Source organism: Bos grunniens, chromosome 19 (genome assembly GCF_055505025.1).
Source record: "Bos grunniens cultivar Pamir isolate PY7600 chromosome 19, Bosgru_T2T1.0, whole genome shotgun sequence".
Taxonomy (NCBI): domain Eukaryota; kingdom Metazoa; phylum Chordata; class Mammalia; order Artiodactyla; family Bovidae; genus Bos; species Bos grunniens.
The window spans coordinates 32,602,215-32,671,322 of NC_141183.1; the positions used below are offsets into that span (position 1 = coordinate 32,602,215).

Below are 69,108 nucleotides of genomic sequence, written 5' to 3' on the forward strand. Positions count from 1 at the left end.
AGATCACTGATCACAGATCACCATAACAGATATAATAATGAAAATGCTTGAAACATGGCAAGGATTACCAAAAGATGACACAGAGACCAAAGTGTGCAAATGGTGTTGGAAAAATAGCAGTGACAGACTTGCTCAACACAGGATTGCCACAAACCTTCAATATGTAAAATATGAGGTTATCCGCAAAGCACAATAAAGCTATAGCAGGAACCAGGCACTGCTCCTGGGACTTGAAATACATCCGTGCACAGAAGAGACAAAGCTCCCCAGGGCTTGCCTTCTAGTGGAGGGAGAGACACAAGATACACAATATCTGAAGTACAGGATCAGAGGGTGATAAAGCTAAGAAAAAAAAAAAAAAAAAAGCAGGAAAGGTGGAGGGCAGGGATGGAGGCTACAATTTTAAATAGAATTGTCCCCAGGGAGACTTGTATAATGTAGAACAAGAAAAAAGACCCCGCGGTTATCAAAAAGAAGATGATTCCTGGCAAAGGGGACCATAAGTATAAAGTCTAAGACAGAATTGCTCCTTCCCTGTTGGGAGTAAAAATAATGGTACCAGTGTGGCTAGAGGAAAGAGAGCCAGAGGGAAGGTACAAGGTGAGATCAGAGGAAGGACAAGTAACAGATATCAGAGCCCCTGAAAGGACGGTGGCTTTTGTCTTAAGTGAGATTGGAAGCCTTCAGAGAGATTTAATCAGAGGAAAGACATAATCTGATCTATATTGTTAAGATAACTCTGGATGCTTTATTGTGAATGTACAAATTGGACAAGGTCAGAATTAAAGAAACCAAAAGGAGCTGTGCCATAATCCAGTCAAGAAAGGATAGTGGTTTAGAGTCTAAGCCATTAGACCACAATAGGACTGGTAGAGGTGGTACGTAGTCAGATTATGCATAGAGTATAAAGATAGAGCCAACAGGGATTTGGTGTAAAACTGGATGTGGGATTTGAGAAACATAGGGAAGACTCCATCTCATCATTCAAAGATGATGCCAGTATTTCTGGTCTGAGCTTTTTTGAAAGGACAGGGTTATCATTAACAGCAACAGGAAAGAACGCAGGAAGAACTCTGGGGAAGATTGGGAGTTTGTTTTGGATTTTATCTATTTTCCATTGCTGTGTAATAAATGACCCCAAAACTTTGTAGATTAAACAGCCCGACTTCACCGTCTCAGTGTCTGATCCCCACTAACTTGGGTGGTTCTGATCGGGGTCGTTCACAGGGCCAAGTGAGAGGGGCAGGAGCTTAGATCCTTGAGGCCATCTTGGAGGCTAGCTGCCCCATGAGTCATATTTGAGATTCTCACTACACACCTCAGTAAAGCTATCTGGAAGGAAATCAGGAGTTGAGGGCCATCCAGAGTGAAGAGGGGCTTCTCAGGTGTCACAGTGGTAAAGAATCTGCCTGCCAAGGCAGGAGACAAAAGAGATATGGGTTCAGTTCCTAGGTCAGGAAGATCCCCTGGAATAGGAAGTGACAACTCACTCCAAAATTCTTGCCTGGGAAATCCCGTGGACAGGGGAGCCTGGCAGGCTACAGTCCATGGGGTTGCAAAGGATGGGACACAACTGAGTTACCCACACGCACACATGTACGCACACACACTGAAGAGGAGTGATCCAGGCTGGAGATAGAAGTGCAGAAGTCAGAAGTATAAAGGGAGTATTTAGTAATACCCTGAGATGTCATCCAGGGAGTGAGCATAGACTTCTGAAGACATGGGCAGATGCTCCCTCGTGGTGCTCCATTGTTCACTTCCCCTGTGGAAATGTGCCCTGAGTCATGAGACCACCCCCACACAGAGCAGTACTGAATATTTATGCTGTGACCCCAGAGGCTTCATTCCTTCTACAGTAGTTTTTTCTTAGCTGAGTTTCTTCACATCAAATGACCCTCTGTTGTTTACATTTTTGATCCTGGGTCAGGAAGATCCCCTGGAGGAGGAAATGGCTACCCACTGCAGAATTCTTGCTTATAAAATCCCACAGACAGAGGAGGCTGGCAGGCTACAGTCTATAGGGTTGCAAAGAGTTAGGCACAACTGAGCGACTGAATGCACACACATACACACACACACACACATACATATAGCTGATTCACTTTGCTGTACAGTAAAAACTAATACACTGTAAAGCAATGATACTCCAATACAATTTTTTAAGTAAATCTAAACACTGTCTATAAAAGGCTCAATAAAATACTTCCTATTTCCATCTCTCTACTCAAATTCTGCTCATTACTCCCTCCATTTAATTCCCAGCGTGTTAGTCGCTCAGTCACGTCTGACTCTTTGCGATGTAATGGTGACCCCATGGACTGTAGCCCTCCAGGCTCCTCTGTCCGTGGCATTTTCCAGGCAAGAATACTAGAGTGGGTAGCCATTCGCTTCTCCAGGGGATCTTCCCAACCCAGGGGTCAAACCCAGGTCTCCCGCATTGCAGGCAGATTCTTTACCATCTGAGCCACCAGGGAAGCCCTTAGTTCCTAGATATCACCCTAAATGCTTCCCACCCTAAACCGCCTATTTAATAAATGATCTTCTCAGAATCTCTTTCCTGTGTTAGTATAAAATTAAGTAGTGGCTCTCTCCCCTGAAATCACTTCAGAAAAAGAAGAAAAACCCAAGAAGAGATATTTCAGCCCTTCTATGGAGCGGACTTTGGTTCTTACATTTTTTTTCTGTTCAGGTCACATATGTGTGTTGAAATTGCTTTCATAAACTATATTTACTGAACCCAAAACTCTACCTTTTTTAATCGCTATAAATGGTAAAAACCAAAGTTTCTTTTATCAAAGGTTTGAAGACAAAACATGATGAATAGCAGTTTAACCTTTTTTTTCAGTTGAGAAAACATTCTTTTGTTTATCATTAGGGAGAAGTGATCTTTTATCTTCCAATCGTGAAACCAAATGTGAATCTATTTGGACAATTAGAATCTATTTAGAGAACGAACAGAATCTGGAGGTCTGTTCACTAAGGACAATAACTAAACCTCAAACATGATGTTTCAGGCTTGCGAGCCCACCTCCGGATCCAGCCAACTGTTACTTTCAACAAGTCTCATTTTAAAGCAACTTCCAAAAAGGAGGCTGCTCCGTGTCTTATCTGCATGACTTGAGAACGTGATGGCAACCCCCTTTTGTGGCCCTAACACAGCCAGGAAGGAGGGTCCCAGAGTTCAAGCTATAACATTGTCCCTCCAGGCTGCAAAGTACCAGAAACAGAGTGAAGATGGGGGCCCAGGGACTCCCCCCTCCCCCGGGCTCCTGGCCAAGGCCAGCCCAACATGGCCCCATGTTGTTCCAAAGGCCTTACTCCCCCTATAGGCCTTGGAAGGCACCATGGACCATCTCCTGGCTGAAATTGGGCACCTCAGGAAGCCAGGGTTCTCCAGCCCCTACTCCTCACACTTCTCTGGACATCACCTGGCACAGCCCCATCTCCCTACCCTCATCCAACACTGTATGCTGTAAGTAAAACCTGGCTTCCCCTGAGGACACAGCTCTCCCTCAAGACCTCCTGGGTGTTTAGCACCTTCTCCTTCACACACCTCAGGCCAAGGACCTGCAGATGGGGTCTGTGCTTCCTGCTCCTCACAGCTGGTCCCTCTCTGCCCTCTGCCCCAGCACCCTCAGTCTCACCACTGGGCAGCCCTCTATGTCTCAGCTGTCAGCAGACTTCTAGAAGACTTCCCTTAGTTCCTTGAAGACTTAGTTCTTAATTCTCTTCATTAACACTCCTGCATCGTTCTTGGTTATCATCCGTATGTGGATGATCCTGGTGATCCGGTTCTTCCTTTAACAGTGCCCACCAGCCCCCAGCCCTAATCGCTTCTCCCTAATGAGTCAGTCATGACTGCCCCTTGCTGTCCCAAGCTCATGCCTTGCAGCTGTCTGGACACTAACAATCCTGCCAACCCCTCCAGGACCTCCATCCGTCCGTCCAGCAAGCTCCCTCCATCCTCATTCTTCTCATCCTCACTTCCCCTTCTCACTAAGTTTAGAACCCAGAGTCCATCATGACCACTTCCTCACCTGTTACCTTGACTCCTCTCCTCTCCCTCCTTTAGTGCCCTCGTCCCCTCCTGAGCCTTAACCTGTGCATCTGAACATGGCCAGAGGAAAACATCTGACCATGAGGACCAGTCACTTTAAATGAATGGCCACAAGAGAGAGGGGATACCTGTGCACTGACGGCTGATTCACACTATTGAACAGCAGAAACCAACACACCATTGTAAAGCAACTCTACTCCAATTAAAATTAAAAAACAAAACAAACGAATGGCCACCCATCCCAAGTGGGTGCACTCGGCCATCTGCCATGTTGCCCTAATCGCTTCATTCTGGGCAACATCATCACCTCTGCCTTCAAATCATTCACATCCCCTCTGCTAGTGCCCTTGCTTCTACTTTTTCTGACAACATAGAAGAAACCAAAACCAAAAACAGAAGACAAACCCTTTTGTGCATTCTTACCACCCCACTTACCAAGCTCATGGGTATATCTGTGCCCATTCAAACCTTTCCTGGCACCTTCCTATTTTTATGGATTAATTATCTGTTCTCCTGGATAAAGCTCATTCTTCCATTTGACCCTGGATCCCACAAGTTCTTACCTGTTCAGAGCTATCACTTCAACAACCCTGCCATCACTCCCCATCATCCATTTTTCCATCCCTCTTATATCGTCTCTATCAGGATATACAATGCTACATTATCTCCCACCTTGAAAAGAAGATCCCTTCTTTGACCCCAACTTCGTGCAGGAGACTCCGGCTTGCTTCCTGGGTTGGGAAGATCCCCTGGAGAAGGGAAAGGCTACCCATTCCAGCATTCTGGCCTAGAGGATATAGCCTGTATAGCCCACAGGGTCGCAAAGAGTTGGACACAACTGAGCCACTTTCGCTTTCACTGTCACTTTCACGTTTAGTTACTGGAATTTTTCTGCTTTTCTTGAAAAGGTAAATTCCTGAAGGAGTCGGGGACACCAAGTTTGGACAGTTGCTCTCCCAGGCCCTCTTGAACCCATGGCCACCTGGTTCTGACCCCTGGTTCATAATCCTGCAATGAAGGTCATGCACCTGTGAAAGTCACATCCCATGATCAGTTCTCAGAGCCTGCTGTACTTGACACAGATCCCCCCACCCCATGCCCACTCTCTCTACTTTTCATGTCCTCCTACCCCACTGGCCATGCCCTTTGACCTCCTCCTTTGGTTATGTTTCACCCTTCCAGCCTCTAAATGCTGGAGGACCCAAGGGCCCCATCCTGGAAACTCTCCTCTGGCTGGCTGATTAAATCCCAAATCAGTTCAGTTCAGTTCAGTTCAGTCACTCAGTCATGTCCGACCCTTTGCGACCCCATGAATCGCAGCACGCCAGGCCTCCCTCTCCATCACCAGTTCCCGGAGTTCACTCAGACTCACATCCATCGAGTCAGTGATGCCATCCAGCCATCTCATCCTCTGTCGTCCTCTTCTCCTCCTGCCCCAATCCCTCCCAGCATCAGAGTCTTTTCCAATGAGTCAACTCTTCGCATGAGGTGGCCAAAGTATTGGAGCTTCAGCTTTAACATGATTCCTTCCAAAGAAATCCCAGGGCTGATCTCCTTCAGAATGGACTGGTTGCATTTCCTTGCAGTCCAAGGGACTCTCAAGAGTCTTCTCCAACACCACAGTTCAAAAGCATCAATTCTTCGGCACTCAGCTTTCTTCACAGTCCAACTCTCACATCCATACACGACCACTGGAAAAAGCATAGCATTCACTAGATGGACCTTAGTTGGCAAAGTAATATCTCTGCTTTTCAATATGCTATCTAGGTTGGTCATAACTTTTCTTCCAAGGAGTAAGCGTCTTTTAATTTCATGGCTGCAGTCACCATCTGCAGTGATTTTAGAGCCCTCCCAAAATAAAGTCTGACACTGTTTCCACTGTTTCCCCTTCTATTTCCCATGAAGTGATGGGACCAGACGCCATGATCTTCGTTTTCTGAATGTTGCTTCCTAAACCATCTGCAGCTGACACTCTATTCCTGAACTCTAGACTCCTGCCTCTCTACCTGGACACCAAAGATCCTCTCCAGCTTAACATGTCTTAAATCAAACTCTCATTTCTATGTCAGCAAAACCTATTCTTCTCCACTTCAACAAGCAGCAGCTTCATCCTCTCAGCACCAGAAGCCTAAACAGCATCCTCCCGGCACCCTCTGCCCTCACGGCCTGTGTCCACTCTACCCATGATCCCACTGGCTCTTCAAAGGAAACTAATATTATCCCCTTCCCCAGATTTATTTCTTTTTCTCTAGACCACACGGCTATCTGATATTTTTGTTTGTTTATTGACTGCCTTCATCAAAAATTATTTCTTCAGAGAAGGGGCTATATTTTCTGACATATACATGAATGCATGCCAAGTCACTTCAGTCCTGTCCGACTCTTTCCGACCCCATGGACTGTAGCCCACCAGGCTCCTCTGTCTGTGGGATTCTCCAGGCAAGAATACTGGAGTGGGCAGCCATTGCCTTCTCCAGGGGATCTTCCCAACCCATGGATTGAACCCACGTCTCTTATGTCTCCTGAATTAACAGGCAGTTTCCCTTCCACTAGCGCCACCTGGGAAGCCCGGGATATACATACATATATATTCACCACTACGTCCCCAGAGTCTGGAGAAGTGCCTACTGCCTAGGGTGTGCTCAATGCTATTTGAATGAATGAAAGAATAAGGAGATGAATACATTTCTTCAGCGAGATTTGACACTCTACTTCGCCTGAAGAGCTGACCTGAGACTGCTGCTCTGTTGTGATAAGAGAACTGTGTTTAGTGACAGAAGCTTTCTTGTACTTTACCATCCACCCCAGTCTCAACTTCTTATAACTGACCTGAGGATTCTTCCCCAAGCTGTCAGGCCTCAACTGTTTTTGGGCTTTCAGACTAGACCAACCATTTCCTTATTGTATGAAAAGTACAGCTCAAGAGTGCTCTTATTTTGATGTCCCAGGTCATCCTGCGAGCCTCCTTTACATTCCTGTTGAATCTTTACCTGACCAAACTGTCCTCCACTGCCCACCCATTAACATCTTTTTCTCACTCCTATCCTGCTTTTCATAAAAGTTTAGTTCTGCTGGCAAACTCTCTGGTCACATCTTTGCTGGAGCACCAGTCCTTTAGTTTCTCAAATTCCCTTAAGATTACAGGATTAAGGGTCAAAGATGGGGATCTGGGGAAAAGAAAATGCTTTGATATAAACCTGACAGAGAAAAGGAGAAATGTGTAAGCCTTTTTTCCATACCTGTTTCTTTTCAACTGTACTGCAAGCTTGCAGCTCAGTTCCTACTCTGAAAACTCTGGAAAAATCAAATCTTAAAACTGAAAGGATTCAGTGACTTCCCTGGTGGTCCAGTGGCTAAGACTCCATGCTCCCCATGCAAGGGGCCCAGGTTCCATAACTGGTCAGGGAATGAGATCCCACATGCTGAAACTAAGACCTGGTGTAGCCAAATAAATAAAATAAATGTTTTTTTAAAAAACTAAAAGGCCTCAGAAAGTCTCAAACTTTCATGTCAAGACAACAAATATCAACGGCCAAATCCCAGCAGTTAATTTGTGGAATCAACCATCTTTTTTTTCTTTCCCTAGCTGAGAAATCCAAGTGTCCCTAATGAGGAAATATACCAGTACGGACTCAGAGAGGCATTCCAAGGAACCCAACCAAAATGTGCTCCCTCCTCCAAGCAGCTCTCCCAGATTGCATCTGGGACTAAAGACTTCTCCCCATAAGGTGTACTGAGGTCACTGATTTCGAGTATCTTGGACTCAATCCCGTCTGCTTTGGTCACCATTTTCCTCTGTGCCACCTTGGTCTTTCTAAATAATGGGATCTGTGAGGTATGAAATCTCTGCATGTTTAAATATCCACCTTCTGCAGTACAGAATAGATCCCTTACAAGGCTTTGATAAGTGAACACAAGAACAGAAAAGGTAAGAGGGAACAGATCACCTGACCATCTCAGAAAAAGCAAATTATATCCTGACTTTGGTATTCCCTTGGGGGAGGGGGGATGTTTTGACGACTGCTGTCTCCTGTACTTGTCTCAGAACCCATCTTTCTGCTTCTCATAGTTTATCACTGAGGTTCAGCTCCACCACAAATCCCAGCGCAGCCTCCAGACGCATCTCTTGTACTAGAATATTGTTCCAAAGTCCTGCGTCACTTCAAGTGCTTTAACAAGAAGCCTCCAGTCCCAAAGGGATGTGGCTGAGTCTCACTCCTCTGAAGTGGGAAAAACAGTAGCCCAGGCCTGAGGACAGTCGGGTCATCCACACTCATCATGAGGAGGGTGAAGGGTCCCAGGGAGGGAGGACCCAGTCCCTGGACCCTGGAGAGAAGCCATCCCTCCCTCTCCATGTCTTAAGCTCCAATCCCATATCCTTGGCTGCCTGATGCTGCCTCCAGGAGAAGACATATCTATCCAACAAAGCAGAAACAAGTTGGTTCTACAGCAGCGTTAGTTATAACAGCCCAGAACTGGAAGCAACTCAAGTGTAGCTATCAACAGATGAACAGAGAAACAAAGTGTTGTGGATCCATACCATGGAATATTCAGCGCAGTTCAGTTCAGTCGCTCAGTCGTGTCTGACCCTTTGTTACTGCATGGACTGCAGGTCTCCCTGTTCATCACCAACTCGCGGAGTTTACCTAAACTCATGTCCACTGAGCCGGTGTTGCGATCCAACCATTTCATCCTCTGTTTTCCCTTTCTTCTCCCACCTTCAATATTTCCCAGCATCAGGGTCTTTTCCAGTGAGTCAGCTCTTCGCATCAGGTAGCCAAATATTGGAGTTTCAGCTTCAACATCAGTTCTTCCAATGAACACGCAGGACTGATCTCCTTTAGGATGGACTGGTTGTTATCTCCTTGCAGTCCAAGGGACTCTCAAGAGTCTTCTCCAACACTATACTTCAAAAGCATCAATTTTTTGGTGCTCAGCTTTCTTCATAGTCCGACTCTCACATCCATACATGACTACTGGAAAAAGCATAGCCTTGACTAGATGGAACTTTGTTGGCAAAGTAATGTCTCTGCTTTTTAATATGCTCTCTAGGTTGGTCATAACTTACCTGCCAAGGAGTAAGCGTCTTTTAATTTCATGGCTGCAGTCACCATATGCAGTGATTTTGAAGCCCCCCAAAATAAAGTCTGACACTGTTTCCCCATCTATTTCCCATGAAGTGATGGGACCAGATGCAATGATCTTAGTTTCTGAATGTTGAGTTTTAAGCCAACTTTTTCACTCTCCTCTTTCACTTTCATCAAGAGGCTCATTAGTTCTCCCACACTTTCTGCCATAAGAGTGGTGTCATCTGCATATCTGAGGTTATTGATATTTCTCCCAGCAATCTTGATTCCAGCTTGTGCTTCATCCAGCCCAGCATTTCTCATGATGTACTCTGCATAAAAGTTAAATAAGCAGGGTGACAATATACAGTCTTGACGTACTCCTTTTCCTATTTGGAATCAGTCTGTTGTTTCATGTCCAGTTCTAACTGTTGCTTCCTGACCTGCATATAAATTTCTCAGGAGGCAGGTCAGGTGGTCTGGTATTCCCATCTCTTTAAGAATTTCCCATAGTTTATTGTGATCCACACAATCAAAGGCTTTGGCACAATCAATAAAGCAGAAATAGATGTTTTTCTGGTACTCTCTTGCTTTTTTGATGATCCAGCAGACGTTGGCAATTTGATCTCTGGTTCCTCTGCCTTTTCTAAAACCAGCTTGAACATCTGGAATTTCACAGTTCACATATTGTTGAAGCCTGGCTTGGAGAATTTTGAGCTTTACTTTACTAGCATGTGAGATGAGTGCAATTGTGCAGTACTTTGAGCATTCTTTGGCATTGCCTTTCTTTGGGATTGGAATGAAAACTGACCTTTTCCAGTCCTGTGGCCACTGCTGAGCTTTCCAAATTTGCTGGCATATTGAGTGCAGCACTTTCACACCATCATCTTGATGCTTCCTAAGGCCCACTTGACTTCGCATTCCAGGATGTCTGGCTCTAGGTGAGTGACCACACCATCGTGATTATCTGGGTCGTGAAGATCTTTTTTGTACAGCTCTTCTGTGTATTCTTGGCACCTCTTCTTAAAATCTTCTGCTTCTGTTAGGTTCATTCCATTTCTGTCCTTTACTGAGCCCATCTTTGCATGAAATGTTCCCTTGGTATCTCTAATTTTCTTGAAGAGATCTTTAGTCTTTCCCATTCTATTGTTTTCCTCTATTTCTTTTTATTGATCACTGAGGAAGGCTTTCTTATCTCTCCATGCTATTCTTTGGATCTCTGCATTCAAATGGGTATATCTTTCCTTTTCTCCTTTGCCTTTTACTTCTTTTCTTATCACAGCTATTTGTAAGGCCTCTGCAGACAGCCATTTTGCTTTTTTGCACTTCTTTTTCTTGGGGATGGTCTTCATCCCTGCCTCCTATACAATGTCACAAACCTCTGTCCATAGTTCATCAGGCACTCTATCTATCAGATCTAGGCCCTTAAATCTATTTCTCACTTCTACTGTATAATCATAAGGGATTTGATTTAGTTCATGCCTGAATAGTCTAGTGGTTTTCCCTTCTTTCTTTAAGTCTGAATTTGGCAATAAGGAGTTCATGATCTGAGCCACAGTCAGCTCCTGGTCTTATTTTTGCTGACTTTATAGAGCTTCTCCATCTTTGGCTGCAAAGAATATAAGCAATCTGATTTTGGTGTTGACCATCTGGTGATGTCCATGTGTAGAGTCTTCTCTTGTGATGTTGGAGTAGGGTGTTTGCTATGACCAGTGCATTCTCTTGGCAAAACTCTATTAGCCTTTGCCCTGTTTCTTTCTGTACTCCAAGGTCAAATATGCCTGCTACTCCAGGTGTTTCTTGACTTCCTACTTTTGCATTCCAGTTCCCTGTAATGAAAAGGACATCTTTTTGGGGATGTTAGTTCTAAAAGGTCTTGTAGGTCTTCATAGAACCATTCAACTTCAGCGTTACTGGTTAGGGCATAGACTTGGATTACAGTGATAGTGAATGGTTTGCCTTGGAAATGAACCAAGATCATTCTGTCATTTTTGAGATTTCACCCAAGTATTGCATTTCAGACTCTCTTGTTGACTATGATGGCTACTCCATTTCTTCTAAGGGATTCTTGCCCACAGTATTAGATATAATGGTCATCTGAGTTAAATGGAATATTATTCACCATGAAAAAGGAGGGACACTCTGACATGTGCCACAACACTAATGAATCTGAGTGAAATAAGCCAGTCCCTGAAAAATAAGTACTGTATGATGCCACTTATGAGGTATAATTGGTCAAATTCATGGAGACAGAAAGCAGTATGCTGAGAGACAGGGGTGGGGAGGGGGCAGAGGGAATTGAGAGCTATTTAGCATGGACAGAGTTTCAGTTTTGCAAAATGAAGAGAGTTCTGAAGTTGCGGGGTGGTCAGTGCCACTTACGTGCACATTTAAAAATAAATTTAAATTTTACGTTCTGTGTGTTTTGCCATTATTTTTTTTGAAAAAAATGGGTTCAGGAAAAAAAAATCATTTTGGATCAGTAAGAGCAGAAAAGGCCACAGGTGAGCATACATTTGAGTATCTTGACTTGATGTCCAGGGTCAGGGGAGGTCCAGCAGGTGAAAGGTGAGGGAGAAGCACATTCTGGGAAGGAAGAAAAGTACAAGAGAAGGCAGCATGCCTGGGAACCTGGGGAAGCCTGGGTAGCTGATGGGGATGGCCTGCATGGAGGGAAGATAGGAGGAAAGAACGGGGGAAAAGGTACCCAGGGGAGAGTGTGGAAGACTGTTCATATCAGGAGCCTGCCCCTTCCTCACTCAAGGAGAAGATCCCACCCAGGTCCCCAAGGCCTCCAGGGCTCCCTCCATCCCTTGAGGGAGTCAGGCCTCACTTTTTCCCAAGACTGAATCGGGACATCACATAGATCAGAAACTAGGATTTGAGTCCCAGTTCTACACGCAACTAGCTGTCTGAACTTAATTAACCAAGTCGTTTACCTTCTGAGACTTGAATTATTCATCTTTACAACAGAGATTGTCATCATTGTTACATACAGGTGTTGGAAGGTCTAAGTGAAAGGACTGTGTAATACGACCCTAAGAGTCTGGTCACACCACCAGAGGCTCCCTAAAGGTTGTAGTTTGTGTTGTCTATTGTTCCATTTTTCAATGCCAGATGCATTAGCCAGGAGGATTCAAACTCTGAACAACATGAAACTCCAATCTGGTCTCGTAGGCACTACAGCACGGTCTGAGGAAATGTTATCTTCACAAGATCCCACCTTTGCCCACATAAGGGTAGCCTCCTAATTAGAAATAAATTTTCAATAAAATATAGTATATACAATATATCTAAATTATACAAAATGGTAAGTAAGTCTGAATCATAAAGCCACCCAGAGTGTTTCTTGAGAGCACATCCAAGCAGCGTGCAGTCATGTGCCCTCCTTCTTCGTCCCTGGCAAAGAAGCCAGGCCCTAGGGGACCCTGCACAACTGAGATAACCGTCGCTTCCCATGTCCCCACTAACTCTGGCTCGGAAGTGAGCTTTGCAATGAAAGGTGCAGAGCAGCAGCTCTGCCCGCCTCTGCTGCAGCACGTGTCCGCTGGGGACGCGATTCACGCACTCTGCCCAGGGGCCCAGTGTGTCCCCCAAGCCTGCTTCAGTCCCGGGGCCATTGGTCTTCCGGATTCTCAGTATCTCCAACACTCCCTTCAGATGCAAAACACAGCTTCGTCTTTGCCGGTTACAAACTTAGGTACGTGACTATGGCAGCACATACAAGGATGAAAAATCACCCCTTTTCCTCCCACATCCTACCAAACCGCCCCTCCAGAGGACACCCTCAGTTGATGTCCTGCGGGTTTAGATTTTCCCAGAGACAGAAGCACCCCTGGTTCCTTCCAGAATTGTTTTGGAATTACTTTCTAGGCAAACAGAAAACTTTACACGGACCTCCTCGCTGACTTATAAAATCTATACGTAAGGAACGGGCCTATCAGTCTAGTCATACACAAACACTTTATCTTAAATATTTAAAACATTCTTAATGAAACTTAATTTTTACAATGAAAAAAAAATAACACCAGTCATTAATTTCCTGGCTTTTCTTCACAAGATCTTTACATCTGTATTCTCTAGCTGTAAGTAAAGGAAAATTAAGACATATTCATCAGGGGAACAGTGACATTCCCAAAGAGGGTGACTTTAGAAAGCATTTAAGTATACAGTGCTGAACCAGAAGCTCTGTCACTAAAATAGAATCCAGATATGGGTTGTTACTGTCACTTCATAACTTCTGGTTTGTAGTTTTAGCACTTAGCAGAGCCCAGTATTCTCTTTGACAAGGTCTTGTCATTGGGGTACACTGCCACCAAGTGGTAAATGCCATCCTCATGTTAAAATTAACCCAATCTGTGCCTGAGATTCGTGGGTCCCCTCTTCAATAAACATACAAACTGAGGATTGTCTACTTCTGAATAGCAAAAAATTTAAGTCTTTATCAAAATAGTTTAAGACTATAGATATCGTTTTCAAGGTAATATCAAGCAATTTCAGAAAGAGAAAAGTGTGATAATCACTAGCATTTGATTCAAATAGCCAGACAACAGTCTGAGTTCAAACTTGCCTCCGGTAGAATTCCTCAGAATTGATTTCTGAAAGACACTAAGCCCTGAACAGACAGCACATTTTAAGTGACTTCTTTACATAGATCGAGACCATAACCATGACTGAAAAATGGCAATAGATAGGTCATCACAAAGCTGACAGTTTAAGGAAGTGGAGAAGACCACTGCTCTTGCTGGCCCATCCATGACTGCCTTTCCTTCCCAGCAGATGCCAATTGCCGACAACCGGGCGTGCTCCCCAGAAGGAGGCAAGGATGGAGCCTCTGAGGCAAAGACAACAGGCAGACCAGATGGAGCCTGGAGGTCCCTCTGCCAACAATTCCCACAGCAGCACCGCTGCCATCACAGGCTCTGGCAAAAGCCAGAAAAGTCCATCTTGCTTCCACCGTTGGAGTCCACCAACGGGAGGACGTAAGCGAGGTTGCTTCAGGTAACAGGAAAGCCTCGGAACCAAAGGCCCTCCACCCACCTTCTCCCCGGTGACCTCCAGGGGCCAGAGCAGCTGGAACCCAGTGGGCACGCCAATGGGAAGGAAGCACCCCGAATGAGCTCTGTCCTGCAGGAGCCCACTGAGCTCTTCCCTGAGCAAGGTGGTGGTCATAACCAGGCTCCCTGACCCTGGCTCCAGGCCTCCTGGCAGAGGAGGAAGTGCCAGGGGATGTGAGTCCCTCGAGGGGCTCCTGAAGGCGGGGCTTCTGGGAGGGGACCATCTGGGATCAGACCGCCCAGAGCTCAGGTCTGCTGTCCCCCATGAGCCGGGCCCATCCCTGAGGACTGCTGGCCCCCATCTCCTCATCTGTGAGGCCAGGGGAAGTGATGCCACAGCTCTGCAGAGCATCAAGGACCAAGTTCTGTGAGACCCCAGCCAGCCCCCCCGGGGGACTCATGACATTTAAGTGCTGTCATCCTGGAGGTAGATGGGGGTCAGGAGCTCCACCTGCACAGCTTCACTGCCTTCCGAGGGACAGGCTGTGAAGGGACCCCCTGGGGGTGGGGGTGCCTCTTTGACACACGTCATCAAGTTTTCCATCAATAGACAACCGGGGGGCGGACACACGGGTCTCGTGTGTCACCTAGTTCCAGGGGATACAGTCAAGTGCAGTCAGCTATGCCTGCCGGGGCCACCTTCTCCCTCTCAGTGAGGGGACAGCACACACAGGGTCGGCACCTCCACCCCCAGGTCACACCCAGACAGGCTGCCTCACTAGGGCACTGGCGACGCCGGGCGAGCCATGGCCACTGCTTTCCCCAGCGACCACGTGAGGCAGGAGATGCCCTGAATTCCCTGGAGGAGGAGGAGAAGGCGTGATGGAAATGCTCATAAGTCCTCCGGCCCACGTCCTCAACAGGTCTGGGTCACTTCCTCTCCCCATCCATGAATCCACCTGGCCCACAACTGCTCTGCCCAGGAAATGACATGAAGGTCATGCCACTGCAGCAGGGCCCCTGGTGCCCTGAGCCATCTGCTGGCAAGAACCCCCGGAGAAGCCAATACACGGCCAGCCCGGAGCACCCAGCCTCCCTGGCAGTGTGCCACGTGTGCGGAGAAGCCACCCTGGACCAGGGAAGTGTTGGGTCAATGCCCATGGGGTGCTGGATAGACACAGTCTGCTTGGATCACAGAGCAGCGCAACCATGCCCTGCCTGCCTGACCTCCTGACCCAAAAAACCAGGAGAATTAATACAACAGGTGTGTCAGGACACAAACGTGAGGGACAGGCTATCAGGTGCCAAAGGTCACCAAACCAACCTCTCCTCACCATCCTCCTTATTCCGTTTCACACTGACAGCAAAGCAATGTCATTTATGCTGTGCCTTGGTTGCAAACAGTTGGACACAACTGAGCAGGCAAGCTTACGTGCTTGTGATTTTAAGTCACTGGGGTTTATCACATCCCGACCATGACGATGCGGGGCTGGGAGATTAATACAAGGACCATGCTCTGCGCTCAGAACCACCCCCCACTCCCCACAGCTGGGCATCTATTCAGACAACAGAGTGAGTGTCTGAGCCTCTGCTCATCAGGATCAGTGTTCTCAGAGGCTCTCAGCCCCTCATATCAAGGCTCCCATTCCAGCAGAGCACACAGCTCAGGGTGAAGCTAGAAATCTGCTACACACACCACTCCATCTGTGAGCAGGGGAGAAAAGGGACGCCCAAGGCTTCCTCTGGACCCAGGAGGGTTCCGTTACCCCCACCTCCAGGTCTCCTGCAGGAGAAAAGAGGCATCTCAGGCCCTTGTCCTCCCAGAACAGGCCTGGGTTTCAGGACTTGAAAGGGCGCTGCTGGCACGGTGCAGGCTGAGGGTTTTCAATAGCTTCTGGCACATCAGCTAGACACGTTGGAAGACTGTCAGCAGGGACCCTGGAGCCGCTGAGGGCTGAGCACGGGGCGGCAGTGGGTCAGATAAGATCTGTCTGGCATGCATCCCACAGGCAGAGAGCCCTCTGGAGTCAGTTCCTGTCCATCTTGAGAGACATACAAGGTCCTTCACAGGAGAGTCAGGGGGACAGGTGTCCACGATTGTATCACAGACTCAACTCCACTGGGGGATGCAGGGCCTAAAAACGTATTAGATTAGAGCATGCAGGCTCGTCTCCAGGACATGTGAAGGTTTTATGCTTCACTGCCACCTGGGCAAGCGTCTTCATAAGGAGGTCCTTGACACACAGAGGCCGAGACCCACCACGTACAGGGCCGTGGAGACGTGGCACAGAAGGCGGGACCTAGCTTGTCCTCATGCCATACAATAATGTAGGGGCTTGTCATATTTGTAGCATTTTCGGTGACTTGTTGCCACCATCTGATGAAGGCTATTGTCGCCCTCTGCAGCTGAGAACACAGCAGTCTATAGAAACCATGACCAAAATAATCAGAGAGAGACTCAAAGATGGCCCTTCTGAAGTCACATCTGTGTTCTTCGCACTCCCCTGTCTCCCTGTGGTGAACGGGTTTTGTTTTTGCCCTGTTTGTTAAGGCAGAAGTCACAACCTCTTGTTTTAGAAGCAAGAGTACCAGGAACCACCCCCTTCTCCTCCATGGGGCAGGCTTGTGATGTCAAAGTCCCGCAGCCTCTGGCGGGGAGTCCCCTCATTAGAATCTGACTCCTGGATGCAGAGGACCCTGGTGTAGGCCTGTGCCCGTTCAGAAGCCCTTCCTTTTGCACAAGTCCCTCCGTATCCTCCTTTCTGTCTCAATCAGGCACTCAGGGTTTGGTGCTAGGGACCAAGGAATGCAGACGTAGAGCCCCCATCACACGTGGAGTTCATTTCAGCCTATGCTGCTTTAATTTCCAATTCATTTCTAAGAGGGATGTTAGATAATCATAAGCGACAACTACTTGATGTACCAGGATGTTAGGTTATTTCCTGTTGCCTCAGAATTGACAGCCAGGACCCAGAGCTGGGATCGATGAGGACTGAAGTACCATACATTCTAAGAAGCACTGAAAATAACCAGAAACCTCCTACAAAGCTTACTAGGAAATAGCCAGTATTTCTGCTGTGTGAACCATGTCCTTCATTCTCTGTGTTCTGACACTTTGACAGCAGTGGGCTCTTGCTGACCCTGAAGGGACTTAGTTCCTAGAGATGGGGGAGTCACTGGTCCCTGAGAAAACCATTCAAATGCAAACCAGCCAACCCAGAGGCCACACTGGCAACTGCTTCTTCTACATCTCACACTCTGGATTACTGTCCACCCGCCCTAATCACCCAGGGCTGGGTACCAGACAACTGGGACAGCCCCTGCACCCCACAATCTACTGGAATCATACAAACCAGCAACACATAAGCTGGTTTGGCCCGCCCTGCCTGTTCCTTCCTGAAGAAACCCCAGGAAAGGCTCTTGCCTGCTGCACACCCACCCTTCCTCCTCTGCGTGACCTCCCCTGGCTGACCCTGGTGCCCCCCATGTGGCCCTGTCTTCTGAGCCTCCTGTTTCTAGGGAGCTGAGAGGCTAATAAACACTTGACTTCTGGATGGGCATGTCTGTGTCTGCATGTCTCAGCACGTGGGATTATAACAAATCTAGATACCTTTAAAACTCTGGCTGTGCTCCCCAGACACCCCATACCACACTCTCTTCAGACAAGAAGAGAGCAGAGCTGTAGCTATGCGCTGCCACCAGCCTTGTGCTGAACAAGTCACTTTTCCTGTCTCGTCTCCAGAGTCCAGTGAGGGGAGAGGACCCTGATAAACTCTCACGGGAAGCAGACTGGTCCTCCTTCTCCAGTGGGAGATCTCTATCCTTAACAAACTTGTGTCTATGTGAATGGGAGAAGAGAGAACAGGGGCTCAAGCAAGAGGGGATTGGCTGCCGTGGGCCTGACCAGGACCCAAGAGTTTCCCATGGGCCCAGCGGACACTGGAATGCAGCTGGGCTCGAGCCATCTTTCCGGTACCCCACCAAGAGGGCTGCCTGCCAGCCGGGCGGGCCTTGCTAACGGGGCTGACGGAGAACGGACAGCGGGCCGGAGCCAGGATGCCCATGTCAGGGAATCGGGCAGTGGGGAGGCCCCACAGGGTGTTCCGAAGAATTCCAGGGGCACCCCGAGAACGTCAGCCTCTGGGTCTCTGCCAGCCACCCGGAGCTCGTAACTGCCACTCAGAGCTGACCTGAGAAGCGGCAGCAGCCGCCTGCAGAGAAAACTGGAAGTGTCTAGGTGAGGGGACGAGGGGTCAGCGGGGGGTGGGGCGGGGCGGGGGGTGGGTGCGTTAATGACTGGGGGCCACAAAAACAACAAAAGAGCTTCAGAGAGCCATTTCTTGGTCTGGTTTACCCGAGTGCGTGAGTGAAAATTCAGTAAACCCACTATGATTTGCCCACACTTCTCTGGATATGCTATATTCCAATTAAAAAAAAAAAAAATCAACCTTTGAAAGCACCCCCAGGACAACACACTTCCTCTCCAGGCCCTGGTTTTGCTGTTCCTCCCTTAACATCTCCACCCAGGATCTCCCCAACATAGGCACTGACCATGTCCTTAATCCTTAGAGGGGGTTCCTTCTTCAGCTTCGGGGAGGGACATTTCTTCACACGTGAGAAATGTTCAGCCCCGACTCGAGAGCCAAGCGGACCCACTGGAACCTTCTCTCTGTGCGGTTCTGTCCTCTCCTGTGATACGCACCCAGGGTGTCCCTCCCTTCCCCTCTCTGACTCCCCAGCCCCTGGCTCCCCACCCTGGGCTGCACCTACACCTGCAGGCACTCCTCAGGGCAGTCACGGGGCTCACCTCCTGTTTCTCCTTCATGGCCCCTCACCTCCAACTTACAGGGACTTCCCCTGGTGGTCCAGTGGCTAAGACTCCATGCTCCCAGTGCAGGGGGCCCAGGCTCTACCCCTGGTCAGGGAATTAGATCTCACAAGCCACAACTAGAAAAGATCCCACATGCTGTAACTAAGACTGGGTGCAGCCCAATAAATAAAAACAATGATCTAGTATTATTTAGAAAAATTAGCAAAACCTTAATTTACCAGTTATCATCAAGTAGAAACAGAAAGTAGCCCCCCCCTTCCCCGCAACAGACTGGTTGTGGGAAGATAAATCTATACCCCTTGCAGGCAACACAGTTATGGGTATTAGGATTTTTACATACATTTTTGTCCATTGACCCTACTTCCAGGAATTTATCTTAAGGAAATAACTAGGATAACATGCAAACAGCACAGTGACTGTCATTATGGGTCCGCAGGATTCCCAGTGACAGCCCAGCATAGGAACAACCTAGGTCTCCAACAGGAGGGCACTCACTAAATAAGCTACGGTTTATCTGTAGGATGGAATGATATTTACCCATTACAATCTCACGGTAGGAAAAAAAGAAAAAGTTTACAATAAAGTATGTAAAAATATGACTTTAAAGAGACTATTTTAAGTGATCCCATTTTATAAATTTCATTGGTATATGTGTGTGTCTATATGTACACACACATACTCTAGTATTGTTAAAAAGTATTCAAATCTGGACGGGAAATTCATGGGTGGCTATCTTTTTAAATTTTATTCTTTCTAAAAATTCTAAATTATTAACTTTTTTTTAAAAAAAACATAAGTAAAACAAAAAGCCAGTCGGAGTCTGTTGTTATGATGCAGGGAACTCAAAGCCGGTGCTCTGGGACAACCTGGAGGGGTGAGAGGGAGACTGAAGAATAAGGGGACATGTGTATGCCTATGGCTGATCCATGCTGATTATGGCAGAAACCACAACACACACACACACACACACACCTTAAGCCAAAGTTAAGTCAAAATAAATGACAAAAAAAAGAAAAGGCTACCTTTAATACTCTTCTCTGAGGTCTCTCTCATAGCTGCATTTTTAAATTAGAATGACAGATGTGACAGAATTCTGAATAGAGAGTACGGATCTAGTTCACCTCAGTTTGGAAGATTTTACACATGCTTGGGTCTTTTATCTGCAAACTCATAAAGAGATAAAGGACTTGAAGATAGCAGCGTGAAAATGTGTCTCTGAAGATTTGAACTTACACTTAATGAGAAGCACAAAAATATATGCCTATAGATAAGAGCTTATCAGAGTCAGGGGAAAAAAGAACTTTTATGACCTTGACATTTTTTTCTTTCTGTTTACATATTGGTTGAATAAGTCAGCCATGGATAAGGTCCTCTGGTATGGAAACATCCTCAGAGCTCAGCTGACTCTAAGCCTAAGAAAAACACTCACTTCTCTGACATTTTCTGTGGTCTGTACCTGCCCTGCCCCACCGTCTTGCTCATGTCTTTTGGAAGCCACAGAAGTCACATGATCTGATCTGGTACATGGAGCTGCTGGGCATAGGAGGAGGGTGGTATTTAGAGCCCATTTGATTGGTACAGCTTGTCTGACACACCAAAGATGTGTCGGGGGGAGCGTTGGCTTAAGTCCCCTGTGCTTCCCTTACCCCATTAGAGTCTGCACACATGTCACTAGAGGACTGGGACTAATTTTATGCAGTGTAGCCTCTGCCCACAACTTGCTCACCCAGGGCCCCAGCAATGAATCCCGTCAGTCAGCTCATGTCAGCCAGAGCTAGAAAAGGATGTGGGAACATCACTTAAGAAAGCTAAAGGATCACTGGGAATAGATTTTACAGAGCACACATTCACAAGAGTGTGTCTTTTTAACCTTTGTAGATTTCCTCCAGGTGTGCATCTGTATTGACCGAATGCTTCCCCAGAGGCAATCAGTTTACCTGCCTCATGAACAGACATTTAAGATGACCCCACATGGGCCATCAGGAATCAAAGCCACCGGTGCTGAAAGGAAAAGCCAGATCTGGTTTGGGCTTCATGCCAGGAGCCCAGAACTTGGTCTGAGATCTGTTACACTACCACGTGACTTCACAGACAGCTGGAATGTGGTAAGAACAAATCAACAAGCTCCAGGTCCTAGAGGTCGGGAAGGGAACAGACGATCTTCCTTGTGCTGAACTCTTGTCATCCCAGGCCAGCTGTTTGTGCATTTCCCACAGGAAGCCTTCTTATGAACAGTGACTTCGGATGGGTACCACACAGACCACTGACCCATAGGCAGCTCTGGATGTGTTCTGCACAAATAGAGGGAAGGGAACTTTCCGAGCTGGGCATCAGCCTACTGGACTCCATCATCCTCTGAGATGGAGCCAAACACACCCTCCAACACTTGGCTTCTGCCCCGTCAGAGCCTGTTCCCCAGGAGTGCAGACAGATATAAGCAGAGAGGTCCTGGATCCGAGAACGGCCCTTTTCCACCAACGTCAAACACGACTCCCTGCTGACCTGCCAGGAATGTGGATCCCGCTTCAAGATACACAGCCTGAGCAAGCAGCCGAAAGAGGGAATCTCCACGCAGCCCGAGTTCTGGTGTCTCCCCTGTGGATGGACAGCGTGTATACAAACTGGCAAGGAGCCCGGCCTCAGCCTCAAGCTAGAAGTTCAGGATTACTTGAGAAGTAGATCGGAGAGATACAGCAGCACCTCCGAATATGCTTTTGTTTTCCAAGGGGGATTTGCAAAGTGCAGATCCAAAGGGGGAGTCTCAGGCCACCCTCCTGATGACAGTCTGACCAGGACAGGTCCCACGGTGACCACATACCCACCATGAAGAGTGCAGACACCCCTGGCTATGCACTCCCCTCCGACCCCCGCCTGCCCAGAATTAGCACAGCTAAACTGACTATCTGAATGGCCTCTAGGTCTGCCTGGTCCAAAGTCAGTCGGGGAGAGGGGAGGGGAAAGGAAAGAAATGTGAACTCAGAGCCCTGGTGTCATCGCTGATTGTCTCTATGCTTCTGAAATTTGTCTTGCCAGCTTCACCTCCATTTTTACAGCCTTGAAACGAGGAGACAGTGAACCAGCTTTGAGCTGAGGTCCCACGCAGACTGTACTGTTAGGGTTCACAAGGGGCTCACAGGGGTATAGTTAAAATAGGACCCATTGTGGTGACCTGACAAACAAGGGATGAAGTTACAGTGGCCACACTGCCCTGGTGGGCATCCTGTTTTTCCTTAAGACAATATCCTGTTTTTCCTTGCTGGTGCCAATTTCTCAAGACTACGTGACCACCTGACCATGAGACCCCGTCGACTACGTGACCACAAGACCCCAGCTATGGGGTAAAGATAAACTAAGGCCCCCACCTTTCGGGGCACAATTTCCCATCAATAGGCTATAAGAAGGGTTGGTTGTAAAGGGAGGGCACTGGTTTTTCTCCACAGCCAGTCACTTTCTTTCTTTCTTCCTATAATAAATCTTTCTCTGCCTGACTGCCCAGCTTGCTCTCTTTTCCTCTGCGCTCGCCTTACACGTACAGTCTGTGATTTCTCCTGCCCCAAATATCCCCAAATCCCCACTCCCAGCAGGGTGGTCGGGCAGAAGGGCGCTGGTTCTCAAGCTGGCAAGAGGCCTCTCGTAGATGGCATGACCAGGCCCCATGTGATGGTTAGGGGGAAACACAGGGAGGGGTAGGAAGCATCTTCTGCTCTCTCCCCAGAGCGCTGTGCTCCTTTCTCCTCCCCCAGCTAGAATCCCTGCCCAGAAGAGGGCTAAGAGAAGCGAGGACAAACAGTCTTGGGCACTCGCTCGTGGCTCACCGTCATCTCAGCCCTCCCCTGACGGCCCAGCAAGGCGCTCTCCCTGCGCTCCGCTGGAGTCTCTGGCTCGCTATTTCAAGAAACAAATTTTACGAATTCTCATTCCTGGGCTTTCCCGTGTTAGGAGTCACAAATCCAAAGTGCCCTACCAAGGATTTCCTTTGTAAATTAAGCAACATAAATAGCATGCCGACTCAAGGAAAGAAAATGCACGTCTGTATTAGTCAGAAGGAAAGGTATCAAGTGTACAAAAGGAGAGGATGCTAGACAAAACAGTATCCAGTGAAGTTTAAGATCACAATGCAATGGCTCGTTTTACTTTAATCGCAAAAAAAAATCTGACATTAGAAAATGTAGGAGACCTCAATAGACTCAGAACCAAGGACATCTTGATTGAAAGTCTTTAAAATTTATCTCCAAAAAGACTAAGCCCAGAAAGTGTTATAAGTGGATATTTTAGAACTTTCACAGAAAAAAAAAAGAATTGTCTAATCCACACCAGAGAATGGAGAAAGAAGTGAGAACTCACTTAGTGATTTAATTACAAAGAAGAGAAGTGAAAAGGAAAAAACAGCAACTGTGCAGCTGAGTCACCGGCAAACACACCTCAAACAAGAGACGAAATTTCACACCACCAGCTATGCTGTGTGCCCTTCACATGATGTGCCCACGAGCAGGGCGCAGGAAAACCCGTAAGCCCACTCAAATCATGAGAAGACCAGACAAACCCTGATTGGGAGAAACTGTATAGGATACTCAGCCTGCACTGTCCAGGAACCGACAAGGTTGTTGAGCACTAGGAACGACAGACCAAAGTGATCACAGAGCACAGGAACCTGCCAGCTGAATGCAACATGGTACCCTGCATGGGCTCCTAGATAGCAAGAACTTGAATAGAAAACAGAGTTGAAATCAAAAGGAAGTCTGGAGTTTAGTGAATAGTAATGCTTCTGAATTTGGACCGATTTGCCATAGTAATGCCAAACACTGCATGAGGGGCACACAGGAACTCTGTGTGCAGATCTGAAATTCCCAGATTAAAAGCTACAGGGGAAAATGTTTTATGACTATATGAGTAGGCAGGAGAGATTTAGAGCAAAGACGTTTTCTGCAGGCTGTGACTTAGCTGGTCATGAGATCAGAGGTGTGTCTCTGCTCCGAGAAACTCTGACCCATGACTTAAAAGGTGGAAATGGGGGAGTGATGCTCTAGACACCTCGAGAGGCCAAGAGGGCGACAGCAGTAGGGGTTCCCCTGTCAAAAGATGAAAACTCAGGGAAATCGGACCCAAATCAGACTCTGATTTAGGAACCAAACACCCAACCATCTCTGTAGAGGGTTTTCTTTTTTCTTCCTCCACAGATTTACGTCAAGACACAGCCCAAACAGCTCGCTCTATGAAAGAACAGGATTTCTGGCGCTCCCCTACCAAAACTGACATCTTACTTGGCCCCAGACCAAGGACTGCGACGCTCTAACCCCTCTGTTATTCCCCAAACGCTCCTCATACTATTCCCCAGGTATCATCAGCCTGGAGTTTCCTCACACACACGTGATGGCAGAAGCCCTTTCATTTAACCCACTTCCTCCTCTCCGCCAGTCATCTGATCCCTTTAATTAAAACCAATGCTTTTTTTTTTTTTTTTTTTCCCAGCACATCTTCAGGCATCAGGAATTACCCAGCTGCTCAATTCCTGCCTGAAACTCACATTTTGACTCAGCACAGATATTTAGCCATCAGGAAAAAATGTTAGAAGGCTTGGAAATGAGCAAAAAAGTTTCATAAATGTCTTTTCCATTAAATACTAAGTACACCCTTCCAGGAGTTTCCCAGATGGCTCAGTGGTAAAGAATCCACCTGCCAATGCAGGAGATATGGCTTTCATCTCTGGGTCAGGAAGATCTCCTGGAGAAGGAAATGGCAACTCACTCCAGTATTCTTGCCTGGAGAATCCCATGGACAGAGGAGCCTGGTGGGCTATAGTCCACGGGGTAACAAAGAGTCAGACACAACTGAATGTGCACACAGCCTTCCGGGTGACTGGATTCTACAAAGATCTCTGAGCTATGTTACCACTCTGTAAGCTGAGGAGAGTAATGTGGAGGATTCTTGAACTTAGAAATACACATTAATTTTGCCTGCTAAAGATACACTTGATCGGGATTTCCTTGGTGGTCCAGTGGTTAAGACTTTCCAGTTCAGGAGGTACTAGTTTGATCCCTGGTGGGGGAACTAAGATCCCACATTCCTCTTGGCCAGAAAACCAAGCATAAAGCTGAAGCAAAATTGTAATAAATTCAATAAAGACCTTAAAAATGATCCTCAAAAAAAAAATCTTACAAAAAATTTTAAAAAGTGATGCACTTGATTAATTGCCCTGTGGATAATGACCAGTTTTGTATCTATTAGAAAACGTTAGTATTTCTGATTGCTTACTTACACATAATGTTCTTTGACTTCTCCTCTGAACTGATTTTTTTCCTCTTACTAGATACTTCACTAATTCTCAAGTTACATAAAAATAGACAGCTATTTTTTTTATGTTTGGGTTAGTTGTGAATTTTTCCCTTTTAAGAAAAAAAAATTTTTTTTAAACACAGCTTATTATCCTCAGACCAATAATCAGAAGCAGTACATAACCTGAGTATTTGAAGCAACGCAACCTTACTATAAATAGGTTGTACAGGTGTACAGTTTGGGGAAATTATATACACTAAAGTGCCAGTTTCAGCAAAGATTTTCACGTCAAAAAGCAGGCAAAACCATCAAACATCGAGGGGCCACATTAATTTTTGTAACAAGCACCTTAAAACAGGAGTAGACCAAAATCCAGAGAGACCTTGCAGTGCTCTTGCCCTAAGCAAGGCCTTTGAAGGCATTAGAAGGCCCTGAGGTCCTGATCAGGAGACCTCAGTGCTATCTGAGATAGACTTTCCAGCCACAGAGAAAGGAGGCCCTTGGGTAATTGTAATCTAAACAGAGAGAACCAGCATTCATCTGCTCCACTGTCCCTTGGGAAGAAAAAGAAGATTCCACGCTACTGGTGAATTTACAGATTCTGAAGGGTTGGAATCTTTTCAGCCTGACTTTGGGTCAGAAGCCCTAACCCCACCTTGCTTTGTTCTCTGACCATATATACATATATAAAACACTCTGGATCATCTTTCCATCCAGTTTTTTTTAAGGGGTAACGAAAAACTCGTCACCCTGCCTGGAAGGTGTAGGTTTCAGACAAAGCCACTCGCTGTATTAACAGAACCCTTCAGGATCCTTTGCCAGGAAGGTCCCCTGCAGTGAACAGTACCCATCCCTCCCCTCCAAACCCACAAGCCATTTCCCTCTCTTCTCTCTCATAAAACAATCCCCCACTGACTCTAAACGTTTCAGAGATTATTTGAATGTCAAATTCGATATTCAACAGTACTTGGAGATGTAATTTACATTCACTTGCAAAAAGCTTAAGAACTAGTTAGACCTTTTTATTGTTTGAGAAAATGCTCGTAAATGTTATGCAACATCCCTTTGGGATCTGTGCCTTTCCCCCAGTTGTTTGTTTGTTTCACGAAGGTTACACGGTTTTTCTTAGAGGGTCCACACAGCCTGGCTCTCTGTTCACTCCACATGGCCCCCAGGTCACTTCACAAACTCACGGTTGAAGCCCAGTGCTGCCCCAGAAAGAGCAGGATGGTGGAGGCAGGGGGATATTTTTCTATGCAGTGTTCTCTTTAATCCCCGGGGAAGCATCCAGACTATGAAGTGGCTGTCACATGCCCTGGGGACTCTGTCCTAGTTCTTGGCAGTTTCCTGTAAAAACAGAGAAGCAGCACAGTGTAGTGAAGATCATAGGTTCTGTGGCATGGATTTAACAGCCCTGTGATACACCCTAACCTGTGATTCCAAACCTCTTTGAGCCTCAGCTTCCTCATCTGTTAAATGGGGCTGGTATCAACCTCATCCGGAGAAGGCAATGGCAACCTACTCCAGTACTCTTGCCTGGAAAATCCCATGGATTTAGGAGCCTGGTAGGCTACAGTCCATGGGGTCGCTAAGAGTCGGACACGACTGAGCGACTTCACTTTCACTTTTCACTTTCATGCATTGGAGAAGGAAATGGCAACCCACTCTAGTGTTCTTGCCTGGAGAACCCCAGGGACGGGGGAGCCTGGTGGGCTGCTGTCTATGGGGTCGCATAGAGTCAGACACGACTGAAGCGACTTAGCAGCAGCAGTAGCAGCAGCATCAACCTCATCAGACTTTCTTAGAATCGATTTAATTTGGCTCAGATGGTAAAGAATCTGCCTGCAATGCAGGAGACCTGGGTTCGATCCCTGGGTCTGGAAGATCCCCTCAAAAAGGGAATGGTTGCCCACTCCAGTAATTTTGCCTGGAGGATTCCACAGAGGAGCCTGGAGGGCTATGGTCCATGGGATCACAAACAGTCAGACAAGACTGAAGGACTAACACACATAAAGCTCTAAATCCATGCAGGACACCCACTTAACTCTTAAAGACTTAAAAACTCTTACACAAACTGCGGTACTGCCTAACTTTTCCATTTGAGTTGATTCGCTTTTACTAGAGACACGCCAATGTATCAAGGCAACATCAAGCTCTTACAATGTAGCGAGGCAACATCTAACATCAAAAGGAGCATGGAGCTTGTCTCTAAGACACAGAGACCACTTCCTGGTTGAGTGAGAAAAATCAGTTATGTAGCTAAGACGTTACCCCAGCGAGGCTTACGCTTTTCAGTTATCTGCAGCAGAAACTTGATAAGAACTTATTACAAGACAGCAAACTGGAGCCCCGACTGACTCAGATACTTTAAGTGGCCCATTACGCCTCTGAAGATTTTTGAAGATTCTTTTTTCCATGACTGCAAATCTTTTGACTGCTTGATACTTTAGTCAATGCTATGCCCACATCTGGCAAATAACTCTTCCCCCATCATCGTGTTCCTGTTTCAGGGACTCAGGGGTCTTCCTGGTACTGGGCAGGCCAGTTCTGAACCCCATGCCACACACAAAGCTGTCGCTCCATCAGCCGCTCCGCTCTCTCCCGACTCCTCCCTGTGTCTGGCCAGTTTCTTCACGCACACCTGTCTCCAGGAGGCCTTCCGTGAGGTCTTCAGTCTCCAGCCTGTCCCTTTCCTCTCTCGCCATCATTTTGTCCTCCACCTTTAACTCAAGCCAACACACACAGCTCTCCTAGCAAGGGCAACAACCAAAACAACAACAATCCCAAAAACTTGTATTTCCTTTTCTCTTCTCACAACACTTCTGACAGCAAATGCATGGGGATTTTCCCAAACCAAATCCCCCCACCCAAGTCTCCAGACACCAATTGTTGATCGTTAATTCAACTCTGACCCTAACTCCCCAGGGTCAGCACAGACCCCACAGGTGAAGGGCTCGGTCCCCTGAGACTGCTCCCATTTCAGAGGTTAGATGCAAGGCCCAGGATGGCAACTGTACTTAGGTGGGGACTTCTCCTTTTTCTAGAAAGGTGTCCTGAGAACCAGGTGATGGTGAGAGGTCCATGCAGTGGCATCAGGAGTCTACCTTACAAGGTCAGAACTCTTTATAATCAAATAAGACGCCCCCATCACCCATGAGCTCTTCCTTTCCTGTGTGCACAAAGCACTTTGCTAGTTTGTTTCGTCATGCATGGTTTTTCCCTTTGTTTGGCTATGACTTCACTGAATAAAGAGACTGCATGTCTTAATTTGGCTGTATCAATGAAAAAAAATCCATTTAGCTACAAGTGGTAATTTGGTTACAGTGGCTTTGAAAAATACATGTTAATTTTTCTCATTTGGTAAGAAGTTTGGGGGTAGGTAATCTGATGGAGTTACTTAAATATACCCTTAAAGAACTGGGTTCTTTAAAAAAAAAAAATCACCTTTAGCACAACAGCTTTTGTCTTCATTCTGTGACCTCAGAGTCATAAAATGGCTGCTCTACCTCCAAGCATCATAAATGTGTTCCAGGCCAAAAGGTCTTCTGGTTTTTGTTGTTGTTTGGTTTTAAATCAGGAAAGCAAGATTTTCCGGGAGTATCAGCAAGAAGGTACCCATTTGTATCTCTTTGGCCAGAACTCTGCATCAGGGCCATTCCTAGACCACCAGCCAGCCAAAGAGAATGAGGTGGTCATGGTTATGAGGCCCAGGACGGGTCTCCTATATCATAACTCAGAACCAGGTTCTGCCAAGCAATAACTCTGAATCTTACCTCTACAGACGAGAGCCTGCCCTTTCCAAGATCCAAGTATCTGTACAGCGGCTATGTGTCTGCTGTAACAGCTAACATTGTTAAGTACTTACTAAATGTCAGACATCGTCCTTAAGCAGGTCCATGAATTCTCGTTTAATCCTCACAACGACTGCATGCCATTAATCCTATTTCACAGGAGAAACGGCGCCCACTAACCTTGCACAGGTATACTACTAATGCACGGTCACAGGGCTGAGAACAGGATCCAGGCGACCGGCCTCAGAGCCCACGTCCCCAGCTTCTGCATCCCACCGCTGCCTGTACAGGGGGCAGTGAAGTTGGTTGAATGAACAGTTGAAACAATGAATGCCTTTTTCCCAGAAGAAGCGCTAACCTGCTCAGGGCTTCCCGTGCTGTTTGAAATCACTGTTCTCATCCATCTTCTTACTGGGGTCAGAGTGTTAGTACACGGACAGGATTTATGTCAGTTCATTGTGCTCTGAGGGAGAACAAAAAAAAAACAAAAAACATGAGTTTCTTTCTGGGCTTCCTACATCACAGAGACTAAGTAGAAGTCTGGAGAAGCCTGAGCTTTATCAGCAGACTGAAGTAAAACAACTGTACGTCCATGGGAGCCCAGGGCCAAGAAACGAACAGAATGCAAAGCGCGTCCAGACATCGGCTGCATCCTTGAAGAGTCTAGTAGTGTGTCCCAGGTCTGGTGGGAGAGGATGTGAGGGTCGGGGTGGGGGCAGGGGCCTCACAGATCAGAGAACTGAGGGGAAGACGCTGTCCCAGCACAGGGCGAGCTGGAAAGCTGAGGCTGTGAGATGCCAGACTTCCAGGGGACAGCCGGGCGGCCCTGCCAAACATCTCAGTATTTTGTCTACCGGCTGTGAACATCAGGACTGTGGACAAGTGACTGAAATGCTCTGGTCTCACATGGAGGTTTGGCACTGCTCCAGATGTAGCCGTGGTCCTAAGAACTCCCAGAAAAGGCGCAGACTCTGCCTCTAAGTGCAGACCCAGGACAGGGCTGCACAGCCATAATTCAGTCTGATAAACATTTTCAATGTGAATTTCTTCTTTGGTGGGGTTGCCAGATTTAGCAAAATGTAAGCGTAGGACATGCCATTCCACTGGAATTTCGGATAAGCAGTAAATGCTTAGCATCAAAAAAGGTGAAAATTGTTAGTCTCTCGGTCTGACTCTTTGTGACCCCACGTACTGTAGACCACCAGGCTCCTCTGTCTATGGGATTCTCCAGGCAAGAATACTGGAGTGAGTGGCCATTCCCCTCTCCAGGAGATCTTTCTGACCCAGGGATCAAACCCAGGTCTCCTGCATTGCAGGTGGATTCTTTACTGTCTGAGCCACCAGGGAAGCCCAAAAGTCTATCTTAAACACATACTTGAAATACACTTACACCAAACATTCATTCAACAATGATGTGAAATGCAAGTTAAATTTTCTGTACTTTACCTGGAAGCCCTAATCTTTGGGACACAGAAACCCTGTCGTGTTTCTGTCACTGTGCTCTATCCTGGCTTTAAAAATGGGACAGACACTTGTCTCCTTGTGTTCTCGGTCAAATAGAAGCCAGAAAACACCCCGAATGGCCAGCAGGAAACAAGGACCTCTGTCCCAGTCCTGCCTGCTGCCAACTGTCTGAGCTGGGACCAGCAGCAGGTGGAGGCCCACATCCTGAGAGCACATGATTCTTCCATCATGCTCCTCTGAGCATGTTCTGGGCTACCAGGCACGGCCACCCTGAATCTTCAGAAGCAGCCCCGGCACAGTTTGCACCTTTGATGGGTGTAGAGCCTGGAAGGTCACTGAGGTCCAAGCATCCGCTCTCTTTTTCTGGACACAGAAATCCAGATGCATACAGCTAAGATGGAGTTGCTTCCACTACTGCGGAAATGATGTTCTACGTGAAGAGAGGAGGAAGGCGGTTAGGAGAGGAGGCTACATTCCCTCTGAGTGCCCTCAAGCCTCACAGGCGGCCTGCTCTGGGCAGCGGGGGAGGAACCAGGCCCAGGGCCAGACCACACAGCAGGCACTCTGCCTGCCAACGCTGGGAGGACGGGGCAGGGTCTCCACCACTGCCTCCCATCCTCTTCCACCAGCTCAAGCCTGTGCTTCTGCAGGTTTCCCTTCTCTTCCTGGCGGCTCAAAGCTGCTAGAACAAAGTGTTAGGAACATTCTCTCACTGCCTCCTGGGCTGCCAGGAACACCTAGTATTCTGAGTACAATGCAGATTTAGATTCTCACAACTGTTGCAATGCAGTTGCGAGGTTGGCCAGGTCCTCTCTCCACATCCAAGATGTGGAAAGAAGTTTAGAATGTAGCAAAGCCACAACACCCACCCCAGCTGTTCAGATTCTAGTGCTGGGCTCCACACCGCCACCCCTCCCCTTGCATCTCTGCTAACCCCCTGCTGGATGAGGTGTGTCTGGAGGACAGGACACACACAGAGACTGGCATCTACTAGGCAAGTGACCACACAGGGCAAGAAGCCAGCCAACCCAAGTAGTAGATAAGACGGAGGGTACCATGAGCGAGCGAGGGGGCAGGAGGCCCAGTGGGTGCCTGACCAGGGTTCCTGGGGAACCCCACGGGCTGGGGTTGGGTGGCTTTCACACTCTGACCAAGTGAGAAGTGGCCACGCTGGGTCCTGATACCAGTGATGCAAGAAGGACACAGAAGAGTCTGAGCAAGATCCTACCGCCCAGGAGCTGAAGTCCCCGCACCCACCAGGGGACCTTCCTGCTCATGGGCATATGTTTATAAAATGCCAGGAGATCTCACAAATGAAACAGGATTAGAGAAAGACCCCTCCCAGATCAAGCATCACTGAACTAGGAACGCAAGTCACAGGGGCAAGGCACCCCCTCCAGGTAACACCCATCATGAATCAGAGGATGGGTTATTACACGGAAAAGAGTGAATGGAATGCATGAACCAGGATGAAGATTCAAAAACGCCACAGTGTGTGAGAAGGGGCAGGGCGTCCACGTGGGCTTCTAGGATCCGAATTTGAAGTGTGACCAGGGCTGTTCCCGTAACGCTGGTGAGCACGTGAAGCCAATGGCATTCCCGTCGCTCGAGTTGTACAAGAACCCAGGAAGAACAGAGCCGGGGGACACAGGGTAAGCATGGGGGGGGACGCAGGTGCCCGTGGAGGCAACACTGAGTGGCAATACCCAGACCCTGGCCTCAGCACACTGAGCGCCAGCACCCAGAAGCTGGAAGGGCATTAGAGTCCACCTACCTCCTGGTGCCATTCCTCTCCGTCTCCTGGTGCTCTATGACCAAGTCGGGGGAGACCTCCCTCCAAATGGCCTTTGGTCTCCATGCAGCACTCAGATTCTCAGGTCAGCTGTCCATCTGATGGTTTGACAGAAGAACAGTCACCAACAGTGAGATGCAGGTGGAAGGAGCAGCTGGTTAATAAGAATAAGCCTATGGAGTAGAAGGGCCTGCAGAGGCTGCTCGGGCTGAAAGCAGGGCCCCTGCAGCACAGCTGCTGCCACTGCCCTGGTCAGGATGGTGAGTCGGTGGCCCCCTTGAAACAGCACCAGCTTCAACTGGTTTTGTCTCCTTCAACAGCTTGTTGCTGTAATTAAGACTTGGGTTATTAGACGTTACAGAGACAGCACCACTCCTGTACAAGACAGAAACCTGCATCTCCAGGACACCACAGAGCCAAGAACCCTCCATCCCTAGAACTGAAGCAAGTAGAAGCATTGCCACCACTGCCTTTTGTGAAGTGAAGAATCCTTCTAGATGGAAATTCAGCTTCCAGCAGCTCGAGTAGTGTCTGTGGACCGATTCCAGGCCGGCCCATTAGCTTCTGAACCAGCTTCGCTCTCCTAACATGCAACAAACCTAATGCTGAGACACCCAGGTTTGCAGCAAAGAGGGTTTTATTCGCAAAGCAGCCCAGCACATGGTCAGAACAGACTTGAAACTGACTTTCTAGAACACCAGGGACAGTTCAGTTCAGTTACTCATTCATGTCCGACTCTTTGAGACCCCACGGACTGTAGCATCCCAGGCTCCCTGTTCATCACCAACTCCCAGAGTTTACTCAAACTCATTTCCAATGAATCAGTGATACCATCCAACCATCTAATCCTCTGTCATCCCCTTTTCCTCCCGCCTTCAATGTTCCCCAGCATCAGGGTCTTTTCAAATGAGTCAGTTCTTCGTATGAGGTGGCCAAAGTATTGGAGTTTCAGCTTCAGCATCAGTCCTTCCAATGAATTGGGATGAAATGGAATTTCAATGAAATCAGGATTGACTTCCTTTAGGATAGACTGGTTGGATCTCCTTGCAGTCCAAGAGACTCTCAAGAGTCTTCTCTAACACCATAGTTCAAAAGCATCAATTCTTCAGTGCTCAGCTTTCTTTATAGTCCAGCTCTCATATCCATACATGACCACAGGAAAAACCATAGCCTTGACTAGATGGACCTTTGTTGCCAAAGTAATATCTCTGCTTTTCAATATGCTGTCTAGGTTGGTCATAGCTTTTCTTCCACAGAGCAAGCATCTTTTAATTTCATGGCAGCAGTCACCATCTGCAGTGATTTTGGAGCCCCAAAAATAAAGTCTGTCACTGTTTCCATTGTTTCCCCATATATTTGCCATGAAGTGATAGGACCGGATGCCATGATCTTAGTTTTCTGAATGGTGAGTTTTAAGCCAGCTTTTTACTCTCCTCTTTCACTTTCATCAAGAGGTTTTTTAGTTCTTCTTTGCTTTCTGCCATAAGGGTGGTGTCATCCGCATATCTGAGGGTATTGATATTTCTCCTGGCAATCTTGATTCCAGCTTGTGCTTCATCCAGCCCAGCGTCTCTCATGATGTACTCTGCATACAAGTTAAATAAGCAGGATGACAATACACAGCCTTGATGTACTCTTTTCCCAATTTGGAACCAGTCTGTTGTTCTGTGTCCAGTTCTAACTGTTGCTTCTTGACCTGCATACATATTTCTCAGGAGGCAGATCAGGTGGTCTGGTATTTCCATCTCTTGAAGAATTTTCCACAGTTTGTTGTGATCCATACAGTCAAAGGCATTGGCATATTCAATAAAGCACAAGTAGACATTTTTTTTCCTGGAAATCTCTTGCTTTTCGATGATCCAACAGATGTTGGCAATTTGATGTCTAGTTCCTCTGCCTTTTCTAAATCCAGTTTGAACATCTGGAAGTTCATGGTTCACATACTGTTGAAGCCTGACTTGGAGAATTTTGAGCATTACTTTGCGAGTGTGTAAGATGAGTGAAATTGTGCAGTAGTTTGAACATTCTTTGGCATTGCCTTTCTTTGGGATTGGAATGAAAACTGACCTTTTCCAGTCCTGTGCTGAGTTTTCCAAACTTGCTGGCATATTGAGAGCAGCACTTTCACAGCATCATCTTCCAGGATTTGAAAGAGCTCAACTGAAATTCCATCACCTCCACTAGCTTTGTTCGTAGTGATGCTTTCTAAGGCCCACTTGACTTCACATTGCAGGATGTCTGGCTCTAGGTGAGTGATCACACCATTGTGATTATCTGGGTCATGAAGATCTTTTCCGTACAGTTCTTCTGTGTATTCTTAGCACCACTTCTTAATATTTTTTGCTTCTGTTAGGTCCATTCCATTTTGTCCTTTATTGAGCCCATCTTTGCATGAAATATTCCCTGGTATCTCTAATTTTCTTGAAGAGATCTCTAGTCTTTCCCATTCTATTATTTTCCTCTATTTCTTTGCACTGATCACTGAGGAAGGCTTTCTTATCTCTCTGTGCTATTCTTGGAAACTCTGCATTCGAATGGGTATATCTTTCCTTTTCTCCTTTGCCTTTCTCTTCTCTTCTTTTCCCAGCTTTTTGTAAGGCCTCCTCAGACAACCATTTTGCCTTTTTGCTTTTCTTTTTCTTGGGGATGGTCTTGATCACTGCCTCCTGTACAATGTCATGAACCTCCATCCATAGTTCTTCAGGCACTCTATCAGATCTAATCCCTTGAATCTATTCGTCATTTCCACTGTATAGTTGTAAGGGATTTGATTTAGGTCATACCTGAATGGTCTAGTGGTTTCCCCTACTTTCTTCAATTTAAGTCTGAATTTGGCAATAAGGAGTTCATGATATGAGCCACAGTCAGCTCCTGGTCTTATTTTTGCTGACTGTATAGAGCTTCTCCATCTTTGGCTGCAAAGAATACAATCAATCTGATTTCGTGTTGACCATCTGATGATGTCCATGTGTAGAGTCATCTCTTGTGTTGTTGAAAGAGGGTGTTTGCTAAGATCAATGTGTTCTCTTGGCAAAACTCTATTAGCCTTTTCCCTGCTTCATTCTGTACTCCAAGGCCAAATTTGCCTGTTACGCCAGGTATTTCTTGACTTCCTACTTTTGCATTCCAGTCCTCTATAATGAAAAGGACATTTTTGGGGGGGTTTAGTTTTAGAAGGTCTTGTAGGTCTTCATAGAACCATTCAACTTCAGCTTCTTTAGCATTACGGGTCAGGGCATAGCCTTAGATTACTGTGATATTGAATGGTTTCACTTGGAAACAGAGATCAGTCTGTCATTTTTGAGATTGCATCCAAGTGCTGCATTTCAGACTCTTTTGTTGACTATGATGACTACTCCATTTCTTCTAAGGGATTCTTGCCCACAGTAGTAGATATGATGGTCATCTGAGTTAAATTCACCCATTCCAGTCCATTTTAACTCACTGATTCCTAAAATGTCGACGTTCACTCTTGCCATCTCCTGTTTGACCACTTTCAATTTGCCTTGATCATGGACCTAACATTCCAGGTTCCTATGTGATATTGCTCTTTACAGCATCAGACTTTACTTCCATCACCAGTCACATCCACAACTGGGTGTTGTTTTTGCTTTGGCTCCATCTCTTCATTCTTTCTGGAGTTATTTCTCCACTGATCTCCATTAGCATATTGGGCACATACCAACCTGGGGAGTTCATTGTTCAGTGTCCTATCTTTTTGCCTTTTCATACTGTTCTTGGGGTTCTCAAGGCAAGAATACTGAAGTGGTTTGCCATTCCCTTCTTCAGTAGACCACGTTTTATCAGAACTCTTCACCATGACCAGTCCCTACCCAGCATGGCTCCAAGTTTCATTGAGTTAGACAAGGCTGTGGTCCATGTGATGAGATTGGTTAGTTTTCTGTGATTGTGGTTTTCAGTCTGTCTGCCCTCTGATGGAGGATAAAAGGCCTACAGAAGCTTCCTGATGGGGAAACTGGGTCTTGTTCTAATTGGTGAGGCCATGCTCAGTAAATCTTTAGGCCAGGGACAGCGGTATTTAAGGGGGCATGCCCTGGGAGGCATGGGGAAAGCTGATTGTCTGTAGGGGTGAGACTCTTCCTGCACAGACACCAGACACTTGCGTGTGGCCAGTGGAAAGGCCAGTGGTCCTATCCAGTCCTAACTGGTTCAGCCCAAATTAGACCCAGCTGATCCGTCTTCCTGATTAGGCTGCTTAGGGACCCTTGGGCCCACTTCCCAGGTGGCTCTGCAATAAAGAATCTGTCTACAATGCAGGAGATGTGGGTTCCATCCCTGGAAGAGGGCATGCCAACCCACTCCAGTGTTCTTACCTGGAGGATCCCATGGGCAGAGGAGCCTGGAGGATTACTGTCCATGCAGTCACAAAAGAGTTGGCCATGACTGAGTGTACACACACACACACACCCCTTGGAGAACATGCAAGTCTTAAAGCATCTTGATTAATGATGCCAGGTGAAACGATTCTAACGCCTGACTTCACTTCCAAGTTTGAAATTTCCCCCAGTCCCTTAGATTTCATCCCAAACCCTGGATCTGGAAATGGATTCAAGCCCTGCTTCCTGACTCCTTGCCTATAGTTGACCTACAATAAAGCTCTTTCCTCAGGAGCTGGTGCCCTAGTCAGGACTCGGGCAGTGGGCTCTCTGCTGGTAACAGCCTCAGTACTGCATCCCAGCTCACCTCCCACTCCTCTGTTTGATCCTGTCTCGCTCCCATCCTTCACTCTCAGCTTAACCGCTCACACTGACACCTGGCTCAGCTCTGCTCTCCAGGAACATAGGCTGAGATAGGGAGGCAGAAGATGGCCTGGCTGTCTTTGGGCTCAGCACCCTCCCGCTCCCTTCACCACACTGCCCTGTACCTGTGTCCTCCCCGCCTCAGGCACCCAGGACAGAGCAGCCTCCAATGCCCAGCCCTTCCCCCTCACAGGCCCGGCTCCTTGTCTCCAGTTCCTTCTATCTTGCCTCTCTTGCTCCTTTTCTTAAGCATTTTTTTTTTTCCATTTTGTTTTCTTACATCAAGCCATCATGGTTTCTTTCTTGTATGAGTTTCCTCTGGCTGCTATAACAAATTATTACACACTCAGTGGCTTAAGACGGCCAAGAAGTATTATCTTACATACATTTGGAGGTCAGCAGTCCAGAATGGGTTTTCCTGGGCCAAGAGAAGCGTCAGGGGATCACACTGCCTCCAGCAGCTCTAAGGGAGAATCTATTTGTTTGTCCTTTCCAGGTCCAGGGACTCCTGAATCCTCAGCTTATGCCCCTTCCAGCAGTTACACCCCTCCAACCTCTGTTTCCATCCTCATGTCTCCTTTTCTGACCCTCTTGCCACTCTCTTTCATCTTTTAAGGACCCCTGGGATTATACCAGGTCCATCTGAGTGACCCAGGACAAACTTCTCATCTGAGACTCCTCTGCAGAATCTCTTTGTGTGCATATGTGTGAACTAACTTCAGTCATGTCTGACTGTTTGGGACCCCATGGACTGTAGCCTCTGTGCATAAGATTCTCCAGGCAAGAATACTGGAATGGGTTGCCATGCCCGCCTCCAGGAGATCTTCCCAATCTAGGGATCAAACCCGTGACTCTTACGTCTCCTGCATTGGTAGGCAGGTTCTTTACCACCAGCGCCACCTGGGAAGCCCTACAGAATCTCTTTGAAATATTCACACACCCCTGGGATTAGGACTTGGACATCTTGAGGGTCATTAACTCTTTCCCACACCCTTTAAACTCAGAGCATTGTTTTAGTAAAAGAAAGAAACTCTAATGCTCCCCAATCTTCATCTTTGCTCATCTCAGCATCATAAACCCCACTTGCCCAGCTTGGAGGACACCCCCTTTTAAGAGGGATTCACAGCCTCAATGCTTTTAAAATGCACAGCAAATGTGTTAAGAGATATCATCTCAGACCTTCCTGTTACTGTGCAAGAAATTTTTTTATGAACTTAGGACACTGTATTTACATTTTAGCCTATTAACCTCCAGGCAATTCAAATTCACACTTTCAGGGAGTGGATTCTTGGGATTATTCCATCCCAGAAAAATAACAAGGTATCGTTTTCTGATATATTTCTGGGAATTGGGATTTTAAAACTCCATTTGCTTCCACTATTGCAACAACTCTCAAGGTCAAGAAATTTGGCCTGCGGTCTCACTTTTTTTTTTCTTTCTTCTGTTGCAATGGAGTCAGGAACGCAGCCACCACCTTGTGCATAAATATTTTCATACGTGTGGACATTAGTCCCAGGATCACAGAGCTTGGGGCTGAAAACCACTGTGTGGATGACAGTTTATCCGCTTCATTTTCCTGATAAGCAAACAGGGAAGGCAAGGTCTCCCAGTCTGGCTACTATGGGAGTTGTCTCCTTTTCTGCTCCTTTTCTCCAGGAGAAATAGTCTTGATTCTTTTCATATTTCTCTCACCATCCTTGCCTTCATCCATCATTTTTCTCCAGGGTTCCTTGACCTTCTTGTGAAGACCAGGCCTTCCCCATGGTGTAACGACAGCAGGTGGGGTGGGGCCATCACAGCATCACCACTGCCCCCCAGCCCCGCACACAGCCGTGGAAAGTCTGCCATCCAGACCACATTCCTTGGCAGGCCTGCGAGCAGAAGCTGTGAGATGGATGTGTCTTTCCCTCTTTTCCAGCTCACACCATCTAAGTGTGAGGCAGGGGCCTTTCTGTCTTTTGTGCAAATGCTCCTCTGTGGTAAACTGCAAAAGCTGAAAAGTCTGTCCACAGAAGGGAACAAGACACTGCACGGGATTTTGGTACTGAGACCAGGAGGGCTGTGAGGGATCAGACAGGACCTCGGGTCACAATCAAGAAATTGGCCTGTATGTATTTGATGCTGAAGTCTGCTGCAAAGGCACATGGGAAATTCCCCCAACAGCATGAAATGCCTCTTGTTTAGCTCAGGCCTTCATGGTAGGCCTGTGGTACAGGCTTCTCTGCCCATCCAGTCACAGGCGTGGACCCATCGCATGAGCCTGGTTAATTTATTTGTGTGCATCTGCGCTGATTTGGTTATGTGTACTGCCTGTTCCTCTCTACTCCCACTCCCCCTACAAGATCCCCTGCATTTATTTTTTCATTTTTGCCCAGATCAAGTTTATCCTCAGATGTACTTCCATCCTAATGGTAAAGTGGCTGCTGGCAGCAGGAACGGGGGCTCTGTGCTTCCTCATTCACAGCCACAGATGAGAGTTGCATCCCATAAAGGGACTGATTTTCATACCCCCTGAGCCCTTGGTACCAGTCCCCATGGACAAAGGAGCACTGTGGGCCAACAAGCTGAAGCAAGGGAGATGGCGTGTCCTGGGCCGGCTTACTCCACACAGGGCTAGCCCTGGAGCACCAAACAAAATGTGGGGTAGACAGGCCATGCCGGTGGGAGGCTTCCCAGAGGGACATCCGGCTGCCATTGGGGGGAAGAGGGAGACAGAGGGATGCTAAATGCCCAAGCGACAAACCCCTGCAGAACCAGTCAACCCCACCCCTTCCCAGCTACCAACCTGCCCCTGGATCCACACTGGCCATATGTTTCAAGCCAAAACATTAATCTAGGCATACACATGTGCTGTGCCGAGCTGTGCTTAGTCGCGCAGTTGTGTCTGACGCTGTGACCCCGTGGACTGTAGCCCACCAGGCTCCTCTGTCCATGGGAAGAATACTGGAGTAGGCTGCCATGCCCTTCTCCAAGGCACACATATATTGTCTCATATTGTATAATTTGTTTCAAGCAAAGAATCAGTTTTCTAGGAGATTTCTGTTACAGATTGAAAACACTGTTACAAAACTCTACTTTGAATGGCCTTCCTTATCTGGAAGTCCCTGGGCTTCCCAGAGGCTCAGCGATAAAGAACCCGCCTGCCAGTGCAGGAGACATAAGAGGTTTGATCCCTGGGTCAGGGAAGATCCCCTGGAGGAGGGCATGGCAACCCACTCCAGTATTCTTGTCTGGAGAATCCCATGGACAGAGGAGCCTGGCGGGCTACAGTCCATGGGGTCGCAGAGTCAGACACGACTGACGCGACTTAGCACACACACATGCATCCGGATGTCCCTACCATGGTGTAGAATTGTCCAAGAACTTTTCCAAAATTTTAAACCACAGCTTCCTTAGGGCAGATAAGAAGGACAGTCTCGTGTCTGAATGGCTTTTTTGTAGCACCTGAAAATGGTTCTTTCAACTGTGAATCATTTTTTTTTTTTTAAGTTGGTTTTGATTCAGAGAATTGCTTTACAGGGAGGAAGGAGCTGTTGGCTACATTCCTTCAAGAGAGGGATGGGTCACGATATATCTGGACAATGTGTTCAGATGAAAAAAGGAAAAATTCAGACTGGCTCACAGGTTTAGGAGAGAAAAATGAAAATGTGAATTTTGTTTGAACTCTGGTTCTCTGCTGAGGCTCGTTCACACACACATTTCCTAACATTGTTTCTCCAGCTCTGTTCTCCCCCTTTAAAAGCCCTGGTCCTCTGTGTTGATAAATGTGTATCATGCCACACCAGCCCTGAAGGAAAAATATCGACCATCTCAAGGTCTACGGTGAGAACTCCCTCACTCGGGATGCTAAGCTCTGAGATGCGGAAGCGGTTCTCCAGCAGATGGCCAGGGCTTGGCGTCCAGCAGATGGTTTGATCGGGGAGGTCAGGGAGGGAGGGGACTCTGGGGCAAGGCTGCTGGAGCTGGGAGGCTCACTGTGTGCTGGGAACACAGCCCGAGAGGAAAAGGTCTGTACGCTGCAGGAGGGGAAGGAGGGTCAGGGCTGTGACTGTGTCTGCATGTCCGGCTGAGCAAGGAAGGTGAGCAGAAACTGGGTAGGGAGACCAGGGGCATGATGGGGGGCAGATGAGGGAGGAAAGCCAGTCTGCAGCAATGGGGCACAAGAATCAGGCAGGAGGTGGGAGGGTCAGGAGTTTCTGAAGGAGAAAGTTTACACTGAAACTTCATTGAGTCACTAGGGAACTGGACCAGCCAAGCAGAGGAGAAGCAGGGGTTATGGGAAGCAGAACCAAGATGATGGACTTTTCATCCTTCTTGTGGAATTCTCATCCTCCACCCCCTCTACTTTTCCTCTCTGCTATGGGTGGAATTGTGTCTTCGAAAGATATGCTGAAGCCTTAACTCCCAGCATCAGACGTGACTCTACTTGGAAACAGGGTTGCTGCAGACATACGTAGTTTGGACTTCCCTGGTGGCTTAGAGGGTAAACCGTCCGCCTACAATGCAGGAGACCTGGGTTCAATCCCTGAGTCAGGAAGATCCCCTGGAGAAGGAAATGGCAACCCACTCCAGTACTCTTGCCTGGAAAATCCCATGGGGGAGCCTGGTGGGCTGCAGTCCATGGGGTTGAGAAGAGTCGGACACGACTGAGCAACTTCACTTAAGCAGGTTAGTCAACACTGTAGAGAGTGGGTGGGCCCCTAATCCAGCATGACTGGGATCCTTGTAGAAGAGGAAATCTAGACACAGACACACGCACAGAGGAGAAACACATGAAGACCCAGACACCAAGGAACCTGAAGACAGGGAGGCAGAAATTGGAGTCCTGTTGCCATAAGTCAAGGAACATTTGGGGGCTCCAAGAAGCTGGAAGAAACAAAGAAAATCTGCCTTTAGAGCCTTCAGGGGGCATGTGGCTCTGCTGACACCTTGAATTTGGACTTTCAGCCTCCAGAACTATGAAGCAACAAATTTCTGAGGTTTTAAGGTACCAGTTTGTTGTGCTTTTTTATGGAAGCCCCAGAAAACAAATACTGACTGTTTTGATGATGTTCAATCTCAGCCAGTTCAAGGAGAGAGAAACAAAGAGATCTTCAACCAATGTTTACACGGATTAGCCAAAGTCTACCCAGACATCCACTGTCCCCACAGGTGGCCTTTGTTCCGCTCGCCACTGATTTTGATGCAGGATCCTCTCTGGTGTGAACAGAAAATGGAGCCTTCAATATTGATTTTTCTAAAGAGCTCTTTGTCATAGAAACCTTTTCTCACCATCTCTCTGAATCCTTTTCTATTCTTGAAGTAGTTGAAAGAGGACTTCTCTGGTGGTCCAGTGGTTAAGAATCTGCCTGCCGATGCAGGAGACGTGGGTTTAATCCATGGGAAAGAGTCCATGTGCCACAGAGAAGATTCCACGTGCTGTAAGGCAACTAAGCCTGTGCGTCACAACTACTAAGCCCACGCTCTGGAGCCTGAGAGCCACGGCTACTGAGTCCACTTGCCCTAGAGCCTGCGCTCCACGACGAGAGAAGCCACCACGGTGAGAAGCCTGAGCATCACTACTCGAGTAGCCCCACCTGCTGCAACTACAGAAAGCCCCTGCACAGCCAAATATAAATAAATAATTTTTTTAAGTAGTTGAAAGGATCTAAGTGTTGCAGAACAAGTTCTTAGAAATTCCTGATGAGTATCTGCATCTGGTGATATTTCACCTCTGTCTGAAAGTTTGTATCTGCTGTATCTTGATGCTGAAGACTTTATTTCAGCAAATGTTGAAAGATTAAAAGACAACAGAGGCTTTCAAACATGATCAAGGAATGAGAACCTATTTAAAAAAAAAACAACAACAACCAAAGAGATTTGAAAAAAGAACGAAATATAATTTCCAGAAGTCAAATGTAGACTCACTAGAATGAAAAACGTGGACATGCACTGGGTAAGGCTCAACAGCCACAGGAAGAGATCTGACAATAATTCAATCCATTGAAAGAAAGGAGGGTGCATTTTGCTCTGATGTCATAGACTGAGTTGAGCATTCCATGTTGGGAGGCAGCTCTGCTCCATGCAGTTATTCAGGGTCACAGGTCCCCTCCATCTTGCTTCTCATCCATCCCCTAAGACGTTAACATCATCTGGTCATGGGCACAGATAACAGAATCGTTTTTTCTTCCAATCCTTTTTAAACTATTACTTCTATAAAATATCTCCTCCCCCCAAAAACGAACGACTTGAAAAATGATTACATGCTTAGGTATTGTGACAAGGCTGAATTGCTATAAAGGGTCAAAATGCTTTTCCCTCCATTTTTTAACTAATCCCATTGTAAGTCATGAGTTTATGGACCGGGGAGCTTTACACACTTTTTGTCTTACAAAGAGGAAACAGGCTGTGGAAGAGACGTGCCCCTTGTCCACACCACATCCACTGGCATCAACTGAATGCAGCTTAGTGACCCAGCCACACAACTGCAAAGCTGTCTGGGAAATGCCGCAGAGCTGAGGAGGCAGGTGTCCAACCACAGTCCTATTAACACAAAAGAAGGAGAGAATGATTTATTGCATACAGCTAGTGGTCTCCATCACGAATGGGTTACAAAGCATATTGGATGGAGTACATCAGAATCTCAGTGAGCTGAAGGATGGAACCAAAGACATTATCCAGAAGACCTTGTAAAGACAAAGAAATGGAAACATAAAAGGCATGCTACGAGTCTTGGAAAAGGCCCAGTGGAATGGGGAAGAGACAATATTTAAAACAATATAGACCAGGAGTCTTCTAAAATTGTTGAGAGATTCATGAAGCACAGCGAATCCCACTGGGTGCTGTTGTAAAGACTTTATGTATTAACACAGTCAGTGCGCACAAGGGAAGTTATTGTTATCACTATTTTACAGAGAGGGATGTTCAAGGCTCAGAGAGGTTAAGTGATTTGCCCAACGTCACACAGCTATCTGGAGGTTTCCCAAAAAAGAACCCATATCCCAGTACATGTAAGAGAGCCGGGCCGAATCCCTGGGTCAGGAAGATCCCCTGGAGAAAGAAATGCCAACCCACTCCAGTATTCTTGCCTGGAAAATCCCATGGAAAGAGGAGCCTGGCAGGCTACAGTCCATGGGGTTGCAAAGAGTCAGACATGACTGAAGTGACTTAACACACACAGCTATCAAGGAGCAGAGGTGAGTTTCCAGAGTCTCTAACCACAGAATTCTATTAACTCTTGAAAATTCTGTTTTGTTTTAATAAGAGTAACAAAGGCAATGATTTCAAAAATATACTGAACATTTTTATTTATGTCTAATTTTTTACTGTAAAACTTACCCTAAGTCAACAGAACCTAAATATAACTCCATCTCAAAGACTAAATTCATTCTAATAGTAAATATAGTAAAATTGGTGTCCATTTTCATAAATATTTCCCAGAAATCCACCCCCAAAATAACAATACATTTGTTTTTAAATAGAGAACTTCATTCACAGTGAAACTGGCAGCCAGCTCAGGTCTGACACCACAAACCCTGCAGCCTCAAGAGCAGGCACTGCCTGTGTTCACCCAGTAATTAGACAGATCCCAGAGGCAGGCCACTTTTGCACTGTTGTTCTCAGCAAGCGCACTAAGACATCACTGCCTGTAGCCAGAGAGGTGTTTCAAGAAGCCATCTTGCTCTGCATGCCAGAAGAGAGACAGGGACATTCGACCACCTTCCTCCTTCCCACCTTTTCTCTCTTCTCTGGGTTCCTCTCTCCATCCCAAGCCATGCAACAGGGAGAGGACAGGCCTCCTAGTCCAGACTCCCTTACTAAGAAGCTGTGCAACCCAGTAAAGTCACTCTACCTCTCTGGACTTCAGCATCCTCACCTGTAGATGAGAGGCCTGATTTGCATCAGTGGTTTTTAGACCTTTCCAGGATTCCAATCTTTTTCTCCTTACAAAACCTGCTCCTGAAATTGCACACGTGCAAAGGGAACTGGGATCAGGGCACAGGAGTTGAACCAGAGAGGCAGGGGCCTTGCCCACCAAGCCATGCCATCCCATCCCAGAGGCTGAGCATGAAAACCCTCAGACTCCTCAAAGTGGTTTGGAAATCACCCGACTCTGTGATCTCTGACATCCTGTCCAGCTGTAATAGCTGCTGGTTCTCTCTGGAGCCAGACAACAGCTCTCTTCTTTGGAGAAGAGCTGTTCAGAGGGGTGGGGAGGGGGAGGAAGGGGGAGGGAAGGGAGAAAGAAAAAGCTCAAGGAGCATTCAAACCAGAGCTCCAAGTCACAACTGCCTCTGCTTAGTGAATAATTAACATGAGGTAACTAAATAAGACATTTATTAACAAGAATTATGCAGCCATATCCCTTTCATGCCCCATGCCATTAAACTGTCTTGCCAAGAAAGGGCCATTTGCGGCCATGGGTCTCACCTGGGGGGCAGGCGGAGGGGAAGCCAAGAAGCCCATCCCTCCTGGGCCCTGGAGACAGCTCTGGCTTAAACCAAACAAATGTGTCAGCATCGCGCTTCTCCACCTGAAAATTTATATCAGCCCCCTGGGTAAGCCAATCTGAAGGATACCAGCAATCTGGAAACATGGAACAGGATCAAAAAGCCTCTTCTGTCCTGAGGGGCCACACAATAAAAAAAGGTTTCTTTGCTTGGGCCATAAGAAAAGGATTCCTTCAAGAGCTCAAGCTGACATTTTCATGAGAAAACAAATTGGGACAGTTGCATTTACTGCTTGCAGTTTCTGCTTGACCTGGAGAGAGAATGCAGCAACGTCTGGGCAGACGGCTCCCCCACCTCCCCAGCCACAGCTGTTAGCTCGCACTTGCCTTTTTCTCTTCCCTATATATCCCTCGGGGGCCTCAAACATTCTTCTGTTTATTTGGGGTAATTTGGAGAGCGGGAATTGGGTCTATCTGCCATGTGTTTTTTCTCAATGTCGGTAGCAAAGTAATTCTTACACTTAAGTGGCCCCGAGGGCTGTTACGATGACAGTGCAGTGACATTGCAGAGAGGAGCCCAGCTGGGAGGAGCGGTCCCTTCCTGAGTGACTTCTGCTCCTGCGGGACCCCCAGCCCTCCCCCCAAGACCCCAGTGCCCCCACCACTTGTCCCCATCACCTGGTGCTGCTCCACTCTCAGACTTTCACACTCGCTGTACTCGTCGTACTCCATCAAATCCAAGATCTCACTGATTCTGGATTCTTTTCTATAACTCTGTTGTTCAGTTGCTCAGTTGTGTTTGACTCTTCACAACCCCATGGACTGCAACACACCAGGCTCCTCTGTCCTTCACTGTCTCCTGGAGCTTGTCAAATTTATGTCCATTGATTCGGTGATGTTATCTGACCATCTCATTCTCTGTTGCCCCCTTTCTTCTTTTGCCTTCAGTCTTTCCCAGCATCAGAGTCTTTTCCAATGAGTCGGCTCTTCACATCAGTGACCAAAGTGTGGGAGCTTCAGCATCAGCCCTTCCAATGAATATTTAGGGTTGATTTCCTTTATGATTGACTGGTTTGATCTCCCTGCAGTCCAAGGGACTCTCAAAATGTGGCCTTCTCCAGCACCACAGTTCGAAAGCATCAGTTTTTCAGCGCTCAACCTTCTTTATGGTGCAACTCTCACATTCATACATGACTACTGGAAAAACCACAGCTTTGACTATATGGACCTTTGTCGGCAAAGTGATGTCTCTGCTTTTCAATACACTGTCTAGGTTTCTCATAGCTTTCCTTCCAAAGAGCAAGCATCTTTTAATTTCATGGCTGCAGTCACCATCTGCAGTGATTTTAGAGCCCAAGAAAATAAACTCTGTCACTGCTTCCACATTTTCCCCTTGTGTTTGCCCTGAAGTGATGAGACCGGATGCCATGATCTTAGTTTTTTGAATGTTGAGTTTTAAGCAAGCTTTTCCACTCTCCTCTTTCACCCTCATCAAGAGGCTCTTTAGTTTCTCTTCACTTTCTGCCATTAGAACGGCATCATCTGCATATCTGAAGCTGCTGATATTTCTCACGGCAGTCTTGATTCAAAGAAATACCAATTTCTGCCCATGGAATTTTGACGCTATGCCTTCTTATGCATTCTTTTTGAGAATGGTTGTCATACTTATTATGAGGCATTCTTTTAGGCTTAGTTACACATAAGACTGGGTTGTTTTCTTGTGCATAAAAATGAACATCCATGCTCCATTAATTGATGGTGGTGTTTCTACAATCTCCCACATGTTGGGAGGCCAGCTCTTCTGAGTTGCTTTTCAGCTTTGAGTCATGGGGAAAATAGATAACAACAAAGATATAATATGGTGTGATGTGATCTATAATAGGTAGTAATGAGTTAAATCAAAGGAGACAAAGCAGGGAGATGGTATTAAATTTAAAAGAGCAGTTGTGGAATTGCTTCAGGAAAGCTTCTCAGAGTAGGTGACATTTGAACTGACCTCTAAGTGAAAAGAGGAAGGCTGTAAAGGCACCAGATGGAACAGCTTCCAAGGGGGCAGAAGGCAAAGGTCCAGAGATGCAGGATTGGGGGTATCTAAATTGCCAGCATCCGCTGGGTCATGGAAAAAGTAAGAGAGTTCCAGGAAAACATCTATTTCTGCTTTATTGACTATGCCAAAGCCTTTGACTGTGTGGATCACAATAAACTGTGGAAAATTCTGAAAGAGATGGAAATACCAGACCACCTGACCTGCCTCTTGAGAAATCTGTATGCAGGTCAGGAAGCAACAGTTAGAACTGGACATGGAACAACAGACTGGTTCCAAATAGGAAAAGGAGTACGTCAAGGCTGTATATTGTCACCCTGCTTATTTAACTTATATGCAGAGTACATCATGAGAAACGCTGGACTGGAAGAAACACAAGCTGGAATCAAGATTGCCAGAAGCAATATCAATAACCTCAGATATGCAGATGACACCACCCTTATGGCAGAAAGTGAAGAGGAACTAAAAACCCTCTTGATGAAAGTGAAAGTGGAGAGTGAAAAAGTTGGCTTAAAGCTCAACATTCAGAAAAAGAAGATCATGGCATCCAGTCCCATCACTTCATGGGAAATAGATGGGGAAACAGTGGAAACAGTGTCAGACTTTACTTTTTTGGGCTCCAAAATCACTGCAGATGGTGACTACAGCCATGAAATTAAAAGATGTTTACTCCTTGGAAGGAAAGTTATGACCAACCTAGATAGCATATTCAAAAGCAGAGACATTACTTTGCCAACAAAGGTCCGTCTAGTCAAGGCTATGTTTTTTCCTGTGGTCATGTATGGATGTGAGAGTTGGACTGTGAAGAAGGCTGAGCGCTGAAGAATTGATGCTTTTGAACTGTGGTGTTGGAGAAGACTCTTGAGAGTCTCTTGGACTGCAAGGAGATCCAACCAGTCCATTCTGAAGGAGATCAATCAGCCCTGGGATTTCTTTGGAAAGAAAGATGCTAAAGCTGAAACTCCAGTACTTTGGCCACCTCGTTCGAAGAGTTGAGTCATTGGAAAAGACTCTGATGCTGGGAGGGATTGGGGGCAGGAGGAGAAGGGGACGACAGAGGATGAGATGGCTGGATGGCATCACCGACTCGATGGACGTGAGTCTGAGTGAACTCCCGGAGTTGGTGATGGACAGGGAGGCCTGGCGTGCTGCGATTCATGGGGTGGCAAAGAGTCGGACACGACTGAGCAACTGAACTGAACTGAACTGAAGGACAAAGGGCTGGAGTGAGAGAAGCACATGGGCAAGGAGAGTGGTCCCGAGGAGGTGAGGGTGGCAGCCAGAGGACAGATGTGTGTGGGGCCTGAAGGCACTTGGGAAACTCTGGGCCAGTTAAACTGGCCGGCTGTCCTAGCATGTTCTCCAGAGCCCTTTAACTTGATGGTGCTGACTCCCTCAGGGATGGATCTAGAGGGGGTGCCCAAACAGGACCACGAGTGAGCCCCCCACTCTCCTCCCCTGATCTGGTCATCTTTCACCTGCATTGCCACCTACCCAAAGCTCCTCTGGGCAGGTGTGTTTGTGCTCTGAGGAACCTTCTCACCATAAACACTGAACAAGAGGGACATGCAGGACAGGATGCTTGCAAGGAAGCTCTTTTCCTTCTCCCCTTTTCCCAGTCAGTCCTGCCCAGTGGGACCCCGGTGCTGGGTGAAACTTCAAGGGGAAGTGATAGACCCTCGTCCTCCGTCTAGACAGGAAAGGGGCAGACACATGAGATCAGAGAGCCCGGGGTCTCCAAGGAGCGTGAAGTCACCTCTGAAGTCAGTCGGCCTCCGGGGCCTCAGCGCAGCCCCTGGGAGTAGATGACGGTATTGCGTCTATATCCAGCCCAGGCTGCTTCAAGAGTCTGCTACGACTTCAGACCCAGAGACTGCCTCATATTTCCACTGAGGGGCCGAGAATGGGGCTGGGGGTGCAGGACCAACCGACACTAAGGTGAGCTCTGCCTTTGGAAGATGCTACCAGCCTTGATCACGGCCTTATGTGTTCTTTCAGTTTTCAAATGATTCCAAACAAACCCAAATTTATATTTCTATATTTAGCAGCCCCCAGCTTGATTCTGATCCTGTCTGGAGGCTGCGTGGCCTTCTGCCAAGGATGAAATTAGTCTGTGGGCTATCTGTTGCTCTGAGCTCACCCGTGGTCGTGGGGTATTTTTAGCAACTGTAATATAACGTGGTAGGATGGTGCATCTGGGGGACTTTGTGATTTCTATTAAGTGTAAAAGCTGCATCCTTTATTAACCGCATAAATCCCACAGACCTCTGTGTTAAGAGAAATAGATTGGGTTCCTGATTACGGAGACAAGTGAGACCAGAGTACGTACGTGCAGGAAAGCTCCAGCAGAGCACATTCTACACTTGATCTTAGCCAAAAGGCCGAGAAGCGATACAGAGCACATTCTCAGGGTGGGTCCAGCAAAGGGCATCTCCTTCCCCACGTCAGAGAAGAGACGAAGAAGAAGTCGGGGATGTGGGTTAGAGCCCTTTGGAAAAGAGCCACACCTGTGTGCCCGGAACAATCGCCTATTGCATGAAAAGCCTCCCCCGTCAGCCTACACCCAGCCCCGCTGGGCTCCCCCTGTCCCCTGAGCTCACCCCACTCAGGCCCACTCCCTGGCTCTCCACATACCATGCCTTCTCCTGGGGTGCTCGGTCTTCACCCTGCCTGCCGAGGCCCTGCTCACAATCGCACTCCCTACAGTTTTCTCACCTCAGCTCATTGATTATAACAAATACACCCCATGGAGGTCAGAGGTTACTGGAAGGGGTCACTGGATGTGGGGTACATGGGAACCCTCTGCACTATTTCTGAAGCTTTTCTGTAAATCTGAAACTGCTGTAAAATAAAAGCTTTATTAGACATACTACAGTCCTTGGGGTCATACAGAGTCAGACACAACTGAAGCAACTTAGCATTAGACACACACGCATGCACACACACCTCTATCAGCCTGCTGCTTCGTTGCTACTGAAGAACAGGACAGGCCCGCCACAGTTAAACCTGCTGAAAATGAGTTCCGTCGATGGTCAGTGCCAAACACAGCCGCCTCAGGAGGGCGCAGAAAACCCCAGAGCCCAGCGGCCAGGCCGCCCCTGCAGGCAAACCCTCTCACCCACTCCAATCCCATGTGTACACATGCTCAGTCGCGTCCGACTCTGTGACCCCACGTACTGTACCCACCAGGCTCCTCTGCCCATGGGATTCTCCATGCAAGAATACTGGAGTGGGCTGCCATGCCCTCCTCCAGGGGATCTTCCTGACCCAGGGATCAAAGCTGCGTCGGGCATGTTCTTCATCAGCAGCGCCACCTGGGTAGCCCTGTTCGTAGGGTAGGAGAATGTTCATAAGGAACTTGTGAACTGTTTTCCAGAGTGGTCAGACAAGTGTGCACTCCCACAGCCTCTAGGCCAAACTGGGAGGAAGATGAGAATGAGAAGGACCCCTGGGCACATGTGATGTGGGATGCAGCAAAAGAGTCATCTGTCCTCTTATGACTTCCTTTAGGAAGATGAGGCAGAGCTGAAGTACAGAGCAAACCAATACCCACTGTCTGAACACAAACCAAAGGCAGGGCTTCGTGGAGGGTGTGTGTGGGGGTGTATGTCTCAACACATCTTAAGTGCAAGAGAAGGCCATTTTCTTACTCTCCAAGCTCACATTCTGCATCCGTGTGCTCACTACTGTTAGGTGAGAAGAATCACAAATATTTAGCAAACAAGAGGATGGGGACTGTTTTACAAACACTTCCTCATGAGGGAATTGAGTGAATCAATTGAGTATTTGATTCATTTTTGCCTGATTTGTTTAAAATTCATTATATTGGGGATTGAGGGCCCCAAGAAAGCCAACAATTCTGTAAAATGCTGGAGGAAACACAAAAAGCAGTGGAGCGTCCTGCAGAAGTATCCCCTGCAAGTCCCTCGCTGACTTCATCAGCTGTGGGGCTCCAGACACACAGGGCTGTGATCACACAAGGCAGAGGAAAGAGAGTGTCACGGGCCGGATGGGGCTGGGGTGGGGGGATGTGGGCAGGTCTGGAGGCCTGATTGTTGCTGCTTGTGGTTACAGGTGATCAGGCTAGAATCAGCAGGTGCTGCCAGATCAGAGTGTAGACAGACCACCAGGGGCTGGGGCAGGGCCTTTCAGTGTGTGCCCTGCAGAGCACCAAGGCTCCCACTGTGGACACAAGGGTCTAGGGGGCTCCTGGCTTTTCTCTCTGCCTTCAACTAAAGCAACACTTGCTTTCTAAAAGCATTTTCTTTCTAAAAAAAAAAAGAATTTGAAAATGTGTAGTTTAGAACTAGGTTCCCATATCAAGCCTCTACAGGGGGAGTCAGGTAACAAACATGTGATGTCTTGGGACCATCTGGAGCTGGGAGGACTGCGTGTGTGGAGTGTGTCAGGAAACTTCCACCTTCCTACATGGTGCCTCTGTCTAAATATGAGAAGCTGTAACTCTCAACCCAAAGAGGAAGATGTGTCCACCCACGGCGGGACAGAGTGTGCGTCTAGGGGAGCACTTAGGCACTGCCTGGGGGGTCTGCCTGGGAAGGCATGAGGACTCCACTAGAGAGGGGGTGTTAGATTTGCACCCCTAAGGGCAGAGGATGAGGTGGTTGGATGGCATCACTGACTCAATGGACATGAGTTAGAACAAACTCTGGGAGATGGTGGAGGACAGGGAAGTCTAGCATGCTGCAGTCCAGGGGCTCACAAAGAGTCAGACAGGAGTTAGCAACTGAACAACAAGCCAACTCCCAGACAGGAGGAGCTGGGGACCAGGAAAAGTCAAAGAGGAAACTTCTTGGAGTTTGGGTAAGAGGGAACTAAATGGTCCTATAACCTAGCTGTGGACTAGAGGAGGAGGAGGCACTTGGAAGCAAAGTCAGGAGTTTTGTTTCAGATGGGTTGGGTTTGAGTTGCTGTTGGCAGGGCATTCTTGGGAAGACGTCTGAGAGACAGCAAGAAGTTCTGGTCTTGAACCCCAGAGAGGTCAGGGCTGGTGCAAGGGAGGCCCCATCTCCCAGCTCAATGGCCTTCTCCTGGGAACAACTCCAGCAGGAGGCATTCATCCACCCTTGGAAAATTCTCCCAGTTATCTGTTAGCCCAGCTTAGAGGTAGAGGAGAAAAATGGATCTTCTTTTAACGTTTTCATTACGTTCATTCTAAAATTATACTCTCCTGATTTCCAAGGACTTCCAGGGCTCGGTGTTGATACATCACCACATAACTTCACCCTCTGTATATAATGCGGAATTACTTTCACCTCGTCCAGGGCTCACTCCTGACATGGGATGTCAAACAGAAATAGAACATGCGTCTCCTGCATCTGGGGCTGAAACCTTACAGAGAATGCTGTGGGCTGCCATAAATAACCTCTGATGGCCCTGGAGAGGAGCTGGGCGTGCAGGCAGGGGAGGGTCACTGCAGATTTATGGCAGCAGGTCTGAAGGGCCCAGGGCGGCGGCCGGTGGCCTGCGGGAGGTCCAGGGAGCAGGCCTGTGGGGGGACAGCTGGGCCCAGGACTCTGACACCTGGGCATATCGAGAGCCCGTAACAGATGTTTCCATTTTCTGTTTTTTTTTTTTTTTCTAACAGTGACTTTCACCGTCAGAAGAACTGGGGGTCTCCGGAAACCTGGGTGTGCTTTCTGACAGGCACGTTCAAGCCTGACACCGAGAACACAGAGATGCCTTGTACTCTCATGGCTAAGACGTCCCCCAGTTGGCCTTAGATGAGCGAGGCCCTCCTGCCCGCTGACAGTTCCCCACATCCCAGCTCTTGGTTCATGTTTTCTCATCTCCTGCCCTCTTGTATTCCCTTTCCTCTCCCTCCCCACCCTCCCCGTCATCTCTTAGTGTTCCTACAAGAACCCCCTTCTGGGGGGTATGTTGCCTCTCAAGCCCTTTATTTTCTCACCTGCAAGATGAAGGTATCAGACACAGTGCTTCTCAAACCTGAATGTGCAAACGGTTCCCTGAGGATGCTGTTAACATACAGGTTGTGATTTAGGATCAGGACACCGGGATGGGGTCCCAAGAGCCTGTGGGTCTAATAGACTCATAGGTGATTTCAATGCTGTTAATCCCCCAGGTTCATGTTAAGCAGGAAAAAGAACCAACGGATCCTACCTGCTGGCAAAGGGCTATCTGCCAACAGCTCAGGCTCCAGTGGTCAATGCCACTGAGAGAACTGTGCTGGGGACTCTGAGGAAGAGAAGCGAGTAGAAAAACCACAGAGACTATCAATAAAACTGAAAGCTGGCCCTCTGAAAGTCTGACAAAATTGATAAATCTTTGACTAGACTGACCAAGCATGAAGGAGAAAAGACTTGAATAAAAATCAGAACTAAAAGAAGCAGTATCACTAATGATGTTACCAAAATTAAAAGGATTGTAAGTGAATAATCTGAGCAACCACAGACCCAAAACTTAAATAATTTAGATGAAATGGGTAAATTCCTGGAAAAATACAAGACATACAAAACCGATAGAAGAAATGGTTAACATAAATTGTTGTTGTTGTTTAGTCGCTAAGTCGCGTCTGACGCTTTTGCAACCTCATGGACTGTAGCCTGCCAGATTCCTCTGTCCATGCCACTTCCCAGGCAAGAATACCGAGTGGGTTGCCATTCCCTTCTCCAGGGGATTTTACCAACCCAGCGATCAAACCCAGGTCTCCCGCATTGCAGGCAGATTCTTTACCGTCTGAGCCACCAGGGGGAAATAAGAATAGTGGGAGAAGGTATTATAGATATCAGCTACAATCTCAGGACGTGAGGACTACAATTGTTATGAGAACTATCATTGTTATGGAGCGCATCTTCCTTCAGTTCAGTCATTCAGTCGCTCAGTCGTGTCCCACTCTTTGTGACCCCATGGACTGCAGCATGCCAGGCTTCCCTGTCTATCACCAACTCCCGGAGCTCGCTCAAATTCACGTCAGTGATGCCATCCAACCAACTCATCATCTGTTATCCCCGTCTCCTCCTGGTTCAATCTTTCCCAGCATCAGGGTCTTTTCCAATGAGTCATTTCTTTGCAACGGGTGGCCAAAGTATTGGAGTTTCAGCTTCAGCATCAGTCCTTCCAGTGAATATTCAGGTTTGATTTCCTTTAGGACTGACTGGTTGGATCTCCTTGCAGTCCAAGGGACTCTGAAGATTTTTCTCCAACATCACAGTTCAAAAGCATCAATTCTTTGGCGCTCAGCTTTCTTTATAGTCCAACTCTCACATCCATCTTCCTTATTGTTATGAATATGTCTATGTATATGTATCAACTATTTTTGTTCTCTTCTCTCCTTATCATCTAATATACATATATTAATAACAACTCACTTGACATCACATTATTTAAGATACATGACATCAAGAAGAGTGGACATCACCCACAGACTTTGCATCCTGGTCTGCAGAAAGGGTAAGCACATTTTTTATTGCACACAGGATTGCTGTATCACATAAGCTCGTGTGGGTGCAGAACGGGTCAAGACCTGGGTGGGGTAAAGAGTGATATTATATCAGGGTTATGGTTCAGAAACCACATGGACAGTGAAGAGGGGAAAGACGATGATTTCGGTGACTGGCCATGGATTTTAAGCAGGCTCTAAAGGAAGCAAGAACAGGAAAGGAGTGAGGAACAGTGAGAAGATGGTAAGATCAACGGATGGATGGGTCCGTGGGATCCAAGTGCCAGGTTCCACACCCTCCTCAGCAAGCCTTGATCCCTCTTCTGCATCTTATCCCGCCCTTGCCAGAGAACTGTGCTTCCTTCTTCCCTAGAAGCATCATGAGCAGTAAGCTCCTTCCGGTTTCCTTATCTCTACCTTCAAATATTTTCTCTTTCTCCAGCCTGCCAAGATTCCCTCTGGCCTCAGCAAGCTAGAGACCTCTCTCCTTGGAAAGAACCGCCTCTCCATCTTGCTCCTTACCTGGCATATTTGATCTTCTCCTCGCTGTCCTGGTTTCTTCCTTCTTGCCTTCAAATAATCACAGATCTCCCTATGTGGACAAGGATCTTCTCTCAAACTTCCGTCCGTTGCTCCTGAACACCCAGAAAGGGACCTCAACCCTGACCCTCCTCACCTAGTGAGTGCTGAGCATCCATGCTGTGGACTGATGTTGGTGTCCACCCAAGACCCATGTGTTGAAACTCTCATCCCCAGTGGGAGAGAATTTGGAGGTGGCCTTTGGGAATGATGAGGGTTAATGAGGTTGTGAGGGTGGTGCCCCCTGGTGGGATTGGTGGAAGAGGAGACGACATAGATCTCTGCGTGAGGACACAGAGAGAAGGTGGCCATGGCAACGAGTCGGCTTGACCCTGGACTTTCCAGCCTCCAGAACTGTGAGAGAGAAAAGTTTGTGGTTGAAGTTCCCCTGGAGTCACTAAGACAGACCCTGCAATGCTCATCTTCCTCCACAATTTAGCTTCCTCTCTGGCCTTCCTTTCCTCCTTTCTTTGTCTACATATCTTAGTGAATTTTCTCTTTTCCCTTTCCTTTAGTCGCAGCTGTTTAGTTCCAAGTCTTTTCCTGATGTTCCCTTGTTCTTCCAAGTCTATTCCTGCTGCTCCTCTGAGAGTCCACGCCATCACCATCTGAGATTAAAAATCTTTAATGACCTCCTGACTCAGAATCACCTCCCTCTAATCCATCCTGGATAGACGAATCTTTCTAGACCATTTGGGTCTTCTCTTGCTCAAAATCAGTCATGCCTCACCCACAGAATTCAAGACTAAGGAGTTTGGATTTTGACCTGGAGACAAATCTCTGCAAACACGGCCTCGACCTATCTTTTTAGATGTCCTTCCCATCACACCCCTCAAGGACCCTTCTGCCGCTGTCTGACCTGCCTTTCACCGTCTCAACACTTCCTGCACAAAGGGTCACTGTTGGCTTCGTCACGTCTTACTGTCTCATAGCCAGTGACTTTCCAGCCAGGAAGCACTGCCTCCTGCCTCATAACAACCAGAGGCCCTGCAGGGTCTGAGTGCAGTTCATCAACGTTTGCAGGGTCTTAACTCATTCCATTGACATTTTAGAACAACAACAACAAAAAGGACCCTCGCACCCTCATATGTAAGATCAAAGACAGAGCAACTGGCCTCAGCAAAAGGGATTCAGTAACCTCAGGGATAAGCAGGTAAAAATCACTTTATTCCTATCCTAGCGCCCTTTGCCTCACACAGCCTAGCTTCTGAAGTCTGTGCCTTTCATTCCAACAATGCGCTAAGCATTGCTCTGTGCTGGAAATAAACAACAGGAAGCACTGCCCGCGTGGAGCTACCGTTCCCCAGGAGGGAGACAGACCCTGAGCAAAATAAGTGGAATAGGTAGAATCTGGGGGATTACATGTCATGGGAGAAGGAAAGGAAGTGGGGTGGGGTGCTGCAGTTGTGGAAAGAGTGGCGAAGGGTGATGTGGGTACAGATAGGAAGGGAGGTGAGGGAGCTCTGTAGGCATCTGGGGTAAGAGCGTGGCAGGTCACGGACACAGAGGCTGAGTGGGAGCTTCCTGGAATAGTCAGTGGACAGTGAAGAGGTCCACGCGGCCAAGCTGAGAGGCTGAGTGGGGAACAAGCAGGAGACACAGTCAGAGGCATATGGAGACACCCCGGAAGGGTGGTGAGGTGGGACACAGGGGAGGTTCCTGAGCCGGGGACTGAGTGACACTACTGAGATCTGTAACAGCAGCCCTCTGCCACTCTGCAGAGAGTAAGCTACAGAAGAACAGAAGCGGGGGATCAGGGAGGAGCCCTGGCGATGGCCAGAGAGGAGATGATGGTGGCACGAGCCACGACGGGAGCTGCAGAAGCAGGAAGAGGTGGTCGGATTCTGGATTTATCCTGAAGGGCACGGCCAACACACTTGCTGGTGAGTTCAGTGTGGAGAATGAGAGAACAGGTTTAAAGGCAACAGGAAGGTTGGTTGAGCTAACGGAAGAATGCGGTTGCCCTGAACTAAGTCTGTTGGAGGAACAGGACAGGAGGAGATTAGGAGCTCAGTTTTAAACAAGAACACGAGATGCCTCACAGGCTCCCAAGTGGAAATGTTGTGTAAGAAGTTAGATAAATGAGCCTGAAGTCCAGGAGGATGATCTAGGTGGAAATATAAAGTTGAGATTTATCCACTTACAGGGCATACTTAAAGCTTGGAAACTGGGTGAGCTCGCCAAGAGTGTGTGTGTGTGTGTGTGTGCGCGCGCGTGTCCTTATTCTTGTGTGTCAGTATGTTTCTTTTTCACAGTGCCGATTGTCTGTATGCTGTAAGACCTGTGGATATCAGGGCATGAGATGTATTCAACAATATCTGGTAACCTACTCCTCTGTAAGCACAGATCTTAATGAAATGAGAAGTACAACATGAATTCATCAGCTGAGAAATGGAGGAGGGTGAGGTGACTTTCAACTCTACACAGACTTAGCCATGCTCGGAACTTAGTAGGCTTGTGACTAAAGTTGATTTTTTTCAACTGATTCGTTAATGAGCTGGTAAGTAAAAAGACTCTCAATCTTTAGATTACCAGTTACTTGCACAACAGTGAGCAAATCATTTCGTTTCTCTGAGCCTCTGTTTCCCAAAATGCGAAAATGGGAGCCTGAAACTAGAGGAGCCTCCACTCTAGCTCTCAGTCTGAGACAACCTCTTCTTAATTTGCTGGGAACTGTTTGTTTTTCAGCTATCTGGCTCCCCCAAGTGGTTGATGGAATGAATGCAACTTGCATTTTGTTGAGACACTCAGTCGTGTCTGACCCTTTGCAACCTAGTGGACTGCAGCTCGCCACGCTTCCCTGTCCTTCACCATCTCCCAGAGCTTGCTCAAACTCATGTCCATTGAGTCAGTGATGCCATCCAATCATCTCGTCCTCTGTCGTCCCCTTCTCCTGCCTTCAACCTTTCCCAGCATCAGGGTCTTTTCTAAATGAGTCGGCTCTTTGCATCAGGTGGCCAAAGTATTGGAGCTTCAGCTTCAGCATCAGTCCTTCCATGAATATTCAGGATTTATTTCCTTTAGGATTGATTGGCTTGATCTCCTTGAAGTCCTAAGGATTCTCAAGAGTCTTCTCCAACAACACAGTTCAAATGTATCAATTCGTCTGCGTTCAGCCTTCTTTATGGTCCAACTCTCACACCCATACATGACTACTGGAAAAACCATAGCTTTGACTATACAGACCATTTTTTGGCAAAGTAACACTTTAATATGCTGTCTGGGTTTGTCATAGCTTTCCTTCCAAGGAGCAAGCTTCTTTTAATTTCAAGGCTGCAGTCACCATCTGCAGTGATTTTGGAGCCCAAGAAAATAAAATCTGTCACTGTTTCCATTGTTTCTCCATCTATTTGTCATGAAGTGACAGGACCCGATGCCATGAGCTTCGTTTTATGAATGTACAGTTTTAAGCCAGTTTTTTCAGTCTCCTCTTTCACTTTCATCAAAAGGCTCTTTAGTTCCTCTTTGCTTTTTGCCATAAGGGTGGTATCATCTGCATATCTGAGGCTATTGATATTTCTCCTGGTAATCCTGATTCCAGCTTGTGCTTTATCCAGCCTAGCACTTCTCATGATGTACTCTGCATACAAGTTAAACAAGCAGGGTGACAATATACAGCCTTGACGCCCTCCTTTCCCGATTTGGAACAGCCCCAGTCAACCCCTGTGATTACCATTTTGGATGCATTTTCTCATTAACATTTTCACCAAAACACTAGGAGGCAGTTATTTCCTGTATTTTGAGCTCCCATACTATGAAACCAAGACACAGGACTCAACGTGGCAACAGTAAGTGATGATCCAGGATCCAAACCCAGGCAGTCTGAGAAAAGAGAGGGAAAACTCCCCAATTCATTCTATCAGGCAATCATAACTCAATGAAGAAGAAAGATGAGGAGGAGGGGGGAGGGGAGGGGGAAGAGGAAATAGCAGCAGCAGAGGGAAAAATCTTGGAAGAAAGTTGAAGACTACAGGTTTGTACCACTGGATTATGGATGTGAAAATTTTACATACAACTGTGGTTATTCTTGTAACTAAATAATTGTTTAAAGGGTGGTTAAATAATGGTTTAAAGGGTTCGATCCCTGGTTTGGGAAGATCCCCTGGAGAAGGGAAAGACTACCTACTCCAGTATTCTGGCCTAGAGAATTCCATGGACTGTACTGTCCATGGGGTCGCAAAGAGTCAGACACGACTGAGCGACTTTCACTTAAAGGGTGGTTGAATATTAGAAAAATCCATAAGTAATTCACCACAGTAACAGATTAAATAAGAAAAATCATATACTCTGAAACAACCACAACATTGTTAATCGGCTATACCCCAATATAAAATAAAAAGTTTACAGCTTGGGAAAAAAAGAAAAATCAATATTGATCTCAGCAAATGCATACACATCATCTGATAAACTTTAACCTCATTTACTAACCAAAATAAACTCTTCATAATTCTAGATAAAAGGAAACTTTCTCACTTGTGAAAGAATATCTACCAAAACAACAAACAAAACAGGGCAAAGGTCATGCTAAGCGGGGAAATGTTAGCTCCATTTCCATTACAGTAAGGAATAAGACAAACATGCCTGGTATCCCCATTCTGTTTACTGTGGGATTTGAGGTTATAACCAGTATAATAAGATAATAAAAGTGAAATTAAGGTTTAAGGAAAAAAAGAAGGAAGTATTCATTATCTGGAGATGTTATAACCAGTTAAACAGAAAACTCAAAACAAACTATAGGCCAATGATCAGAGGGAAAAAGGGGGGAGTTCAGCAATGTGATGGGTGTAGGATTAATACATCAAAATTCAATTAATTTCTGTGCTCAGTCATGTCCATGAGACCCCATGGACTGTAGCCTGCCAGGCTTCTCTCTCCATGGAATTCTCCAGGCAAGAATACTGGAGTGGGTTGCCATTTCCTTCTCCAGGGGATTTTCCTGACCCAGGGATTGGACCCACATCTTCTGCATTGGCAGACAGGTTCTTTACCACTAAGCCACATATAAAGCCCATACATAATTAATTTCTATATACAAATAAAAATATATTTAAACAGTAGATCACATTATAATCATACCAGATAATCTCAACTACCTAGTAATAATCTAAAACGTGCAGACCTCTAGAAAACATGATTTTATTGACATATTAAAGATTTAAACAAATGGAAAGACATATCATGTTTATGATGAAAGTAAAAGTGGAATTCGCTCAGTTGTGTCCAATTGTTTGTGACCCCGTGGACTATACAGTCCATGGAATTCTCCAGGCCAGAATACTGTAGTGGGAAGCATTTCCCTTCTCCAGGGGATCTTCCCAACACAGGGATTGAACCCAGGTTTCCCACATTGCAGGCGATTCTTTACCAGCTGACCACAAGAGAAGCCCGAGAATACTGGAGTGGGTAGTCTATCCCTCCTCCAGGGCATCTTCCCGACCCAGGAAAGCTATCAGCTGAGAAATGGAGAAGGGTGGGGTGATTTTCAACTCTGAACAGACTTAGCCATGCTCAGAACTTAGTAGGGTTGTGACTAAAGTTGGTTTTTTTCAAGTGACTTGTTAATGACCTGGTAAGTAAAAAGCATCTCATCTTTAGTTACCAGTTACTTGCATAACAGTGAGCAAATCATTTCTTCTGAGCCTCTGTTTCCCGAAATGTGAAAATAAGAGCCTGAAACTAGAGGAGCCTCAACTCTTGCTCTCAGAGAGAACCTCTGCTTAACTTGCTGGTAACTTGCTTGTTTTCAGCTATCTGGCTCCCCCAGGTGGTCGATGGAACAAATGCAACTTGCTTTTTGTTGTTCAGTCATTGGAGAAGGAAATGGCAACCCACTCCAGTGTTCTTGCCTGGAGAATCCCAGGGACGGGGGAGCCTGGTGGGCTGCCATCTATGGGGTCACACAGAGTCAAACATGACTGAAGCGACTTAGCAGCAGCAGCATTGACCTGAGGACTAATGTATGCATTCACTGCAATTCAGTAAGAATGCAAACAGAAGTTTCAAAGAACTTGATGAGATTATTCTAAAATCAGAGAAGAGATCAACACCTGGCATAACATCAAGAGGGGCTCCAATGACCCCTCCCTAACAAAACTAGTGAAAATTATTTTCTTTTCTATCTTGCTGCTGCTGCTAAGTCGCTTCAGTCGTGTCTGACTCTGTGCGACCCCAGAGACGGCAGCCCACCAGGCTCCCCCGTCCCTGGGATTCTCCAGGCAAGAATGCTGGAGTGGGTTGCCATTTCCTTCTCCAGTGCATAAAAGTGAAAAGTGAAAGTGAAGTTGCTCAGTGGTGTCCGACTCTTAGTGACCCCATGGACTGCAGCCTACCAGGCTCCTCCGTCCATGGGATTTTCCAGGCAAGAGTACTGGAGTGGGGTGCCATTGCCTTCTCCACTTTTCTATCTTAAGCCTCTGCAAATAGTCTTAAAGGCAAAGAACACAGAAACATCTAATCAGGAAAACCTACAAAAATTCAGCAAGAAAAGTGAGTCGTGGTATTTGAACCAAAACCAGTTCACCACCCCCTCCCTCAACACAGTTCAACAAAGGAGAGACTCCACGGCACAATGCTGCAGCCAGGGCCACAGGGTCCCTCTTCCCTGGTCCCCAGTTAGATGGCTTTCTTCAACAAAGAGTAGGACTTGAACGAATTTCCCATGCTGCCCACAGCCACCTGGGCCAAGTCCCAGGTGAGTGTGATCAAGACAGGTGGGCTCCCCTCCTGCAACATGAACCCTGATGGCTAGGATCCCCTCCCAGCTGAAAAGGCCATGATCGTCACAAGGAAAAGGTGAAATTATATTTCTATCCCACACCATTTACAAAAATCAATTCCGAATGAGTTCAGAACTTGAACGTCTGAAGTAAAACTTTAAAACTCTTAGTATAAGATGCAGAGTTAAACCTTGTGATTAAAATCTTAGTCTTTCAAATAAGATGCAAAAACCATGAATTATAAAATACTGATGTCCGTCTGAATAACTGATGTTCGTAACATTTGTTCATCAAGATACCTTTTAAAAAGTGAAAAAAATAAGTTACCAAGAAAAGGTATTTTCAGTATACACACCCAGGAGCAATTTGGATCGATAATATAGAAATGACAATAACTAAAAATAAGTAACCCAATGAGAAAATGAGCAGAGACATGAATGAGGAAACACATCTGGCGAATAAATGTGTCTACAGGCATCTCATCATTAGCGACTGTCATATCAAGGTCACCTTTTAAACTTCTTCTATTGGAAAAAAAACTTAGTCTGAAATATCAAATGCTGGAGAAGATGTAGAGAGTAAATTAGTGCAGTTACTTGGAAAACAGTTTGGTATTATCTCTCAAAATTGAACATTCAATGCATGCTTTACGATCTAGCAATTTGACTCCAGCATGGGTCCAAAGGAAATTCTAGCCCTTGTGAAGCAGGACACAAGGACAAGAATATTCACAGTGGTACTGTTCACCTGAGAAAAATCTGGAAATAAACAAAATGCCCACGAATGGGAAAATGTTTTTTTTTTTTTTTAATGCAATGGAATATTACACAGCAATCAAACAGCAATACAGATATTAGGAGGAAAAATCCCCAAATAGTATAAACAGCATGAAGTTTTGATATAAGGCCTAAACTCAGAAATATGCTCTATCTATCTATGGAAGGAAGGGAAGAAGGGGAAGGAAAGGAGGAGAGGGAAGCAGGGAAGACAAAGAAAAGAAAGCAAGTGACCAACCAACATGGGACTTCAAGAGAAGGATTATGTTGTCAGGGAAGGCAGGGAAATGTGATAGTAACTGTGAGGTGAGGTTCAGTTCAGTAGCTCAGTCGTGTCCGACTCTTTGCCACCCCATGAATCGCAGCATGCCAGGCCTCCCTGTCCATCACCAACTCCCGGAGTTCACTCAAACTTATGTCCATCGAGTCAGTGATGCCATCCAGCCATCTCATCCTCTGTCGTCCCCTTCTCCTCTTGCCCCCAATCCCTCCCAGCATCGGAGTCTTTTCCAATGAGTCAACTCTTCGCATGAGGTGGCCAAAGTATTGGAGCTTCAGCTTTAGCATCATTCCCTCCAAAGAAATCCCAGGGCTGATCTCCTTCAGAATGGACTGGTTGGATCTCCTTGCAGTCCAAGGGACTCTCAGGAGTCTTCTCCAATGCCACAGTTCAAAAGCATCAATTCTTCAGCGCTCAGCCTTCTTCACAGTCCAACTCTCACATCCATACATGACCACAGGAAAAACCATAGCCTTGACTAGAAGGACCTTAGTTGGCAAAGTAATGTCTCTGCTTTTGAATATGCTGTCTAGGTTGGTCATAACTTTTCTTTCAAGGTGAGGTTAGATACAGGTTATTGCTAGTTATGAGTTTTATTTTCACAAGAGTTTTCATTATATTCCTGTTAGTTAATAACCAATTATCTAGGGCCTTCCTTGGTGGTCCAGTGGTTAAGACTCCACCTTCCATTGCAGGTGGCATGAGTTCAATCCCTGGTTGGGGAACTAAGATCCCACATGCCACAAGGTGTGACCCCAAAAATAGTAATAGCCAATCATCTAAATATAGTAAGGAGGAAAATACTCACTAGCTAGGCCACCACATGCCCAGTAAAACTCATGTTTTTAGGGCTAAAAGGAAGGAAAGGAGAAGAGATTCTGGGTGTGGAGTTGGGGAGGATGAAGAGCAGTCCCACTGCACCGCTTGCTCTGCTAGCTCAGTCTCTGTATTGAGGATGAGATGGTTGGATGGCAGCATGCTCAATGGACATGAGTTTGAGCAAGCTCCGGGAGTTGGTGATGGACAGGGAAGCCTGGCATGCTGCAGTCCGCGGGGTCGCAAAGAGCGGGACGCAACTTAGCAGCTGACAGACGATGACTATATTGTTCAGTTCAACAAATTTTATTTCATTTTTTTTACTTCTTAATAGCACTGATAGTCTCTTATTTCCAGACTCATATGTTCAATCTTCCCACTTGATTTCTTTAACATGTTAAACATTTATTTTATATTCTTTGATAAACTCAAGTAGTTCGCACTGCTTATGGTCTCTGATGGTTCTCATTTAGCATGTTGCTTGTGTTTGTGATTTATTTCACTTGTTATATAGGTCTGTTGAGATGTTAAGCTTTTTTATATTGGAGTATAGCTGATTAACAATGCTGTGACAGCTTTAGGTGGAGAGCAAGGGGACCAGCCATACATATACAAGTATCCATTCTCCCCAAACTCCCCTCCCATCCAACAGCCGTACATTTTTGACTGTGAACTAGTCATTTTCCTTTGAGCCTTACCTGTGGTAATTCTTTGAACCTGAGTTGAAGACTTCCACCAGAGACAATTACTTCTGGCCTCTGCCAATCACCTGGGGATGATACTAAACCAGGTCTGTTTAATTTAAACCTTTTGCTTGGGGTTCTGGGACCACAGCGGGAATTCAGACCATGAACCCACATGGAAGTTGACTTGTGGTTATGGCTTCTTGGAGATCTTGAAAATTTTCCTGCATCCAGTGCCAGGATGAAGACAAGAATGTTTCCATTTCTTTTCCCACCACTTGGCAGATCTTTGTCCACCTAATTTCGTACAAAGCCCTTCAAGGTCTCAGCCTTGCTGGAGCACTGGTGCCATGCCTTCCTTCCTGAGCCCTGAACCCCGCATACTTTTAAATACAAAAGCCCAAGCTTCAAAACTCAGCAAAGAAGACTTACCTGTCCTCACATTGTTCCCGCACACTCTCAGGAACAAAAGTTGCTCCTGGCAAGTTCTTAACACTTTCTGTTCTCAAGTGAAACAACTCTCCATTCTTTGAAAATGGATTTACTTTCTAGAAACAGAAAAAAGGTTGGAATCAAGAGTTCCTGCTGCTTCTATTTATGGGGGCTGGGGGTGAGGGTGCTTCAGAGATTCCTTACTTTTGTGTCAACTTGGGGGAAAGCATTTGAAAATAGTTTTGTGATTACCAGGGTAGTTACTCCAGTTAGGAGTACTGTTAACAGTATCCAAGCTAATGTCCGGTCAAAGACAGAAGTCACCAGTACTTTGTTAATGACAGCTGACTACTTCTATTTACACAGGACCTAAAATTGGGTTACTCACTACTGAGTGTGTGGTTCCACGACCACAGTCCGCGTTCACCTCCTTGCTTTTAGCAGAAATACCCAGTGGTTATGTAAATCCAATTTATTTGGCATGGTTTTGGGAAAACAATCAGTTACGCTCAACAGGATGAGATGCTGCTGTCAGGTGTGAAAACGTCAGGCCTACAAGTCCTTTTTAACTGAAAAGGACTATCACTGTAGCTCCGCTAAACTGACTCTACCACTGGGCCACCAAGACGTCTGAGGCCGACTCAACTCACAGACAAGGAAGGAGAGAGACAATTCACGAAACACGATTAACTGTTGCATAGGGCTGTGTTTAAAAAGAAACGTGATTAGAGCTCAGAGGACAGAGTTGGGAACGGCTTCCCAGAGGGTGTGACATTTAACCCAGGTCTTAAAGAATGAGCAGGTGTTTTCAAAAGACAAGTGAAGAAAGGAATTCCACATGGAGGGGCCGGTTTAGGCACCAAGAAGGCATGACAGAGCAGAACAGGTTCAGCAAACCACGGAAGGCTGTGAATATGGCACAGATTCTGTACAGCAACCTGAATCTCTCAAGCCAGAAGACAACTTTCCTCCAGGCCGCCCACATGCTTCTACCCCTCATCAGGAGCCAGTCAGCTCATCCCACCCAAGCTCACTCTTAAATCCACTCCATTCCACTACTTCACCGCCCCCCAATTTTTGTGCAGAATAGTCCAAGTTCCTCGATTGTCCTTCAGCTCCACCACTTCCATTCCAGCCTACCCAGTCACTGAGATGATTTTTGGAAAGGACCAATCAGATCAGGTCACTTCCCTGCTTAAAATCACTTAAGAGATAAAAGTCCATCTTTGAACACAGAACTCGGTGCATCCTTATTTATATAAAAACGTCAAATGTGTTCTTGGTGTTATGAGAATTGCCACCAAGACTTCAAAATCGGGTCTTAAGAGACAAGCATCATGGAACCTGCTTGCTAACTGGGTAACAGATTTCTATTTTCAATTTTATATAGCCATGCCCCAACTTCAGGGCTTCACTGGTGGCTCAGTGGTAAAGAATCCACCTGCGTTGCAGGAGCCGCAGAGATACAAGTTCCATCCCTGGGTCAGGAAGATGCCCTGGAGGAGGGAATGGAAACCCATTGCAGTATTCTTACCTAGAGAATCCCATGAACAGAGGAGCCTGGTGGGCTACAGCCACGGTGTTGCAAAGAGTTGGATACCACTGAAGCAACTTAGCACGCACGCATGCATGCACACTGTATCCTTTATAAAGCAAGCTTAAAATAAATTTTTCATGTACCAAAAAAAAAGTCCATCTGTGGCATGATGTACAATTCCCTACATAATTATGACCTTAAGCAAATTATCTAACTATTTCAGACTGGTGTCCAGTGAGTAGGACTGAGGCAACTTTCTACCTCAGAGAGTTGTCTTCACATTAAATCCGTGGGTAGTGCTGTGAAAAACTGGAGGTCCTCTTTCATGGTTCTTCAGCAAAATGTGTAGGTAGAGAGAAATTTCAAATGCAGATGGAAATCTGACTCACTGCGCACTGGAATGACTCAGTTTTAACTTTACACTTTATGCTATACATGGGGTGACAATTTTAGAGAGCAGGATCACATTTTACATTCAAGAAATATGAACACACTTTGGCATAGCACCAGGAAAGATTTGTTATTGAGGATATTGAACTATTGACCTATATAATGGTTTCAAGGTTTGAGATGACAATTCCTAGATATCCATTTACCTGGAAGACAGGGAAGACCAAACAATACGTCACTTTAGCCTTCAGCAAATCCCTAGGAGGTAATGGAAACTGATGCTTCAGACTAGAGGAACTCCTTACACCACATTAACACCAACTGTTCAGGACACCTCACAAGGACCCTCAGAAGGGCGTCACCACTGACTGCCTTTGCCCTCAAGCCACTTAACGAGGTATTTAAGAGAGACAAGTTCAAGACCAACGGTGTTGGGTTCTCTACCCCTTACCTCTCAGATATCAAGCACCGATGGTATGCATGTAACTGGAACATAAGAGCTCTGGCCAAGAGCTGGGACACAAGCCCCGTCTGGGCCTCCAAGACCAGCAGCCAGTGTCCGGGTGCTTTCAAGCCTTCATGCACCCCTAAACTATCCTCCTGCATCTAAGATGGATAGAACTGAGAAAAGAAAGGGCATTTTAATACTAAAAGAGCCACGTCAAGTCCATGTCCTGCCACAGTGACGGGGCCATGTTACATCATCACAAGGCTTCTCACGTTATGCTTGAGAATCAGCTCTGAGTCCTCTGGTTAGTTCCAAGAAACTCCCTTCTCCACAACTGCCTTTACGGTGCCCACTAAGCCCCACTGAGGCCCCAGAACCTCGGACTTCAAGGCAGCACAGCAGGCAGTGGTAAGGCTTGTGAGCAGAGCGCTCCCCAGGCATGGCTCACTCTCCCAGTGCTCAACATTTCCTCAATAGCAGTATTAATCAACGTAATTTCTCAGAGTAAGTGCTACAGCCTTGGAGATGAATCTCAACTCTCCACCCTCTGTTGTCAGAGCTCTGAGCCTGGTTTTCCTCTAACCTCTAAAAAGGGCCTCTGCCACCTGACTCTGGAAGGCTACAGTTACGATCAGATAAGATCAGCAAACACAGGTAGTGTCCACAAAGTGTGGTGTGCAAGGTCCATCTACGATGCTCTGTCTTGCACAGAGCTGGTGCTCAGCCAGGACCTGGCAACTCTATGGGGTCTCTGTCCCAGAAGCTAAGGCTTGGCTGGAGGGCCAGGATTCCTCTAGCCATGCCAGCGCTTGATTACTCACCACAACCGCTCCTGTAATGGCATCTCCTGCATCTGAGACCAGGCTGGCAGTGGGCGCAGGAGAAGGGTAAGGTGCTGGCTTAGTCTATGCTCAGTGAGTCAGGATGTCAACAACGAGGGACAGGTGGAAGCATGACAGGTCAGTCTGGGGTGGGTGCCCCAGGTTCTTCTGGTTCCCAGGCCTCCATGGCTTTCCACTCACTCCCATGTCCTCCACCCACAAGCCCCCCAGGTCTGACTTCTGTGGGGCTTCCACCCCCCAATCTCCCTACCCCCGTCTTTCAGGAAACAGTGGGTGGCTACATCTGAGCTGACCTCTCACCTCCACCTGGCAGTCACAGTGCCAGGAGCAGACCAAGTGCCTGGTGGTCAGACGTCAGGCCAAGGCAGGCCGGCTTCTTACAAGCTGTCTCTCCACCAAGACGTAGGGTCAAGCACCCTCAGCTGTCAGCAGCAGAGAGCTGGGGCAGGTCCTCCTGTGCTCAGTCACATCCGACTCTTTGAGACCGCACGGACTGTAGCCCGCCAGGCTCCTCTGTCCATGGGATTCTCCAGGCAAGAACTCTGGAATGGAGCTGACATTTCCTCCTTGAGGGGATCTTCCCAGCCCAGGGATTGAACCTGTATCTCCTGTGTCTCCAATACTGCAGGTGGGTTCTTTGCCACTGTGGGGAAGGTCGGGGAGACCAACAAAGAAATCAATCTGGA

At 46.9% G+C, this 69,108-nt stretch overlaps 2 long non-coding RNA genes and 1 pseudogene across 3 annotated transcripts; 1 reads left to right on the forward strand and 2 right to left on the reverse strand.

Annotated features, from left to right (window-relative positions):
- The first annotated feature begins 18,149 nt into the window (after positions 1-18,149).
- On the forward strand, positions 18,150-22,447 carry LOC147352007 (uncharacterized). The gene is made up of 2 exons (XR_015147871.1): positions 18,150-18,360; positions 20,833-22,447. It is a non-coding gene; the product is annotated as an uncharacterized LOC147352007 (long non-coding RNA).
- A 3,781-nt stretch (positions 22,448-26,228) lies between these two features.
- On the reverse strand, positions 26,229-36,711 carry LOC147352008 (uncharacterized). 2 transcript variants are annotated; one of them, XR_015147870.1, is made up of 4 exons: positions 36,609-36,711; positions 32,257-32,372; positions 29,377-29,481; positions 26,229-26,574 (listed from the first exon to the last, which is right to left on the reverse strand). It is a non-coding gene; the product is annotated as an uncharacterized LOC147352008 (long non-coding RNA). The 2 variants fall into 2 exon arrangements; XR_015147869.1 differs by lacking the exons at positions 29,377-29,481; positions 32,257-32,372; positions 36,609-36,711 and adding an exon at positions 29,199-29,350.
- A 13,080-nt stretch (positions 36,712-49,791) lies between these two features.
- LOC147352009 (U2 spliceosomal RNA) lies at positions 49,792-49,899 on the reverse strand (annotated as a pseudogene).
- Positions 49,900-69,108: the final 19,209 nt, after the last annotated feature.